Source organism: Pecten maximus, chromosome 3 (genome assembly GCF_902652985.1).
Source record: "Pecten maximus chromosome 3, xPecMax1.1, whole genome shotgun sequence".
Classification (NCBI taxonomy): Eukaryota; Metazoa; Mollusca; class Bivalvia; order Pectinida; family Pectinidae; genus Pecten; species Pecten maximus.
The window spans coordinates 38160206-38232294 of record NC_047017.1 but is presented as its reverse complement, the minus strand read 5'-3'; the positions used below and the strand labels follow the sequence as shown (position 1 = coordinate 38232294).

Below are 72089 nucleotides of genomic sequence, written 5' to 3'. Positions count from 1 at the left end.
GACTTTAACCATATGTACTCGACAGGTCTCGTGACTTTAAGACTTTAACCATATGTACTCGACAGGTCTCGTGACTTTAAGACTTTAACCATATGTAATTGACAGGTCTCGTGACTATGGGAACTCTGTACGATCTCGTTCGAGTGGCAGTAGCTGTGAAGCGAACCAAGTGTCCAGTGCCAGAGACAGTGGTATACATTCCAATGGGGAAGATAACTTACTCCGACAGCCTGCCTCTCCCAACACCACCAGGAGGTACTATATATAGACACCAAAATCACCAGTATAAGGGAGATAACTCACTGCCTTCCTCCTAGTTTGCTTTTAGCTGGCATGTTTTTCAGTATTATAATATTTCTTAAATTATTTTTTTTTTTGCTCTTAGTAAATTAGTTTTACTGTTAACAATTTAGATGGATTTTGTAATCTATGCATTGCTTGAAAAATTTCAATCCTTATTGCTTTAGAATATTCATAAAACAAAAGAAAATTAGTTTAATTCCAGTACATATAGACTATAACACATTGTTCTGTAATATACATGTTTAATAAAAGTTATGTATATATAGACATTGTAGCTTAAGAAGTTTTGAAGTTAATACAATATACAATGTAACTTGAGTTTTTCACATTTTTTCATGATTTTGACATTTCTTAATTTTACCATTTTCACACTTTTTATCTTTACCATTTTCTCATTATTTTTACAGATATGTTCTGCAGGTGTTGCGGGATCGTCGTGAAAGAGAAGCTGTCGAGAGTCTGAATGAGGTTAGAGAGAGGCCTAGATTGGCCATACCTGTACGTGCTCATACCTTAGGGTACGGAAGTCACCCTGATCTAACGACACACGAACTGACAGAGTTTGTGGCAGGAGGTACCAGGGATCTACCATCATACGCCCCATACCAATCTGCTAGCAAGATGTACTCCTCCATGACCAAAATTCAACAGACACGAGATCCGCCAAAAAGTCCAGAGAAACCTCCTCGCAAGATTAAAATTCGGAGAAGGCCAGATAGTCAGAAAAGTTCTTTGAGTTCTAATTCTAATTACTTGAGGCCTTTGACACCGCACTTTCCATATAATAACACACATAGACAGGACGATTTCAATGAGAACGACATTCCACGCTCTCACTCTGCAAGCAGACGACTACGGACCAACCGACCAGCTTCATCCATAGATTTCACAGGTGGAGAGTCAGAGAGGAGAAATAGAATGATGGAACAACTTTCATTTCATCCTTCAGAGAGAAGTACCCCCAGGGATCAGAAATCTGATGGGAGAGGTCGTAGTGAACTTCATCTGTCTCTTCAGCGTCTCATGGCAGAGCGGGATCGGTCTGATGCTCTTGAAAATGACCGCTACGATAGAGGAGCCAACCAATTCCAACCACTAGATGTCAGCTCTGTTCACTCATCAGAAATGAAAGAAAGTTATCATCAACACAATCACAGGCGCTCAAGCTATGGACAGGAAGTGCATCAGCAAGAAGAGGATTATGGGATATTTGGGGATGATGATGAAGAAGAAAGCTATCAACAAAGTCCTCGTGACATTGTGGCATCACCAAACTCAAGATCACTAGACACCGAGGTGATAGGAGGTGACATGAACTATATTACAGCAGATAAGGGTCTACATTTATCACGACCAGAGGATGCAGGTCCCAAGAGAATGAGTGGGGAACAACTGGCAGCATCATTAGCCCTCAGTTTGGGCGACCAAATCTCTACAGAGGAAGAGGATTCTACCTCTAGTCATGACCATAACCACCTTGTCCCTCATGGTCGACAAGGATCAATAAATATATCATCCAGCCAGGCACTTAGCAGCAATGAACAGCTAGACCAGACACCTAGGTATACAGGCAAGGTAGAAATCTCAAATGGGAGTCAAAAGCAAGAACCAAGGAAACCGGCAAGGGGAGTTAACTCTGTCAAACTGAGCCCTATTCTGAGTAGCTATGATCAGGGGGAGGTAGTAGGTGACAGCATCATCCATGATATTACTGACAATAGTGATGACCCACGACTGTCTCATCCCAGTGGTCTGTCAATGGACCTACAGACTCAATGTAACACATTAGATCGAGCTAGAAAATATGTTGTTCCTGCTGAGAAACCATCAGAAGATAATATGCCGAAACAACAAATTCCAACTAAGTTACGAACAAGTTTTTCTGACATAAATAGGAATGAATTAAAAGTAAGTAGTGTTGATAGTAATAATGTAGTAAAACGGACATCATTACCAGTGGCCCAACAGTCTCAACGTACCAGTCTGTCTCCTAGTAACGCTGATGGGACACACATTCCTACCATCAGAGGTCGTCGTGGGTCTGCCAGTGTGGAGAGAACACCAAAGAAATTACCAGTGGTGTTGGGACGACTTAGTCAGCCCAATCTCGAACAAATGACAGCAGAGGCCAAGTTTCCTTCCCCTCCAGTCAGCCCCACAAAGATGACAGCTAAAGACACAAAAATCCCTCTTTATACACCTAACAGGGCTAAAAAGGAAAGAGCTCCCATGTCCCCTAGGGATCCAATGTCTAAATCGAGTGAGGACATTTCCAAACTCAAGAAAAAGCCGGGTACTGCTTTCAAACAGTCCATCAAGAACTTCTTTGGAAGGAAAAGGTAAGAAAACTTAAACCGCTTGTTTATTCTTCTTTCACCCATTATCCATTCAAGGTCAAGGGGTTTGCCTGTTGCACAAATCTTGTTTCAAATTGAATTTTATATCTGTAGAGGTATCTTAGTACATGTGTTTGACACTTTTTTGTAAGTTTTGATATGAAGGTAATAGTTATAGGTACCTGGATTTAAGAATGAACCTGCACGATTTCTTGCCCCTTGATATCAGTATCAGAAACCTTTGGTGGCTGTCATCAGCGGTCATTCAGCATGTAGTTTTGTGACTTTATCATATAAAGCTGCCTGTCTCCCATTGACCAATGTGACACACTGTATTTACAACTATAGCTCTATATATTGCGTCTTCCAGACAAAAGTAAGTTGAAAAGAATGAAGCTTTGATTGTTTTTTTTTGATTTTTCAATTTTTATTTTGCATTCTTTATTAAGGCCTGCAGCTGAAGACCCTTCGAATGTTGAGTTCGTATGTATCTGTAATGTACTAGAGATTTAAACTTTTATCAGTATTAATCCTCTGCCTTTGTAGACGTCAGAAGGTGTGATCTGATACATCACCATTTTATATAATTGTATAGCTTTTATATCTAACTAGAGAAAAGGATTTCAACCTATTGTCTACTCATTATTTATAAAGCAGTTAACCATTACATGTATATTTAAAACAGTTTATCATATTTAAACTAGATTTAAGTTTACTATGCATTCCTAAACTAATCACGAGTAGATGTACTTAACACATTCCGTATTTGTACTCAAATAAGCCCCCTCCACTAGCTAGTGTTTAGTATTGAAATGTTTGGTAGGGTTTAATTAGCTTATTATTTAAAATTGCTGATAAAAATAAAGACAATGTCTTCTTTGTGAGCAGGGGCTTATTTACAGATAAATGCAATATTACATTCATTTATTATCAACATCATGGAAACTGACTGTTGGTTTTGGCCAATTCCTTTTGCAGGGAAGTGAATTTGAGAAAAAAAAATTGGAATAGATTAAATAATTTAAATAACAGGAGTAATATTTTTTTGTTTTGTTATATTAAGTAGGTAAATTCCATATATAACGTCTCAGCAAGTTCTATACTTGATCTGAGGTTATTGAATGGTGATGTATCAGAGGATACAAGGTCAACATTGAAGGAAGTGTGATGTAGTCACATGGAAGGGTTGTGTTGTCCAGTGAAAGTGTGAAAAAGAGTTGAATGAGTGCGAGATTAAATGTGTGTGATAGTGTGAGAAAGAGTTGAGTGAAATGTGTATGAGATTTTTATTTGCAATAGTGTGAGAAAGAATTAATTGATTGTGAGATTTGTATGTGCTGTATATTGACTTTTAGTGTAGATATTGTGTGTGGCTTGTTTACTGGGCTAGCATGTTTACTGCTTTCACTTTTAGTTTTTGTCACTTACCTCCCTTTGCTATCCTTGGTGTTAGCTCTCCTTATTGTTCCTTGTGTATGTAGGGTGGTGATTTAGCATGTAACTTGGTAGTCGGTACTACTAGTCTTTTGGATATTGTTGTTTATCTTAACCTGGGATGGTATCAACTTTATAAACACGGAAAATTACTATCTTAGAATTGTAGTCGACTATCAGGCAAATGTATCATGAAAATATAGTTTTAGTTTTTTAATATAATTGTATTGATGCAAGTATACATGATTTTCCTGTTAGTTTATCTAATTAACTGAAATTGAAAAAGATGTTCGATTGGACTGCAAGACCATTGTTTAGGTTACAAACAGAAAGTTTATCACGTATCCTCACTTGTATGTTTTCCCCATATTACAATTCTCCATGACAGTGATGATATTGTTTTTTGTAAATTTTAGCGAGAGACTTAGGTAAAAAAAATTACTTTGACAATGATAGTTTTCTCGTCACTTTTTTTTATTAATTATAGTTTTGTTGCACGTGTGATATTGATACACAAATAACCCTCTCAATGTTTATTTGTTTCTGTTTCACAACCACATTGGAGGATTTGTTTGTGTGAAAGCTACTTTTAAAAGGACTACTAGAGTTTGCTGTGTTTAAAATTTCTAATGAATAATTTTTCAGTATCAATCGTGTTGCAATTGAAAGTTTTATTCTAGAAAAAAGTTGAGTAAACTGTCTTACATCGTCGGATACCCATGGTTGATTGCACTATGTTTTCATGCAACACTTATCATCCATGGGTGAATTAACTCTGTGAAAATTCATCGTATTAATTTAGGCTATTTAATTGGCTTTGTCACATTTTCCTCTTGGAATTTCAGCTTGAAGGTAAAACACGCTGTATAGAAACTGCATATCAATAACAGTGGCAGTGCGTGACCATTTTAGGTGTAGGTGATGGAAAAGCCAGTTATCAGGAATTAGGGCCTATGTTGCACTGCCTAGTCATTGTTCAAGTTCAATACTCTGTTTAGCCTAATGACACACAAAATTACATGCAACACACACCTGGACTGTAACCAACATCCCGAACACCTTGTCGTACTAGCTGTTATAGTTTAAAACACTACAGACATGTAGTACCTCTTGCCCACTATATGATGATGCTTATCACAGAATCTGCAGGCTTTGATGGGCGCAGACATATTGTTACAGTGTACATGTACCTTTTATAACATAACTAAAAAAATAATAGTCCTTAGCGTTACGTTGATTGGTTTCTATTTATAGATTGATGTCAATGAAACGAGGATTTCTCACTGACTTGACCCACGGGAGATAAGTGTAGCGTAGCATAGTGCAAACAATCGTTGGTGTCTTAGGGAAGGAAATCTAGTCATTATTTTGTTTGCAAGTTGGGTTATGAAAGAAATGAAATCAAGAGTTTTATTTTACATGATTCACAAAAGATAACTTTTTACTGTTACATGTTGAATTCTCAAGTTTATTAATATTCACTTCATCTTTAAAACCACTTTCTTAAGTTTTTGATATCTTTAGTGATGTGTGCATTTAAGACATTAGTATGGCAAGCCAAGTCGCATTTATTCATAGGGCAAGGTTTTAATTACATATATAATGTATATATACACTAGCTCCATTTGAATAAATGACCACTTGGCTATGGCAATGTTCCTGATATACCCAAATACTCTAGCTAGAGAGCTATCTTTTTTCTCAACATTGTACAGAATATTGATCTTTAATGTTATTAGCTATTCAGGGCTTTACATTCTCAGCTCTGGTTATAACACGAAGATTGAATTAGCTTCATGATACTCGGTTATCAACCGACAACCAAGATATATACTAACATCAGTACCAGTCAATATACATATCATAATATAATTGATGATGCAGTTTTTGTTAAAAATGGAAACAATTTCCAAAAGCAGGTATTCCAATATTGTGGTGCTACCCGAATACTTACATTAAGTGGGGGCCATGTCCAGATGTTGGTGTCTGATAGTTGTACCTACGTGGTGGTATACCAATAGTTGTAGCTACGTGGTGGTGTCTGATAGTTGTACCTACGTGGTGGTATACCAATAGTTGTAGCTACGTGGTGGTGTCTGATAGTTGTACCTACGTGGTGGTATACCAATAGTTGTACCTACGTGGTGGTGTCTGATAGTTGTACCTACGTGGTGGTATACCAATAGTTGTATCTATGTGGTGGTGTCTGATAGTTGTACCTACGTGGTGGTATACCAATAGTTGTACCTACGTGGTGGTATACCAATAGTTGTAGCTACGTGGTGGTGTCTGATAGTTGTACCTACGTGGTGGTATACCAATAGTTGTACCTATGTGGTGGTGTCTGATAGTTGTACCTACGTGGTGGTATACCAATAGTTGTATCTATGTGGTGGTGTCTGATAGTTGTACCTACGTGGTGGTATACCAATAGTTGTACCTAGGTGGTGGTATACCAATAGTTGTACCTACGTGGTGGTATACCAATAGTTGTATCTACGTGGTGGTATACCAATAGTTGTACATACGTGGTGGTATACCAATAGTTGTACCTACGTGGTGGTGTCTGATAGTTGTACCTACATGGTGGTATACCAATAGTTGTACCTACGTGGTGGTATACCAATAGTTGTACATACGTGGTGGTATACCAATAGTTGTACCTACGTGGTGGTGTCTGATAGTTGTACCTACGTGGTGGTATACCAATAGTTGTATCTACGTGGTGGTATACCAATAGTTGTATCTACGTGGTGGTATACCAATAGTTGTACCTACGTGGTGGTATACCAATAGTTGTACCTATGTGGTGGTATACCAATAGTTGTACCTACGTGGTGGTATACCAATAGTTGTACCTACGTGGTGGTATACCAATAGTTGTACCTACGTGGTGGTGTCTGATAGTTGTACCTACGTGGTGGTATACCAATAGTTGTATCTATGTGGTGGTGTCTGATAGTTGTACCTACGTGGTGGTATACCAATAGTTGTACCTACGTGGTGGTATACCAATAGTTGTAGCTACGTGGTGGTGTCTGATAGTTGTACCTACGTGGTGGTATACCAATAGTTGTACCTACGTGGTGGTGTCTGATAGTTGTACCTACGTGGTGGTATACCAATAGTTGTATCTATGTGGTGGTGTCTGATAGTTGTACCTTCGTGGTGGTATACCAATAGTTGTACCTAGGTGGTGGTATACCAATAGTTGTACCTACGTGGTGGTATACCAATAGTTGTATCTACGTGGTGGTATACCAATAGTTGTACATACGTGGTGGTATACCAATAGTTGTACCTACGTGGTGGTGTCTGATAGTTGTACCTACATGGTGGTATACCAATAGTTGTACCTACGTGGTGGTATACCAATAGTTGTACATACGTGGTGGTATACCAATAGTTGTACCTACGTGGTGGTGTCTGATAGTTGTACCTACGTGGTGGTATACCAATAGTTGTATCTACGTGGTGGTATACCAATAGTTGTATCTACGTGGTGGTATACCAATAGTTGTACCTACGTGGTGGTATACCAATAGTTGTACCTAGGTGGTGGTATACCAATAGTTGTACCTACGTGGTGGTATACCAATAGTTGTACCTACGTGGTGGTATACCAATAGTTGTACCTACGTGGTGGTATACCAATAGTTGTATCTACGTGGTGGTATACCAATAGTTGTATCTACATGGTGGTATACCAATAGTTGTACCTACGTGGTGGTGTCTGATAGTTGTACCTACGTGGTGGTATACCAATAGTTGTACGTACGTGGTGGTATACCAATAGTTGTATCTACGTGGTGGTATACCAATAGTTGTACCTACGTGGTGGTATACCAATAGTTGTACCTACGTGGTGGTATACCAATAGTTGTACCTACGTGGTGGTGTCTGATAGTTGTACCTACGTGGTGGTATACCAATAGTTGTACCTACGTGGTGGTGTCTGATAGTTGTACCTACGTGGTGGTATACCAATAGTTGTACCTACGTGGTGGTATACCAATAGTTGTATCTACGTGGTGGTGTCTGATAGTTGTACCTACGTGGTGGTATACCAATAGTTGTATCTACGTGGTGGTGTTTTGATAGTTGTACCTACGTGGTGGTGTCTGATAGTTGTACCTACGTGGTGGTATACCAATAGTTGTTTCTACGTGGTGGTGTCTGATAGTTGTACCTACAAAATGTACGTGGTGGTATACCAATAGTTGTATCTATGTGTTGGTGTCTGATAGTTGTGTCTATGGTCGTATCCGAAAAGTTGTGCCTGTGTGATGGTATCCAGGTATTTGTATCTATGTGATGGTATCTGGATATTTGTGTCTATGTGATGGTATCTGGATATTTTATTTATGTGAAGGTATCCAGATAGTTGTATCTATTTGAAGGTATATGGATAGCTCTGTCTATGGTGGTATACAGATAGTTGTGTCTATGGTGGTATACAGATAGTTGTCTATTGTGGTAAACAGATAGTTGTCTATTGTGGTATACAGATAGTTGTCTATTGTGGTATACAGATAGTTGTGTCTATGGTTGTATACAGATAGTTGTGTCTATGGTGGTATACAGATAGTTGTGTCTATGGTGGTATACAGATAGTTGTGTCTATGGTGGTATACAGATAGTTGTGTCTATGGTGGTATACAGATAGTTGTGTCTATGGTGGTATACAGACAGTTGTGTCTATGGTCGTATACAGATAGTTGTGTCTATGGTGGTATACAGATAGTTGTGTCTATGGTGGTATACAGATAGTTGTGTCTATGGTGGTATACAGATAGTTGTGTCTATGGTGGTATACAGATAGTTGTGTCTATGGTGGTATACAGATAGTTGTGTCTATGGTGGTATACAGATAGTTGTGTCTATGTTGGTATACAGATAGTTGTGTCTATGGTGGTATACAGATAGTTGTGTCTATGGTGGTATACAGATAGTTGTGTAAATGGTTGTATACAGATATTTGTGTCTATGGTGGTATACAGATAGTTGTGTTTATGGTGGTATACAGATAGTTGTGTCTATGTGATGGTATACAGATAGTTGTGTCTATGGTGGTATACAGATAGTTGTGTCTATGGTGGTATACAGATAGTTGTGTCTATGGTGGTATACAGATAGTTGTCTATTGTGGTATACAGATAGTTGTGTCTATGGTGGTATACAGATAGTTGTGTCTATGGTGGTATACAGATAGTTGTGTCTATGGTGGTATACAGATAGTTGTGTTAATGGTTGTATACAGATAGTTGTGTTTATGGTGGTATACAGATAGTTGTGTCTATGTGATGGTATACAGATAGTTGTGTCTATGGTGGTATACAGATAGTTGTGTCTATGGTGGTATACAGATAGTTGTGTCTATGGTGGTATACAGATAGTTGTGTCTATGGTGGTATACAGATAGTTGTGTCTATGGTGGTATACAGATAGTTGTGTCTATGGTGGTATACAGATAGTTGTGTCTATGGTGGTATACAGACAGTTGTGTCTATGGTGGTATACAGATAGTTGTGTCTATGGTGGTATACAGATAGTTGTGTCTATGGTGGTATACAGATAGTTGTGTCTATGGTGGTATACAGATAGTTGTGTCTATGATGGTATACACTATACCGATAGTTGTGTCTATGGTGGTATACAGATAGTTGTGTCTATGGTGGTAAACAGATAGTTGTGTCTATGGTGGTATACAGATAGTTGTGTCTATGTTGGTATACAGATAGTTGTGTCTATGGTGGTATACAGACAGTTGTGTCTGTGGTCGTATACAGATAGTTGTGTCTATGGTGGTATACAGATAGTTGTGTCTATGGTCGTATACAGATAGTTGTGTTAATGGTTGTATACAGATAGTTGTGTCTATGGTGGTATACAGATAGTTGTGTCTATGGTCGTATACAGATAGTTGTGTTAATGGTTGTATACAGATAGTTGTGTTAATGGTTGTATACAGATAGTTGTGTCTATGTTGGTATACGGATATTTGTGTCTATGTGATGGTATCCGGATAGTTCCCCCTATGATGGTATCCTGACAATTGTTATCAGTTATTCGTACTACTACACTATATGTTTAGTTTTTATTCAGAAAGCTAGAGTTTCTGCATTTAGTCCAACAAGTACCGCTTTCATAAAGATAAAGGGAAGTTTGATTAAACTTGAATGCACACATCCATTGTTTATATCATAAATTAATACTATAATTGTTCTCATATGTTTTGTATACTGCTTCAATCAGATAATATATATTCTCAGTATCTTGAGTGGCAAATTGTAACCAGAAACTACAGAAAGTCAATTATCCAGATTAGTAATGCATTTATATGGTAATTTTTGCTTCTCTATATAAGATTTAATTCTTTCTCGCCATGATTTGCTGAAAAAGCTAAAACAAAAACATTTTAAGCTCATATTTGTATCTAATAATAACATACATTATACGTCCTCCTAAAACAACAAATTCAGCCTTACCGCAAGGCCTATGAATTTGCTGTTTTACGTTTGCCTTTGAAAGAAATATATTCTTTTATTACCTACTTCAAGTAAAATTATTTGTATTTGTTGATAATTATATATGTGTAAGTATATGTATTGCAATCCATTTGTTCACATCATCGTGTCAGAGTATCGGCCCGTTTATTGCTGGGACATTGAAACATCTCTCTTTACAGATGTATGGGAGGGTATACCCGCCAAAATTTTAGTGTCATCTTAAATCCTTGCCTACTGCCAAATAACACCAACATTGAAAACATGAGATCTAAAGTATGCAAAACAGGAAGTGTAACAGGATGTAAAGAACATCAGTGTAAATGGACAAATTGTAAATGACATGATAGATAGTGACAGAGAGTACGAATGTAACATGGACATGTAACGACAACAAATTGGAAGTGTACAGATATGACGGTAACAGACTTTTGGCTGTGGATACCATTCCATGATGCTGTCGCTTGCAGTAGTTTGCAGATGCAGTATTACAGATGTGTGTCTTGCTTGTTGAATTGTTATGTTATACGCATTGATCTGTAAGGGTTAACAATGTTGGCATGTTTCGTATCGTGTCTATTATTGATCATACAATTGTCTTATAAAAGTTGTAAATTTTAACATGATGGAGACAGAAGTTGTGTCTATGGTGGGAACAGATAGTTGTGTCTATGGTGTATACAGAGTTGTGGTCTATGTGGTATACAGATAGTTGTTGTCATGGTGTATACAGATAGTTGTCTATGGTGGTATAAGATAGCTGTGTCTATGGTGGTATACAGATAGTTGTGTAAATGGTTGTATACAGATAGTTGTGTCTATGGTGGTATACAGATAGTTGTGTCTATGGTGGTATACAGATAGTTGTGTCTATGGTGGTATACAGATAGTTGTGTCTATGGTGGTATACAGATAGTTGTGTCTATGGTGGTATACAGATAGTTGTGTCTATGGTGGTATACAGATAGTTGTGTCTATGTGATGGTATACAGATAGTTGTGTCTATGTTGGTATACAGATAGTTGTGTCTATGGTGGTATCCAGATAGTTGTGTCTATGGTGGTATACATATAGTTGTGTCTATGGTGGTATCCAGATAGTTGTGTCTGTGGTGGTATCCAGATAGTTGTGTCTATGGTGGTATACAGATAGTTGTGTCTATGGTGGTATACAGATAGTTGTGTCTATGTGATGGTATACAGATAGTTGTGTCTATGGTGGTATACAGATAGTTGTGTCTATAGTGGTATACAGATAGTTGTGTCTATGTTGGTATACGGATAGTTGTGTCTATGGTGGTATCAGATAGTTGTGTCTATGGTGGTATACAGATAGTTTGTGTCTATGTGATGGTATACAGATAGTTGTGTCTATGGTGTATACAGATAGTTGTGTCTATAGTCGGTATACAGATAGTTTGTGTCTGTGGTCGTTATACAGATCTTGTGTTAATGGTTTGTATACAGATAGTCGTGTCTATGTTGTGTATACGGATATTGTGTCTATGTGATGGTATCCGGATAGTTGTTGTCATGGTGGTATACATATAGCTGTGTTTATGGTGGTATACTAGATAGGTTGTGTCTATGGTGGTAAACAGATAGTTGTGTCTGTGGTCGTATACAGATAGTTGTGTAATGGTTGTATACAGATAAGTCGTTGTCTATGTTGGTATACGGATATTTGTGTCTATGTGATGGTATACAGGATAGTTGTGTCTATGGTGGTATACAGATAGTTGTGTCTATGGTGGTATACAGATAGTTGTGTCTATGGTGGTATACAGATAGTTGTGTCTATGTGATGGTATACATATAGTTGTGTCTATGGTGGTATACAGATAGTTGTGTCTATGGTGGTATCCAGATAGTTGTGTCTATGGTGGTATCCAGATAGTTGTGTCTATGTTGGTATACAGATAGTTGTGTCTGTGGTGGTATACAGATAGTTGTGTCTATGTTGGTATACAGATAGTTGTGTCTGTGGTGGTATACAGATAGTTGTGTCTATGGTGGTATCCAGATAGTTGTGTCTATGGTGGTATACAGATAGTTGTGTCTATGATGGTATACAGATAGTTGTGTCTATAGTGGTATACATATAGTTGTGTCTATGTGATGGTATACAGATAGTTGTGTCTATGGTGGTATCCAGATAGTTGTGTCTATGGTGGTATACAGATAGTTGTGTCTATGGTGGTATACAGATAGTTGTGTCTATGTGATGGTATACATATAGTTGTGTCTATGGTGGTATCCAGATAGTTGTGTCTATGGTGGTATACAGATAGTTGTGTCTATGGTGGTATACAGATAGTTGTGTCTATGGTGGTATACAGATAGTTGTGTCTATGGTGGTATACAGATAGTTGTGTCTATGTGATGGTATACATATAGTTGTGTCTATGGTGGTATACATATAGTTGTGTCTATGGTGGTATACAGATAGTTGTGTCTATGGTGGTATACAGATAGTTGTGTCTATGGTGGTATACAGATAGTTGTGTCTATAGTGGTATACAGATAGTTGTGTCTATGGTGGTATACAGATAGTTGTGTCTATAGTGGTATACAGATAGTTGTGTCTATGATGGTATACAGATAGTTGTGTCTATGGTGGTATACAGATAGTTGTGTCTATGGTGGTATACAGATAGTTGTGTCTATGGTGGTATACAGATAGTTGTGTCTATGGTGGTATACAGATAGTTGTGTCTATGGTGGTATACAGATAGTTGTGTCTATGGTGGTATACAGATAGTTGTGTCTATGGTGGTATACAGATAGTTGTGTCTATGGTGGTATACAGATAGTTGTGTCTATGGTGGTATACAGATAGTTGTGTCTATAGTGGTATACAGATAGTTGTGTCTATGATGGTATACAGATAGTTGTGTCTATGGTGGTATACAGATAGTTGTGTCTATAGTGGTATACAGATAGTTGTGTCTATGGTGGTATACAGATAGTTGTGTCTATGGTGGTATACAGATAGTTGTGTCTATAGTGGTATACAGATAGTTGTGTCTATGGTGGTATACAGATAGTTGTGTCTATGTGATGGTATACATATAGTTGTGTCTATGGTGGTATACAGATCATTGTGTCTATGTTGGTATACAGATAGTTGTGTCTATAGTGGTATACAGATAGTTGTGTCTATGGTGGTAAACAGATAGTTGTGTCTATGGTGGTATACAGATAGTTGTGTCTATGGTGGTATACAGATAGCTGTGTTTATGGTGGTATACAGATAGTTGTGTCTATGGTGGTATACAGACAGTTGTGTCTGTGGTCGTATACAGATAGTTGTGTAAATGGTTGTATACAGATAATTGTGTCTATGTTGGTATACGGATATTTGTGTCTATGTGATGGTATACAGATAATTGTGTCTATTGTGGTATACAGATAGTTGTGTCTATGTTGGTATACAGACAGTTGTGTCTGTGGTCGTATACAGATAGTTGTGTAAATGGTTGTATACAGATAGTTGTGTCTATGTTGGTATACGGATATTTGTGTCTATGGTGGTATACATATAGTTGTGTCTATGGTGGTATCCAGATAGTTGTGTCTATGGTGGTATACAGATAGTTGTGTAAATGGTTGTATACAGATAGTTGTGTCTATGGTGGTATACAGATAGTTGTGTCTATGTGATGGTATACATATAGTTGTGTCTATGGTGGTATACAGATCATTGTGTCTATGGTGGTATACAGATAGTTGTGTCTATGGTGGTATACAGATAGTTGTGTCTATAGTGGTATACAGATAGTTGTGTCTATGGTGGTATACAGATAGTTGTGTCTATGTGATGGTATACATATAGTTGTGTCTATGGTGGTATCCAGATAGTTGTGTCTATGGTGGTATACAGATAGTTGTGTAAATGGTTGTATACAGATAGTTGTGTCTATGTTGGTATACAGACAGTTGTGTCTGTGGTCGTATACAGATAGTTGTGTAAATGGTTGTATACAGATAGTTGTGTCTATGTTGGTATACGGATATTTGTGTCTATGGTGGTATACAGATAGTTGTGTCTATGTTGGTATACAGACAGTTGTGTCTGTGGTCGTATACAGATAGTTGTGTAAATGGTTGTATACAGATAGTTGTGTCTATGTTGGTATACGGATATTTGTGTCTATGGTGGTATACATATAGTTGTGTCTATGGTGGTATCCAGATAGTTGTGTCTATGGTGGTATACAGATAGTTGTGTAAATGGTTGTATACAGATAGTTGTGTCTATGTTGGTATACAGACAGTTGTGTCTGTGGTCGTATACAGATAGTTGTGTAAATGGTTGTATACAGATAGTTGTGTCTATGTTGGTATACGGATATTTGTGTCTATGGTGGTATACAGATAGTTGTGTCTATGTGATGGTATACATATAGTTGTGTCTATGGTGGTATCCAGATAGTTGTGTCTATGGTGGTATACAGACAGTTGTGTCTGTGGTCGTATACAGATAGTTGTGTAAATGGTTGTATACAGATATTTGTGTCTATGGTGGTATACAGATAGTTGTGTCTATGGTTGTATACGGATAGTTGTGTCTATGTGATGGTATACAGATAGTTGTGTAAATGGTTGTATACAGATAGTTGTGTCTATGGTGGTATACAGATAGTTGTGTCTATGGTGGTAAACAGATAGTTGTGTCTATGGTGGTATACAGATAGTTGTGTCTATGGTGGTATACAGATAGTTGTGTCTATGGTGGTATACAGATAGTTGTGTCTATGGTGGTATACAGATAGCTGTGTCTATGGTGGTATACAGATAGTTGTGTAAATGGTTGTATACAGATAGTTGTGTCTATGGTGGTATACAGATAGTTGTGTCTATGGTGGTAAACAGATAGTTGTGTCTATGGTGGTATACAGATAGTTGTGTCTATGGTGGTATACAGATAGTTGTGTCTATGGTGGTATACAGATAGTTGTGTCTATGGTGGTATACAGATAGTTGTGTCTATGTGATGGTATACAGATATTTGTGTCTATGTTGGTATACAGATAGTTGTGTCTATGGTGGTATCCAGATAGTTGTGTCTATGGTGGTATACATATAGTTGTGTCTATGGTGGTATCCAGATAGTTGTGTCTGTGGTGGTATCCAGATAGTTGTGTCTATGGTGGTATACAGATAGTTGTGTCTATGGTGGTATACAGATAGTTGTGTCTATGTGATGGTATACAGATAGTTGTGTCTATGGTGGTATACAGATAGTTGTGTCTATAGTGGTATACAGATAGTTGTGTCTGTGGTCGTATACAGATAGTTGTGTTAATGGTTGTATACAGATAGTCGTGTCTATGTTGGTATACGGATATTTGTGTCTATGTGATGGTATCCGGATAGTTGTGTCTATGGTGGTATACATATAGCTGTGTTTATGGTGGTATACAGATAGTTGTGTCTATGGTGGTAAACAGATAGTTGTGTCTGTGGTCGTATACAGATAGTTGTGTTAATGGTTGTATACAGATAGTCGTGTCTATGTTGGTATACGGATATTTGTGTCTATGTGATGGTATCCGGATAGTTGTGTCTATGGTGGTATACAGATAGTTGTGTCAATGGTGGTATACAGATAGTTGTGTCTATGGTGGTATACAGATAGTTGTGTCTATGGTGGTATACAGATAGTTGTGTCTATGGTGGTATACATATAGTTGTGTCTATGGTGGTAGTCAGATAGTTGTGTCTATGGTGGTATACAGATCATTGTGTCTATGGTGGTATACAGATAGTTGTGTCTATGGTGGTATACAGATAGTTGTGTCTATGTGATGGTATACATATAGTTGTGTCTATGGTGGTATACAGATAGTTGTGTCTATGTGATGGTATACATATAGTTGTGTCTATGGTGGTATACAGATAGTTGTGTCTATGGTGGTATCCAGATAGTTGTGTCTATGGTGGTATCCAGATAGTTGTGTCTATGTTGGTATACAGATAGTTGTGTCTGTGGTGGTATACAGATAGTTGTGTCTATGTTGGTATACAGATAGTTGTGTCTGTGGTGGTATACAGATAGTTGTGTCTATGGTGGTATCCAGATAGTTGTGTCTATGGTGGTATACAGATAGTTGTGTCTATGATGGTATACAGATAGTTGTGTCTATAGTGGTATACATATAGTTGTGTCTATGTGATGGTATACAGATAGTTGTGTCTATGGTGGTATCCAGATAGTTGTGTCTATGGTGGTATACAGATAGTTGTGTCTATGGTGGTATACAGATAGTTGTGTCTATGTGATGGTATACATATAGTTGTGTCTATGGTGGTATCCAGATAGTTGTGTCTATGGTGGTATACAGATAGTTGTGTCTATGGTGGTATACAGATAGTTGTGTCTATGGTGGTATACAGATAGTTGTGTCTATGGTGGTATACAGATAGTTGTGTCTATGTGATGGTATACATATAGTTGTGTCTATGGTGGTATACATATAGTTGTGTCTATGGTGGTATACAGATAGTTGTGTCTATGGTGGTATACAGATAGTTGTGTCTATGGTGGTATACAGATAGTTGTGTCTATGGTGGTATACAGATAGTTGTGTCTATGGTGGTATACAGATAGTTGTGTCTATGTGGTATACAGATAGTTGTGTCTATGGTGGTATACAGATAGTTGTGTCTATGGTGGTATACAGATAGTTGTGTCTATGGTGGTATACAGATAGTTGTGTCTATGGTGGTATACAGATAGTTGTGTCTATGGTGGTATACAGATAGTTGTGTCTATGGTGGTATACAGATAGTTGTGTCTATGGTGGTATACAGATAGTTGTGTCTATGTGGTACAGATAGTTGTGTCTATGGTGGTATACAGATAGTTGTGTCTATGGTGGTATACAGATAGTTGTGTCTATAGTGGTATACAGATAGTTGTGTCTATGTGGTATACAGATAGTTGTGTCTATGGTGGTATACAGATCGTTGTGTCTATGGTGGTATACAGATAGTTGTGTCTATGGTGGTATACAGATAGTTGTGTCTATGGTGGTATACAGATAGTTGTGTCTATGGTGGTATACAGATAGTTGTGTCTATGGTGGTATACAGATAGTTGTGTCTATGGTGGTATACAGATAGTTGTGTCTATGGTGGTATACAGATAGTTGTGTCTATGGTGGTATACAGATAGTTGTGTCTATGGTGGTATACAGATAGTTGTGTCTATGGTGGTATACAGATAGTTGTGTCTATGGTGGTATACAGATAGTTGTGTCTATGGTGGTATACAGATAGTTGTGTCTATGGTGGTATACAGATAGTTGTGTCTATGGTGGTATACAGATAGTTGTGTCTATGGTGGTATACAGATAGTTGTGTCTATGGTGGTATACAGATAGTTGTGTCTATGGTGGTATACAGATAGTTGTGTCTATGGTGGTATACAGATAGTTGTGTCTATGGTGGTATACAGATAGTTGTGTCTATGGTGGTATACAGATAGTTGTGTCTATGGTGGTATACAGATAGTTGTGTCTATGTGATGGTATACATATAGTTGTGTCTATGGTGGTATACAGATCATTGTGTCTATGTTGGTATACAGATAGTTGTGTCTATAGTGGTATACAGATAGTTGTGTCTATGGTGGTAAACAGATAGTTGTGTCTATGGTGGTATACAGATAGTTGTGTCTATGGTGGTATACAGATAGCTGTGTTTATGGTGGTATACAGATAGTTGTGTCTATGGTGGTATACAGATAGTTGTGTCTATGATGGTATACAGATAGTTGTGTCTATAGTGGTATACAGATAGTTGTGTCTATGTGATGGTATACATATAGTTGTGTCAATGGTTGTATACATATAGTTGTGTCAATGGTTGTATACAGATAGTTGTGTCTATGGTGGTAAACAGATAGTTGTGTCTGTGGTCGTATACAGATAGTTGTGTTAATGGTGGTATACAGATAGTTGTGTCTATGGTGGTAAACAGATAGTTGTGTCTGTGGTCGTATACAGATAGTTGTGTTAATGGTGGTATACAGATAGTTGTGTCTATGGTGGTATACAGATAGTTGTGTCTATGGTGGTATACAGATAGTTGTGTCTATGGTGGTATACAGATAGTTGTCTATGGTGTATCAGACAGTTGTGTCTATGGTGGTATACAGATAGTTGTGTCTATGGTGGTATACAGATAGTTGTGTCTATGGTGGTATACAGATAGTTGTGTCTATGTTGGTATACAGATAGTTGTGTCTATGGTGGTATACACTATACCGATAGTTGTGTCTATGGTGGTATACAGATAGTTGTGTCTATGGTGGTATACAGATAGTTGTGTCTATGGTGGTATACAGATAGTTGTGTCTATGTTGGTATACAGATAGTTGTGTCTATGGTGGTAAACAGACAGTTGTGTCTGTGGTCGTATACAGATAGTTGTGTCTATGGTGGTATACAGATAGTTGTGTCTATGGTCGTATACAGATAGTTGTGTTAATGGTTGTATACAGATAGTTGTGTCTATGGTGGTATACAGATAGTTGTGTCTATGGTGGTATACAGATAGTTGTGTCTATGTTGGTATACAGATAGTTGTGTCTATGGTGGTATACAGATAGTTGTGTCTATGTTGGTATACGGATAGTTGTGTCTATGTGATGGTATCCGGATAGTTCCCCCTATGATGGTATCCTGACAATTGTTATCAGTTATTCGTACTACTACACTATATGTTTAGTTTTTATTCAGAAAGCTAGAGTTTCTGCATTTAGTCCAACAAGTACCGCTTTCATAAAGATAAAGGGACGTTTGATTAAACTTGAATGCACACATCCATTGTTTATATCATAAATGAATACTATAATTGTTCTCATATGTTTTGTATACTGCTTCAATCAGATAATATATATTCTCAGTATCTTGAGTGGCAAATTGTAACCAGAAACTACAGAAAGTCAATTATCCAGATTAGTAATGCCATTTATATGGTAATTTTTGCTTCTCTATATAAGATTTAATTCTTTCTCGCCATGATTTGCTGAAAAAGCTAAAACAAAAACATTTTAAGCTCATATTTGTATCTAATAATAACATACATTATACGTCCTCCTAAAACAACAAATTCAGCCTTACCGCAAGGCCTATGAATTTGCTGTTTTACGTTTGCCTTTGAAAGAAATATATTCTTTTATTACCTACTTCAAGTAAAATTATTTGTATTTGTTGATAATTATATATGTGTAAGTATATGTATTGCAATCCATTTGTTCACATCATCGTGTCAGAGTATCGGCCCGTTTATTGCTGGGACATTGAAACATCTCTCTTTACAGATGTATGGGAGGGTATACCCGCCAAAATTTTAGTGTCATCTTAAATCCTTGCCTACTGCCAAATAACACCAACATTGAAAACATGCAGATCCTGAAAGTAATGCAAAACCAGGAAGCATGATAAACAGGAATGAAAAGAACATCATGTAAATGACAAATATTAAACTGACAATGAAATCAAGTGACAGAGACGTACGAATGTAAACAGGAACATGTAAACGAAACAAATTGGAATGTAAGAAAGACACACAGACTTTTGGCGGGGATACCATTCCATAGAGCTGTCGGACTTGGGCAGTAGTTGCAGATGCAGATATTTCTGCCTAGATCGTGATCTCTTCGCTATTTGAGATTTTATGTTATACGCATGATCTTAAGCGTTAAAGGTTGGCATTCCTGTCGTATCGTGTCTACTATATATTGATACTATATAACTAATATTGTCCTTCATAAAAGATAGTAAACTTTATGAACCATTGATGGAGGACAGAAGCTGTTTCACTGCAAATTCTTTAAAGTCATAGACACCAGTTGTTTACAGAATAATGTACATGTATGCTATTTGTACCGTCGAATTTCCACATTTTATCCTTGTAACGATTTTTTTTAAACTTAACATTGTACTGTGATTTATGATTGATGTTGACACGGTATGTTTGGTCTTTTTTTCGACAGGAAGAAGGCCAAGTATGAGTTTCAGGACACGGATACCTTTACTGACCTCCAGGTAGGCCAGGACGACGAGGTCCAGATCCAGGTTATACGGGATGCAGACGAGGATGACGTGGAATACAGCGAAGAAAACATTCAAATAGCAACAAATTTCTTTCCAGCATCATCATCGTACGACACAGAACAATCATTCGAATATGAAGAATCGGCCAGTAGCACAGTGTAATAACAACGAATATTTACAAAGTGATAAATATCTTAGAAACAGTATAGAGAAGCTTGATACGTGGACGAGTTTTGTAAGAAGGATGATCTATACAATAAAACTCTGTTTTATAGGCCTTATTCGTCATTACGTGAGGACCAATTCGTTATGTCACAATGTTATGTATTAAGCATTGTTTTCGGAATCGTGCATGATAACAAAGACAAAAAAGTAAAGATTCTGAAGAACGTTACTAGGAAAGAACAAGTTATGGACATTCAACGTGCTGGTCAAACATTTAAAAAATGCGACTATGTTTGACAAAGAGCACATTTTCGTACATGCAATAGTCCTAACAATACAACGATCTTTACGCAGGGCATTAGTAAAGTTAGTATATAAATCTCACAAGACCAATGGTTATAACGCCTGTTAGTTATACGAGGGCTGAGTGATAAGTTGTGAGCCTCGTATTGAAGGGGGTACCCAAGGACTGGTCTCATTTGGTTTGTGTATATCGACGGGGTAGCACTCTAAAGTAAACAAGACAAGAAGCGATTTTTGCTAAATGGATAACACTGGTTAGGGTTAGGTTGAAAGAGTCTGTCATTACCATGGCTGCCTTTCACGATTGTGGCTTTAAATTGATTGAGTATCCGCCTTATCACTTGATCTCCATCAGACTTTCATCTATTTCCAAAACTGAAAACATCTATTTCAGGCACCCTAACCCTAACATGCAGTGGATGACTTTCTTAACAGCCAAGAAAAGGAGTTCTTTAAATGTGGCCCTTAAACACCGCTGGCAAAAGTTTATAGATACTGAAGGAGATTATGTTGAAAATAATACAATATGTCCGGCAAAATTCAAATCATGCAATATGAGGCTCACAACTTATCAATACGCCCCCATATAAGCTTAATGGTATTACTTAGCCCATGTGATCAAAACAGGGTAAAATGTAGGATGCTATGAAAATATCTGCCTTCTTTACGTTTGTACAAGAACCTAAATGATACAAGTTGTAAGAATGGAGATTATATAAATGATACAGTTGTACGGTCTACCCGTCAATGTCTTTTAAGTCTTTTTCAAAGTCTACATAGCAATTTTGTAAGTCTGGAATGGTAGTTGATTTTCAGAGTTGGTGAGAATAGGGATCGGTGGGTGGGCGTGATTGTATGATGACTCGTTTACGTTCACGATTATCAACATGTTCTTTCATTGATAATTTTACACGAAAGGCCAGTCTCGCGAGCTAAGGAGCTGCATTGTATGAGAGACTTCTGATGTCCCCTACTAGATCGATAAACATGATTTTTATTTATTAATTCTTTTTATTAACATTTCATCATTTTTATAAGCAGATAATAGAAATCGTATATATTTTTTCTTATTATTTGCAGTTCTGGGAACATGTATGTGATATTCACTGGTGTTTGTTTTAAAAGTCACATTTATTCCGTCGAATTGGTGATCTCATGGTTGTGCATACTGTTTTATATCTGTAATACAATGATGCATACTTTCGATGTCATATATATGACAGTTTCATGTCTCCATGTGAGTTAGCGTGATATGATAGCTCTACGAAGACAAGACTAGGATACAGTCCTCAACCTTCCCCATCCATTTGGTATCGTATTTCACATGTCCATCTTTGAGTTTCGCATCACTTGATAAATATACATTGAGTTTCGCATCACTTGATAAATATACATTGAGTTTCGCATCACTTGATAAATATACATTGAAAGGTGGACGTGGATGACGATAATTGTGTCACTGTCTCATGTACGTTTGGAAGTAATAGATATTTAAAATTAATAAACGTGGAACACTTTATACTTTTTTTTTCAAAGAGAAGAGATATATTTATTGTGAATAGCTATCATTATGAAAATTATTATAAACATTATATGCCCGGAAATATTTAGATGCAGTGTCGACGATTTTGATAATTGGGATTTATTTTTATGTAAAATTTACAGTATTTAATACATGTACTGTGGCATTTCATTTCTACCAACCATCATCCGATACGTCTTGTCGATGTGTTTGTGTCGAAGTGATTTATTAAGGTATAGCTCCAACGGCGTGAAGCACACTTTCGCAAGCATACCTTAATATTTCCATAGCTTGTATAAGTATACAAGCTGAAACGGGCCTTTCATCGGTCATATTGATATTTGATTACAAACGGTGTGTCTGTTTATGGTAGTGTGGATGGACTATAAAAGAATGCTTTCCAACACAAGAATGGAAAGAGCAGCAGGTTCGTGAATCAGTCATTAACACGCACTTTCATCATACATAAATTGTCATAGAGTTATACCGAAGGTGAATATCACACTAATTCATTAGATATCGATCATGACGTATAACATAACACCTCCGGGGTATAACTCGACTCCAGTTATAAGGACCATTTCAGAGCTGACATGTTGTGACTGATGGGTTTGTTTAGAGTCGTTTCGTACTGATGGCAGCATCTAGTGCTAATAACACTACACGGATACGTGTTTGTGCACGTCTTTGCAATAAGCAACCTTTATTGTCTCTGCTCCAAAATTCAATACCAACTAAGGTTACACCGGGATGACATCACTGATCGATGTACCTAATACCGGATGTGTAACAAACTTTTTGATAGACTAAATATCACTGATCGATGTACCCAATACCGGATGTGTAACAAACTTTTTGATAGACTAAACATCACTGATCGATGTACCTAATACCGGATGTGTAACAAACTTTTTGTGACTAAATATCACTGATCGATGTACCTAATACCGGATGTGTAACAAACTTTTTGATAGACTAAATATCACTGATCGATGTACCCAATACCGGATGTGTAACAAACTTTTTGATAGACTAAACATCACTGATCGATGTACCTAATACCGGATGTGTAACAAACTTTTTGTGACTAAATATGTGATTGAACTTGTTAGCCTACAATGTATGTAAACGACCGTATATTTGGTTATACTGTGTAGTGTCTGGGTCTACCAATGACATTCAATATTCATGAATTATACATTACATACTTTATAGAAGATATTTTATTTTAGTAAACGGGGATATCATTTAATGAAGAAGACATTGCTAATATTCATATGAACGCTGTAAAGTGCCTTATTAAGTACGGTTCACTCTATCTTAGTGGATATGGTCAAAGAGTTGTGTGTGTATGGTATAATGCGTCGTAGATAAGTACAGAATATTTTGTTAACTATGGATACAAAATGAAGAGACAGTTTGTGCCAACTCTTTAATTTATATTAAATAAAATTATTAATTAAAATAAATTGTTTTGAGTTTTATTTGATTTATTGACGCTCAATCGGACATCAAGCTTGATTTGTTTGAAACGTTGGCTTGTGATGTAAATTAATCTAATGTTGGGAGATTTGACGTCGGTCACCATTTCCTTTAGTAGTCCACTCCTCCAGAAATACTCGTGGGTTTTGACCGAAAGTATTGTATCCCTGCCCATGAACCCAATATGGAAATAAGGATTTTCACATTTAGTAATATAAATGAGTGAATAGCAAGGCTACTGCTGCAATGTCGAGCTAAATACTTACACTGGTTATAAAAAAGCTATAAATGTCCATCACCCCTTGATACAGACTTAACGCGGTTAATTTTCTGAAACAATAGAAGATAATTTTACGATATAATTTGATATTTTGTATCTGTTGGTTACGGTAGCTTAACATTCTGACAACTGTAAATTTAAAGTTTGAATGGCGTCACACATGGATTTCCCAAGAGAGACCGAATTTTGGTTAAAATCCTATTATCCGTAAAGAAGAAGAAATATTCAGATTATTATTATGTTCACAATAGGACACCGCCAACTGTTCTCTGTTTTATACTCGGTATAGTAACACTTAGGTTCCCGTCAGCATTAATTGCATGCCGCAAAAAATCCATTCGTCCATACGGAAACAACTTTAAAAAAATATATATATATATATACAGTGTCATTTTACCTGGCTAACTTAAATTTAGGTTGATATGACTTAAATTCGTGTTCACCTACATTGTACCTTAGTAAATAAGTATTTCCTTACTCCTGCTGTTCCATTAATGTAAGGTAGGTAAGTGCTGAGTTACAAAAAATGTAGTAATAAAAATGTCTACAAAAACTAATTCACATGGCTGTTTCTGTAGTTTCCAGACGAAATCGGAGAGCGTACCAGAAACACGGGCATTTGTAGGGTTAAATTGATAATAAAATACTTAATGCATAGTGTGCATATGTGTCCTTATAAAATTAGTATTTAGTTTATAACGTTTCAGTTTGTCACGATGCTGTAGCACAGCAACTGTGTTTTTTGTTGTATTTTTTTTTTTTTTTTACATAAATGTTGTAGTTTTGATTGACCTTGACAAGAGAAACAGATCTATTATCGAGAGAGGACAAACTTATTATACACACCGCCTTGATATTGATCGAGATATGATGACTTCCATTGATCGTGTTTCGGCATAAAATACCAATGTGAGAGAATTTTTCCTTTATATCAAATGATGTATTCACTTCATTACCAGTAATTGCCCATTAGACACATTTGATTATATCGAATGACATCTACAGAAATAGACTCAATGTGATATCTACATAAATGTATCAGGTTACACATTGTCAGACAATAAAAGTCTATCATTATTACAGACTAAAATTATCAAACAAGATCGTAATCTGATACATTTATTGTTCGGTTCCGGTTTTCTACCCTATTAATGTCTACCCGACATTCTAAATATATCAATCTTCTGCATATATATGAACTAAATATGGTTAGGCCATTACGTTTGACTGTTCTAAAATAAACCTAAATGTTTATGACGAACGACATTTTTAACAGTCAAGTCATCAAATGCTGAACTAGGATGTAAGGTTTATATAACACACATTGAGAAGAGGAAGGATTCACCAAGTAAGACAAAATTCCCACGCAATATTACATATATCATAATAACAATGGTTTATAAACCAGGTCATTGTGTCGAACTCGGGTGTTTTGGTAACATCACGGAATACCATGCTAGCTTCAACGCTGTTATTATTTCCTCAAAGGTTTAAATATTTGTTAGGTTATGTTTAGGTTAGAAATCTGATTGTGTTTTTTATGAGTATGTTTTTGCCAGAGGTACCTTAAATACCTATTTTAAAAGATTCTTTTCAGGAAATTGTACTGAAAACAGGATTAAGAGAAATAAGACGATCGGTGGATGGGTAACTGTTTCAACTCGTACAATTATTTACAGTTCAGATCATTATTTCCAACAAAATCGGGAAGTACTCTCGTACGAAGGTCATAATCGAATATATTTGATACTTTTTAAATACACCACCATTGGTATCCAAAGTAAGATTTTCGTTGGCAAACAGTTATACTCAATGGATTTTCTAGAATGCTTTTTTCATATTATTGACTGTGTTTCGCTGAATTTTTAATTGATACTCCTTGGATGCACCAAATATTTCGCTTGTTCTAGCAATCTATCGCTTAGTCTCAAATTTTTTCTCTGACTTGAACTTATCCATGGTTTATCGTTAATCCTTATTCTGGTGCTGACCCCGCTGGTTTTTCTCTTGGAATTAATTCTGGTTAATTTTCTGTCGACTCGACCTCTATTTCAGTCATAACATTGATGAGGCAATCATTACCTCTACATTTAAACATTGTAATAATTGTTACTGATATTTTTCTCTGTACATTTGTACATTGTAATAACTGGTATTGATATTTTTCTCTGTATATTATAATAACTGGTATTGGTATTTTTCTCTGTATATTATAATAACTGGTATTGGTATTTTTCTATGTAGCATTGATTTGTATTTGTTTTGTTCTTTTAACAACAATGGAGTGGAAACAAACAGTTCTATGATTTTTTCAATGGAACAAATAAAACAAAACAGATATGGACATTTTTGGTTTGTTTTCAATCATATTTGTCTTGTGACAAGTACAAGCTGTTTCATTTGAAAGTCTTTTCAGAAGAGAAGTATAAGATTACATAGCGGGGGTTGATGACGCGTCACTAAGTCGGTGTTAGGTAGTACCGGAAGTCAGATGGTACCGATATCATTAATGTTTACCTCAATGGAAAACAGTTAAATACAAGTCGCATTTCTTCAGGATTCTTAACTTCTAACGTGATCCAAAATATGATCACTTAAAATGAAAATTCTTTCGGGCAAAAATGCGGATACATGTATTTAGAAACAATTGGTGGTGCGAAAGAAAATCAGTATGACGGGACACCATCTGTACACATGTATGAAACAGGATAAAAAAGGCATAACAAAAAAACTTGAGAAGTTACTCTTTTATGAGTGGTAGCAGATAATAGGAACACGAAAAGAGAAAAAATACTGCAAACACTTTTCTAATTCCGTATTCAAACACGTCTCAAAATGGAGTTATCATAACAAGTATGTCCTGACAGGTGTACTCTGTATATCCTAGTTATAACCTAACATGTGTACTCTGTATATCCTAGTTATATCCTGACAGGTGTACTCTGTATATCCTAGTTATATCCTAACAAGTGTACTCTGTATATCCTAGTTATATCCTGACAGGTGTACTCTGTATATCCTAGTTATATCCTGACAGGTGTACTCTGTATATCCTAGTTATATCCTGACAGGTGGACTCTGTATATCCTAGTTATATCATAACAAGTGTACTCTGTATATCCAAGTTATATCCTGACAGGTGGACTTTTTTTTATATCCTAGTTATATCTTGACAGGTGGACTCTGTATATCCTAGTTATATCCTAACAAGTGTACTCTGTATATCCTAATTATATCCTAACAAATGTACTCTGTATATCCTAGTTATATCCTAACAGGTGGACTCTGTATATCCTAGTTATATCCTAACAAGTGTACTCTGTATATCCAAGTTATATCCTGACAGGTGGACTCTTTATATCCTAGTTATATCTTGACAGGTGGACTCTGTATATCCTAGTTATATCCTAACAGGTGGACTCTGTATATCCTAGTTATATCCTAACAAGTGTACTCTGTATATCCTAGTTATATCCTAACAAGTGTACTCTGTATATCCTAGTTATAACCTAACAAGTGTACTCTGTATATCCAAGTTATATCCTGACAGGTGGACTCTTTATATCCTAGTTATATCTTGACAGGTGGACTCTGTATATCCTAGTTATATACTAACAGGTGGACTCTGTATATCCTAGTTATATCCTAACAAGTGTACTCTGTATATCCTAGTTATATCCTGACAGGTAGACTCTGTATATCCTAGTTATATCCTGACAGGTGTACTCTGTATATCCTAGTGATATCCTTACAGGTATACTCTGTATATCCTAGTCATATCCTTACAGGTATACTCTTTATATCCTAGTTATATCCTTACAGGTGAACTCTGTATATCCTAGTTATATCCTAACAGGTGGACTCTGTATATCCTAGTTATATCCTAACAAGTGTACTCTGTATATCCTAGTTATATCCTAACAAGTGTACTCTGTATATCCTAGTTATAACCTAACAAGTGTACTCTGTATATCCAAGTTATATCCTGACAGGTGGACTCTTTATATCCTAGTTATATCTTGACAGGTGGACTCTTTTTATATCCTAGTTATATCCTAACAGGTGGACTCTGTATATCCTAGTTATATCCTAACAAGTGTACTCTGTATATCCTAGTTATATCCTGACAGGTAGACTCTGTATATCCTAGTTATATCCTGACAGGTGTACTCTGTATATCCTAGTGATATCCTTACAGGTATACTCTGTATATCCTAGTCATATCCTTACAGGTATACTCTTTATATCCTAGTTATATCCTTACAGGTGAACTCTGTATATCCTAGTTATATCCTAACAAGTGTACTCTGTATATCCTAGTTATATCCTGACAGATGTACTCTGTATATCCTAGTTATATCCTGACAGGTGTACTCTGTATATCCTAGTTATATCCTAACAAGTGGACTCTGTATATCCTAGTTATATCCTGACAGGTGTACTCTGTATATCCTAATTATATCCTGACAGGTGTACTCTGTATATCCTAGTTATATCCTAACAAGTGGACTCTGTATATTCTAGTTATATCCTAACAAGTGTACTCTGTATATCCTAATTATATCCTGACAGGTGTACTCTGTATATCCTAGTTATATCCTAACAAGTGGACTCTGTATATCCTAATTATATCCTGAAAGGTGTACTCTGTATATCCTAGCTATATCCTAACAGGTGGACTCTGTATATCCTAATTATATCCTAACAGGTGTACTCTGTATATCCTAGTTATATTCTGACAGGTGGACTCTGTATATCCTAATCATATCCTGACTGGTGTACTCTGTATATCCTAGTTATATCCTTACAGTTGTACTCTGTATATCCTAGTTATATCCTAACAGGTGGACTCTGTTTGTAGCTTTCCTGTGACGTGATTGTACCCTGTCAGGTATCATCTTTTTAGTCGTTGGCTAATCTAGGTATACACACGGATCCAATCAATATCAATATAGGTGTCTCACAATGAGCGTACCTGAGGTTTGATGACAATGATAAGGAGAAAGTGTTAATCTATGTGGATGCTTACTACACACCATTATTACAGATCGACGAGCCGGGGGTAATGGTGAGTCCTGTTTTATTTATATCTCCTCTTTAATATTTACCTTCTTTTCTTTATAATCTAGTGTCGCATTCGATTTCTTTGTATATGCCATGAGTGATGGCAACGACGATTTTTGCTTGATGATACTTCAAGGAAAATTCCTTTAAAAGGGGCATTGTAATGAAAAATGTGAAATGTAAAGGATGTTTTGTTTTAGAAAATCGAAATAGCTAAAAATTCTGATGTCTCCAAAACACAATATTAAAAGACCTCTTTTCACTTCATTTTCACTGCCAATGAAAACTTTTAGAACATTTAACTAACGTCACATAAGTTTGCACCGGCTGTTGTCGGTAGCGTTCACGTTTTATTCTTTCTAATAAATAGATATATGTTTAAGACCTTTATCTCGTGTGGTTCACTAGATGTTGTACATTAAACTCCAAAGGAATCATGGTAACATCAGTACTATCCATTTCCATATTTTCATGAATTGTTTACAACAGTAAGAGAAATAACATAATTGTCATCGTATTATTATTTTGCTGTTTTGTTATCTTCTTAAAGAATGCCGTATCTTACGTTGTAAACAAATGTAAATAATTTTTATGAGATTTTGAATACACGAATGTGTTAACGGCAATATAATTAGATGCTTGGAAAGGCAAATGCAATCTTTGTATCCTAGTATTATAATTTTGATGTTATGTTACAAATATCACTTCAAGGACTTTGGAAATATAAACGGCCACATAAGACTTTTAAAAGGCAAAACACTGTAATAGAGAGAATGTACGTATATAGGTTAACATTTCCCTTCAAACGTGGGGGATATACACATACGTGCTTTCTATCTATTTTGAATCGGCTAAAATGATAAATTGATTCTTTGATGCTTAAATGATTTAATAAGTTAATTAATATGTTATATGCAAGTAGCAATTCGTACTGTAACTGTATTGATATTGCTTTTTAATATCATCCGACCTGTATTCATTTCATTACAAAACATGCATTCATTTTGTAATCGTACCTGTATTTATATATCATCCTACCTGTATTTATATATCATCCTACCTGTATTTATATATCATCCTACCTGTATTTATATATCATCCTACCTGTATTTATATATCATCCTACCTGTATTTATTTCATCGTCCTACCTGTATTTATTACATGATATACCTGCATTCAATTCATCTTCCTACCTGTATTCATTTCATCGTCCTACCTGTATTCATTTCATTATCCTACCTGTATTCATTTCATCATCTTACCTGTATTTATTTCATCATCTTACATTGTACATGTACCTGATTTTATTTTATCATCCTACCCGTATTCATTACATGATATACCTGTTTTATTTCATGATACTACCTATATCTATTTCATCATCCTAACTGTATTTATTCCATGATCAAATATAAGTATAATCTTCATAATTGTTCTTTCTTCCATTTAAACCTATCTTAATAATGTTTGATAAAATCAATCAATATCATATTTTTTGTAGTTCAAACAAAGTTTTACGTGGAAGGGAAATCATGAAGGGGCAAATATGTATACAACAAACAACGTAAGATGGTTTCAAATACCTGATCTACAAGTAACAGCCAATGTATATATTCAACTTTATGTTAATATAATTGATGAAAAATAATTTTGATATATAATCAGCACAGCAGAGATAAGAAAATATAAACAAATAATCAACTATTTGATTAATACATGTAATATATTGCATTGTAACTGTCATGAGTTTGATAATTGATAAGAACGTATCAAAATTAAATACATCCCATTGTTTACACAATATTGATTACGTATAAAAAAGTAAAGTAGTCATTATTAAATCTTTAACAATATTGATTACGTATAAAAAAGTAAAGTAGTCATTATTAAATCTTTAACAATGTTGATTACGTATATAAAGTAAAGTAGTCTTATTATTTAATCATTAACAATGTAAATTACGTACATAACAAAGTAAAGTAGTCATTATTAAATCATTAACAATGTTAATTACGTACATAACAAAGTAAAGTAGTCATTATTAAATCATTAACAATGTCGATTACGTATATAAAGTAAAGTAGTCATTATTTAATCATTAACAATGTAAATTACGTACGTAACAAAGTAAAGTAGTCATTATTAAATCATTAACAATGTAAATTACGTACGTAACAAAGTAAAGTAGTCATTATTAAATCATTAACAATGTTAATTACGTACATAACAAAGTAAAGTAGTCATTATTAAATCTTTAACAATGTCGATTACGTACACAGCAAAGTATAACATTTTGCGTCGTTATGTTATATCAAGCATTAAAAACCTTGATAACAAGCAAAGCAAATTTAAACTGCCTCCAGCTTTAAGCTTAAGCATGTTTATGTATGATCTGTCATTTCCCGCTTAATCTGTAACAAGTTTTTATCTTTGTTCTTAAAATCACCAAAAAAAAATAATGATAATTAAATCTATAGCAAAAGTTTCATTAATATTCCTGAATTATTTTTTGTTTCAAAGGAAACCATTGCAGAATTTAAAGAAAGTTCCTTAGCTAAGATTGTTACCAATACAATGGTGCTTCTTATGGACAAGTTTAACTAACGACTTTCCTTAAGCTAGGGAAAGTTGATGAAACCAGATCCTGATAGCGTATAATAAAATACAAGGTTCGTTTTCAATTTCCATAATACAAAGACCCAACCCATCCCCTCATATGTGTCGATATAATTCAAGGGATTACTATTTTTGCCTACAAAGTGTTCCAAAATCAATCTGCTATTCCGTCTTACCACTAGATATCTTTGTCATGTGGTTTGTCTTGAGTCCCTTTGTTTTCCGAGTGTATTAATTGGTATTACCCCACTTTCACCTTACTACTAGTCCCTCAGTGTGCAGTTGGAACATCGTGATTCTTTCCTTCATAAATATAGGAGTATTTGATACAATAAGTAGTCTCTGTTGACGTCATATCCTTAACCAGGTAGAATACAGCTCACAGAGGAGATTATTGATTGAGGGAAATAAAATATTGTTATTCTAACAGTGATTAACATTTCAGAGAAACTAATATCATGTTGCAAAAGCAGTTTAGGGACTTTCCCCTGACTTTTTAAATCAACTTCTCAATTGTATGGAATCATAAGCTGTTTCCGCTAACCTACTGGCCTTATTTTTTTGTGCCTACTTTGAAAGGTTTTTTTCAAGGAAGGATGTTAAAATCAAGATTCCTGCTTTAAATGACCTAGGTAAAAACTATTTAAAAAACAAATAAAATAAAAAAGATTCCTTCTCCTTCCTTTCCTATTTTTTTCTGGCACATTAGCGGAAACACTTGGAGCTAATGGAGGAATATATTTCTGCTAGGATTTAGGTAATGATGGAAGTAATGATATGATAAAAAAAACATCTATGATTGTAACCAATCAGTACAATGGTACTACACCTAGTTTTCGTCTCTTGCAGAGCCTGTGACAACATGGAAATGAATATTTCTACATATCCCAATGCTACTACCGGTACCGATACAGCACCAGTGTGGGTAATAATATCCGTTTTTACTGTCAGCACCGCTACAATCCTGCTTAACATACCAGCTTTGCTGGTTGTTATGAAGACAAAAATTAAGAATTCAAACTTTAGGAATATGCACCTGCTCAGTTTAAGTATAACTGATACATTTGTGGCGGTGTGTATGATTCCGATTCTTTGGACCTATATGTTTCCTGCCGATCGTATAGCCTTCTGGAATTGTAATTCTCGTTTTATGTGTTTTGGAATAGGATACATAAATTCGATGTCGCAGGTGACTTCCATTTGTGTGGACAGACTTCTTCTCTTGTTGAGGCCATCCGTACGATATACTGCTAACTACGGTCGGCGCATGTTCGGGATTATATTGTTAACCCTATGTATTACTTCTGCAATAACGATCACGCCTTTCATAGTGTTTGCTACACCACAAGATGGGATTGTATGTGAGCTGGACAATGTCTTTACTGTGAACATTGGTTACTTCTGTCTGTATATCGGGCTGTTGTTATGGAGCCTACAGATTATGATCATCGGATGTTGTTTGTCCATGGTGGGGATCCTTCAGACACGGCGCCTGTATCGAGGACGTTACGACCCAGGAATGGCGATGACTTGTGTGTCCACCATCAACACGTTGCCGAGTGCAAGGAAAGTAAAGGAGGATCAACTGACGCTTGAGATGAGGGGCATCATCACTATCTCTATCATCGTGTCCCTATACACCGTTTGTGTTACGCCATTACACCTGGGATTTCTGTTACAGGGCCTATCCTTTTTACAGAAGGTTGATAGGACTACTCGACATGTATTTATTATTTTTGCGTGTCTAAATTCGGCTATTAACCCCATAATTTATTGTTTCAGGATCAATGAAATGAAGAATCTTATTAAGAATTGCTCAAAAAAAGTCGAAAGTTTCTTTCGGTCAGTTTGGATTGGATAAAATAAGAAAAACAATGGTAAATTATGTTTCCTTAATGTCACTCAACAAATAAGTTCTGCTCACGGGCAGCTTTCGACCAACACCTGTTGGCCTTCTTCAGTCATGACTGTAGTCAGTCAGAGGCTACATACTGTACTGATCTGGTGTGAGATTCAGTCGAGTTACCCATGTATCCTAAGTCATGTGACTTTATCAGGCTGGCGTAGACCGGTACGTGGTAGGTGGTAGCGTCCCATCTCCTGGTAGAGTACGGGTCTGGATGCCGAAATGTAGAAACATCAACTATAAGAATTACAGCTATATGTAAATTTCCAATTTTGCTATTGATAAAAGAAGTTGACAACTGCTACCGTAGTCTTAAGTAGAGTTTGTGGTGACTGGCAACTGTATCATGAAATAAACCCTTTTTATACGGAAATACTAATTTATTGATGTAAATACTCTAATGTTTAAATGCTCTTTTTTATTCTTAGTTCACATTTTGCTCATACTTCTTTGTATTCATCCTAACATGTGTTTACTGTACTCTTTCTGTCTACACAATAAAGACCATAATTAAATAGCCTATTATCATGTTTATGCTATTATTGTAGCAAACCATCATTGTCCATACAATACAGAGCTATTACAAAATCATCATTTACGGCTATTGTTGTTACTCTTTTGTCGTTATCACCTGCAAAAGTAACCCTTTATTAACGATTTCAACGTTTACCATGGATACTGCTAGATGGCGGGCGAACAGGGTTTATACATATGTCATTACCTGTGGACGTTTGTTCCCAGCATCTTGTCATGGCAATAAACTGTACACCCTTCATTGACATCTTTCATGCAGTTTGTGTTTCCAGTGGTCGAAATTTCCTTTGGCTAGACTGAGTGGATATCTCCGTTAGTCTTCCCCATTATCTGCTGTGATGAAGTATCCCAGAATTCAAATTTTCCAACTGTGATAAGCGCCCCAGAATTCAAATTTTCCCATCGTGATAAAGCGTCATATGATTCCCGGTTTTCCACTCTGATAGAGCGTCACATAATACCTTGTTTCCCGCTCTGATAGAACGTCACATTATTCCCGATTTCCCACTCTGATAAAGTGTCACATAATTCCCGATTTCCAACTCTGATAGAGCGTCACATTATTTCCGATTTCCCACTCTGATAAAGTGTCACATAATTCCATGTTTCCCACTCTGATAGAGCGTCACATAATTCATTGTTTCTCACTTTGACAGAGCGTCACATAATTTCCGGTTTCTCACTCTGATAGAGCGTCACATAATTGTATGATTTCTATTCAGATAGAGATTCTAGTAATTCCTTGTTTCCCAATCTGATGAAGTATTGTATAATTCCCTCTCACCCACTCCGATGCATTGCTTTATAATACTTTGTTCCCATGTTTCCTACTCATGTGTATCTTTTAGGTGTATCAGTAGTCCTCCCTGTTTCCTACTGTTTTAGTGTATCAGTAGTCCTCCCTGTTTCCTACTGTTTTAGTGTAACAGTAGTCCTAACCGTTTCCTACTGTTTTAGTGTATCAGTAGTCCTCACTGTTTCCTACTATTTTAGTGTATCAGTAGTCCTCCCTGTTTCCTACTGTTTTAGTGTATCAGTAGTTCTCCCTGTTTCCTACTGTTTTACTGTAACAGTAGTCCTCCCTGTTTCCTACTGTTTTAGTGAAACAGTAGTCCTCCCTGTTTCCTACTGTTTTAGTGTATCAGTAGTTCTCCCTGTTTCCTACTGTTTTAGTGTAACAGTAGTCCTCCCTGTTTCCTACTGTTTTAGTGTAACAGTAGTCCTCTCTGTTTCCTACTGTTTTAGTGTAACAGTAGTCCTCCCTGTTTCCTACTGTTTTAGTGTAACAGTAGTCCTCTCTGTTTCCTACTGTTTTAGTGTAACAGTAGTCCTCTCTGTTTCCTACTGCTTTAGTTTATCAGTAGTCCTCCCTGTTTCCTACTGTTTTAGTGTAACAGTAGTCCTCCCTGTTTCCTACTGTTTTAGTGTAACAGTAGTCCTCTCTGTTTCCTACTGTTTTAGTGTATCAGTAGTCATCACTGTTTCCTACTGTTTTAGTGTATCAGTAGTCCTCACTGTTTCCTACTGTTTTAGTGTATCAATAGTCCTCGCTGTTTCCTACTGTTTTAGTGTATCAGTAGTCCTCACAGTTTCCTACTGTTTAGTGTATCAGTAGTCCTCCCTGTTTCCTACTGTTTTCGTGTATCAGTAGTCCTCCCTGTTTCCTACTGTTTAGTGTATCAGAAGTCATCCCTGTTTCCTACTGTTTTAGTGTATCAGTAGTCCTCACTGTTTCCTACTGTTTTCGTGTATCAGTAGTCATCACTGTTTCCTAATGTTTTAGTGTATAAGTAGTCCTTCCTGTTTCCTACTGTTTTCGTGTATCAGTAGTCCTCCCTGTTTCCTACTGTTTAGTGTATCAGAAGTCCTCCCTGTTTCCTACTGTTTTAGTGTATCAGTAGTCCTCACTGTTTCCTACTGTTTTCGTGTATCAGTAGTCATCACTGTTTCCTACTGTTTTAGTGTATCAGTAGTCCTCCCTGTTTCCTACTGTTTTAGTGTATCAGAAGTCCTCCCTGTTTCCTACTGTTTTCGTGTATCAGTAGTCATCACTGTTTCCTACTGTTTTAGTGTATCAGTAGTCCTCCCTGTTTCCTACTGTTTAGTGTATCAGAAGTCCTCCCTGTTTCCTACTGTTTTCGTGTATCAGTAGTCCTCCCTGTTTCCTACTGTTTTAGTGTTTCAGAAGTCCTCCCTGTTTCCTACTGTTTAGTGTATCAGAAGTCCTCCCTGTTTCCTACTGTTTTCGTGTATCAGTAGTCCTCCCTGTTTCCTACTGTTTTAGTGTATCAGAAGTCCTCCCTGTTTCCTACTGTTTAGTGTATCAGAAGTCCTCCCTGTTTCCTACTGTTTTCGTGTATCAGTAGTCCTCCCTGTTTCCTACTGTTTTAGTGTATCAGTAGTCCTCACTGTTTTCTAATGTTTTAGTGTATCAGTAGTCCTCCCTGTTTCCTACTGTTTTAGTGTAACAGTAGTCCTCCCTGTTTCCTACTGTTTTAGTGTATCAGTAGTCCTCACCGTTTCCTACTGTTTTAGTGTATCAGTAGTCCTCCCTGTTTCCTACTGTTTTAGTGTATCAGTAGTCCTCCCTGTTTCCTACTGTTTTAGTGTATCAGTAGTCCTCACCGTTTCCTACTGTTTTAGTGTATCAGTAGTCCTCCCTGTTTCCTACTGTTTTAGTGTATCAGTAGTCCTCACTGTTTCCTACTGTTTTAGTGTATCAGTAGTCCTCACTGTTTCCTACTGTTTTAGTGTATCAGTAGTCCTCCCTGTTTCCTACTGTTTTAGTGTATCAGTAGTCCTCACTGTTTCCTACTGTTTTAGTGTATCAGTAGTCCTCACTGTTTCCTACTGTTTTAGTGTATCAGTAGTCCTCCCTGTTTCCTACTGTTTTAGTGTATCAGTAGTCCTCACTGTTTCCTACTGTTTTAGTGTATCAGTAGTCCTCCCTGTTTCCTACTGTTTTAGTGTATCAGTAGTCCTCACTGTTTCCTACTGTTTTAGTGTATCAGTAGTCCTCACCGTTTCCTACTGTTTTAGTTTATCAGTAGTCCTCACTGTTTCCTACTGTTTTAGTGTATCAGTAGTCCTCACCGTTTCCTACTGTTTTAGTGTATCAGTAGTCCTCCCTGTTTCCTACTGTTTTAGTGTATCAGTAGTCATCACTGTTTCCTACTGTTTTAGTGTATCAGTAGTCCTCACTGTTTCCTACTGTTTTAGTGTATCAGTAGTCCTCCCTGTTTCCTACTGTTTTAGTGTATCAGTAGTCATCACTGTTTCCTACTGTTTTAGTGTATCAGTAGTCCTCACTGTTTCCTACTGTTTTAGTGTATCAGTAGTCCTCCCTGTTTCCTACTGTTTTAGTGTATCAGTAGTCCTCCCTGTTTCCTACTGTTTTAGTGTATCAGTAGTCCTCCCTGTTTCCTAATGTTTTAGTGTATCAGTAGTCCTCCCTGTTTCCTACTGTTTTAGTGTATCAGTAGTCCTCACTGTTTCCTACTGTTTTAGTGTATCAGTAGTCCTCCCTGTTTCCTACTGTTTTAGTGTATCAGTAGTCCTCCCTGTTTCCTAATGTTTTAGTGTATCAGTAGTCCTCACTGTTTCCTACTGTTTTAGTGTATCAGTAGTCCTCCCTGTTTCCTACTGTTTTAGTGTATCAGTAGTCCTCACTGTTTCCTACTGTTTTAGTGTATCAGTAGTCCTCACCGTTTCCTACTGTTTTAGTTTATCAGTAGTCCTCACTGTTTCCTACTGTTTTAGTGTATCAGTAGTCCTCACCGTTTCCTACTGTTTTAGTGTATCAGTAGTCCTCCCTGTTTCCTACTGTTTTAGTGTATCAGTAGTCCTCCCTGTTTCCTACTGTTTTAGTGTATCAGTAGTCCTCACTGTTTCCTACTGTTTTAGTGTATCAGTAGTCCTCCCTGTTTCCTACTGTTTTAGTGTATCAGTAGTCCTCACTGTTTCCTACTGTTTTAGTGTATCAGTAGTCCTCACTGTTTCCTACTGTTTTAGTGTATCAGTAGTCCTCACTGTTTCCTACTGTTTTATTGTATCAGTAGTCCTCCCTGTTTCCTACTGTTTTAGTGTATCAGTAGTCCTCCCTGTTTCCTACTGTTTTAGTGTATCAGTAGTCATCACTGTTTCCTACTGTTTTAGTGTATCAGTAGTCCTCCCTGTTTCCTACTGTTTTAGTGTATCAGTAGTCCTCCCTGTTTCCTACTGTTTTAGTGTATCAGTAGTCCTCACTGTTTCCTACTGTTTTAGTGTATCAGTAGTCCTCCCTGTTTCCTACTGTTTTAGTGTATCAGTAGTCCTCCCTGTTTCCTACTGTTTTAGTGTATCAGTAGTTCTCACAGTTTCCTACTGTTTTAGTGTATCAGTAGTCCTCACTGTTTCCTACTGTCTGTTTAGTGTATCAGTAGTCCTCACTGTTTCCTACTGTTTTAGTGTATCAGTAGTCCTCCCTGTTTCCTACTGTTTTAGTGTATCAGTAGTCCTCCCTGTTTCCTAATGTTTTAGTGTATCAGTAGTCCTCACTGTTTCCTACTGTTTTAGTGTATCAGTAGTCCTCACTGTTTCCTACTGTTTTAGTGTATCAGTAGTTCTCCCTGTTTCCTACTGTTTTAGTGTAACAGTAGTCCTCACAGTTTCCTACTGTTTTAGTGTAACAGTAGTCCTCACTGTTTCCTACTGTTTTAGTGTATCAGTAGTCCTTCCTGTTTCCTACTGTTTTAGTGTATCAGTAGTCCTCACTGTTTCCTACTGTTTTATTGTATCAGTAGTCCTCACTGTTTCCTACTGTTTTAGTTTATCAGTAGTCCTCCCTGTTTCCTACTGTTTTAGTGTATCAGTAGTCCTCGCTGTTTCCTACTGTTTTAGTGTATCAGTAGTCCTCACTGTTTCCTACTGTTTTAGTGTATAAGTAGTCATCACTGTTTCCTACTGTTTTAGTGTATCAGTAGTCCTCCCTGTTTCCTAATGTTTTAGTGTATCAGTAGTCCTCCCTGTTTCCTACTGTTTTAGTGTATCAGTAGTCCTCACTGTTTCCTACTGTTTTAGTGTATAAGTAGTCATCACTGTTTCCTACTGTTTTAGTGTAACAGTAGTCCTCCCTGTTTCCTACTGTTTTAGTGTATCAGTAGTCCTCCCTGTTTCCTACTGTTTTAGTGTATCAGTAGTCCTCACTGTTTCCTACTGTTTTAGTGTATCAGTAGTCCTCACCGTTTCCTACTGTTTTAGTGTATCAGTAGTCCTCCCTGTTTCCTACTGTTTAGTGTATCAGAAGTCCTCTCTGTTACCCACTCTTTTTAGTAAATCAGTAGGAATTTATTTAGTCGTTTACACTTTATAACTAGTTGTGTCCAATTTCGGGTCACCCCCATTGATTCCCTCGGTACTTCAGGGAGAGATGACAAGTAAAAGTGAGGAAGACATGTAAACAGTAGATTGTTTGATATGTATTGGTGTAATCATGTTTATATATGTCGTGTTACCTGTATTACATTGCATATATTATACCAAATGTTAAGACCACGCTATTTTCATACAAATTATAATAAAAAATGACTATAATTCATAAGTACCAGATACTGCATTTCCGCCCGGAGCAATAGGTCTAAATTCACGTGACCCATATCAGAACGTCGGTCGGAAAATATATTTATTGACACGTATTCAATAAAGTACAATTATGACAGAAAAGTCGAATATTTAACCTTCGGATCCGATTCGTTCATTGGCGATATAAATATACAGATATAGCTTCATACACAATATCAAGACTTTTTTTAAAAATGTAGGAAAATGTCAATTTGAAAATTCGCTAGTTTCGCCATAATAATCATAAAAAAACGGCATGATAATGATATTTATGATTCTGGGATGTGCTTTCCAAATTCCCAGAGACATTTTGCGACATGATCTGGGAGATTCCGTGTGACTTCAGGGTCAGTGGATAATTTGTCTTTGTCTACGTCTTCCTGACTGACAACACCTGACAGAACCAGCAGTGAGTATAGTCCACAATTCTTAGCCAAAGCTATGTCTGTGTTGTACCTGTCGAAAGTTTGAATGAATCCGTTATGTAATTACAGATGAAATTTTCAAAGTGATAATTATCCACGAATTTTCTACACCATAAGATTTTGAGATTTTTCGTTCACTATCCAATCTGTGTGGCTTGCTGTCAAGTACACCGTATAAACAAACACACAAGCATGTTGTTGTCATATAATGTAAGATGGGATCATAATAACATAAACTTTGTTTAAATACTAAATATCTATATCAGTCATAAGTTTCAGTAGAACTTTTCTTTATAACGTTTTTCTGCAACGTTTTTCTATGATTTAATATAATCTTAATTCAAAAGGGATCTAACATAAAACAATCAATATTTCAAACATTTCATCGAAGTATGAATATATATATACTTTTCATTTTACAACTCCTTAAATATTGACGGCAAACTATAAAGACTAATCCTAACGAGGACTGCTGTTTAACCATTGACAGAGGTGTAAATGATAAAGACTTATCCTAACGAGGACTACTGTTTAACCATTGACAGAGGTGTTAATGATAAAGACTAAACCTAACAAGGACTACTGTTTAACCATTGACAGAGGTGTTAATGATAAAGACTAAACCTAACAAGGACTACTGTTTAACCATTGACAGAGGTGTAAATGATAAAGACTAAACATAACAAGGACTACTGTTTAACCATAGACAGAGGTGTTAATGATAAAGACTAAACCTAACAAGGAGTACTGTTTAACCATTGACAGAGGTGTAAATGATAAAGAATAAACCTAACGAGGACTACTGTAAAACATAGACAGAGGTGTTAATGAAAAAGACTAAACCTAACGAGGACTACTGTTAAACATAGACAGAGGTGTTAATGATAAAGACTTCTCCTAACGAGGACTACTGTTTAACCATAGACAGAGGTGTTAATGATAAGACTAAACATAACGAGGACTACTGTTTAACCATAGACAGAGGTGTTAATGATAAAGACTAAACATAACGAGAACTACTGTTTAACCATAGACAGAGGTGTAAATGATAAAGACTTCTCCTAACGAGGACTACTGTTTAACCATAGACAGAGGTGTTAATGATAAGACTAAACATAACGAGGACTACTGTTTAACCATAGACAGAGGTGTTAATGATAAAGACTAAACATAACGAGAACTACTGTTTAACCATTGACAGACATGTAAATGATAAAGACTAAACATAACGAGAACTACTGTTTACCCAGTGACAGTGGTGTAAATGGGTGTAAATAACAGTGTAACAGCAACATGGCAAGGGAGTTCTGAGTTCTAAGTCTAACCTCTTTTTTTTTACGAATTTAAAAATTGCATTGATACAGGTTATATACACAATAACTCAAATTTTTTGAAAAACAAGTAAAAAAATCAAAGGATCGATAGACGGGTTTTAATAAACCCAATGAGTGGTCCCTAACTTTTTAATTTGCAAAATTCGCTCGCCCTTAATGTTTTAAATATGCCCATTTACATTCAAAATAAATGGATAATGATTATTTAAAATGCTCCGATTCTAGTCTGCTAAGTTGTTTCTCTTTCCAATAAATCGTAAAAAGTGGACCATGAACAGGCGCCTCCGTTAGAAGCTTCACAAGGAACTGTTAAATCGATAAAAATACTACAAAAGTAGTAGTAGTTTGTAGTAGTTCAAAAGTAAGAATACTAAAGTTAACATTCAATAACTATAGTTACACTTTTAAACTGCTAGCATCAAAGTCAAAATTAACACCTTTACAAAGTCATACAGATTCCTGTCCATTTCGAATCAAAACGGGAGATGACCGTAGAACACAGTCTCGTCATTATTCTTCCACGTAGTTATCGGAGCGATTTTTAATGATGTACAAATTCATTGACAAAACGAAAATCTCAAGTAAATCGTTTTGTATCTCGTTTAACGGTAAAAGTGTTGTATAGTCGTATTTTATTTTCCTTAATAAGTATGCTTGATATCCTCTATAGACGGATTATTTTAGCAGCAAGCCATTAGACAAATTCTAGTAACTGTAGACTTCTTCGACAAAATGAGTTAACTAAAATAAAAGATTGAATTTCGCTATGATCGATTACTCTGTTTTAATACAAGGATAGAACCAACAAACTGACCTGTCTCCAACCATCAAAGTTCTTCTGGGGTCGAGGCCATAAGCCCTTTTCAGGACATCAAATATAGTGGGGTTTGGTTTGCCTATCACGAGGGGCTCTCGGCGGGCTGCTACCTTCACCGATGCCGCTATACTTCCTGAACCTTGGAAATCAGATATAGTAATAAATGTCACAGAGTTACTATACTTCATAGCATTTCAAATCTCTATGATTAACATGTATACAACTGTTTCGTCACTCTATAACTCCTCATTATGACAAAGCATGCTAAAATACAGAAAGGAAGTCAGAAGAATCGGAATGGTCTAGTCGCAGTTTAATCAATTTCGTAATTTTCGATGTTGGTTAATTTTAAAGATACAAAATATGCTGGCATATTCCAAAGCAGTACCACTGTTTTTAGTACACACCAGGGACTTCATATCTCAACAGCCTACAACGAATGAAACAGAATGCACACCTATAGGAATTGATATACTTAGTGGTATAAAACCTTCTGAATACAAGGCCAATACAATTGGCTTATTTTCAAAGAATATATTAGATAGGTCTCATCAAATTTCGTATGATGTTTTTGATTAAACCACGATAAAACATCTTCGTGTAATGTTTAAACAATGGTGATCTATGTAAAAGGTAAAAGCATTATTAGTAAGTAATTTAGAAATGTACATTAAATCGAAGAAAAAGAAAATAGTGACGATAAACTATGTTCAGAATGTTTTAAATGCTTTATTATAGAAACAACAATTGAACTATAGAATGAATGAATGAACGAATGAATGAATGAATGAATGAATGAATGCAAGTAATACAAAAAATAAATGTATAAATTATCATTAAAAAATTAAAGTAATTAAAAAAAATAAGATAAAGAAAAAAGTGCTATGATGATAACCCTGGAGGCTCTTGGTGCTACGCACCTATAATAAATAACATTATGGTAAATTACAAAATGCATGTGAACAATATATGTGAATGCAATTGAGTATGTAGCATGTGCTTTTGTGTATTTGTTTGTATGTGTATTGTACGTGTGGTTATTTTTGGAAGCGGGTTAAATATGTAAAGTGCATATTGTGTGAATATGTTTTATATGCGTGCGCGTCCTCTGTGTGTGGCTGAGATTGTTGGTTCGGGTTAGTATGTAAAATGCATATTGTGTGAATATATTTTGTATGCGTGCACGTTCTCTGTGTGTGACTGAGATTGTTGATTGAGCAGGTGTGGACTGTATAGGTGAATGTGTTGTGCGAGTGCATGATACCGTGTGTGTGTGCGTAATCCTATGTGGGCGTATGTGAGTGCGTGTATAATTTGGCATAAGGTGCAGGATGATGCGCATAGTATATATTGGAGTATGGAGTGTGCGATAGTTAGAAATGAGAATGTAAGGGAAAAAATCCAGCAAAATTGAAATGATGAGCCCAACAGTCTGAGCACAAAAAAAAAAAAAAAAAAAAAAAAATGGTGATCTATGTCAGCGCCTTTTAATAAAACAGAAATCGCTAATTCTATTTTGGTAATTACATGGGATGGTGACATCACATCTGATGGGAAGATGGGAGTCCTCGCCAGTTAAAAGGAACAGTGACCCTTCTTTTCTGGCATATGACGCAGCCTTAACGATCTTGTTTAAGCTGAAATCGGGGTCAAAGCCAACCAATACACAGTTAACCTAGAAAAAAAGATCACTTTGATTTAGAGCACTGGTTTACGTCCCAATGCAAAAAGAGTCATTCAGGTTCAAACAACATGAAAAAGACATTCACAAAAGAAATACATGAAACTCTATGTACTTACATAAGGTTTATTTTTACATCGTTTGCTTATTATTTGAGACCAATGGATCTGCCACTTGTTTTTAACCAACACGTTATAGAATATAAACATGTGCTTGATGTTCCTTTGAAATGCAATCTTGAAAGTTCTTAACTTATGAACATCAATTGGAGATTTATATTTGTTTGTAATATGACATATGGCAATTTATTAATAAAATCCTATTATTTAGATATTTGGTATATATTTAATTAGTGATAATTATTGGTTTAATTATAAATACAAACCTGGGGGTCAAGTTCTGTCCTTGCAAAATCTGTTATAATGTATTTGTCTCCTATGGGATCTGGCTAAACCAAAATACATAATTCTTGTCAACGTACATATACAAATATTTATATGGTGATGTACCAATGTTTATGTTCCAATACCCTACAAACTAATTATCTAGCCCTGATTCTCCTCAGAAGTCGCTTAATGAGTGTTAATTTGATAAGTTGATAGTACAAATTCTTTAAATAGCCCAAAAAGTTCACTTCCCTTATCATGAATGGTAAGCTTAGTATTAGTAAAGATTTAGTTTTCATGTTATCTCACCACACTCGATAAAATCAAGCACCATATTGTTATAGAGGAATAGAAAACAATAACCCCTTTTAAAACAGATATATGAACAAGATTATTTCTACTTAACGCTAACACCACATCTAAATGTTTTAACATAACACCATTAGATAGCTTTTCAACAGTGATGACACATCTGTTCAGCAAGCCGACGGCTTTTCAAGAGACAGCATCTCAAGTGATTAAGGTATTTCATCTGATCATGTTTAAGCGTGGATTGAAGCTGTTTGGTAATATTGCAGCAAGAACAATGTCAATTATCAGTGAAACTATTTACCACCGATAACGTTGCATTTAATTTTGCAATGTACCCAAACAACTAGCAATACATAACATTGGATATGTTGTCTAAACTTATTACGTATATTTTGTTTGATATTGAATCTTGTCATAAGATGAACATTGGATATGTATTTCGAAAAAAAACATGGTGATGTTGGATAGAAGTGAACCGTTTTTGCTCTTGGTTGTGTATATTATGATATGTAAATAAGATATTCCTGTTTAATTGTAGGCGCACAACATCACATGACAAAATTTGTTTCGTAGGCAAATGAAAGGATTTTGGAAGTCTGAAAACCATATATTACGCAAACGTCATTACGTCAGGTGTGATAAAAAAAAAGGGGTGGGGATATTTAGACAGGACAAAAGAAACACGGTAAAGAATCCCTAAAACATGGATAGGAATTAGTACATACAATCAGTCATCACAATAATATCTTGCAACTTTCAATAAATAAACAATAAGGCGCAAGTCTCAACTATGATTTCAATTTGATGTATCAATAGATATAACTCCATAGAGCAATGATTCACTGAGCTACAAGATGTATATACCCCCTAGTCCTCTCGTCCAACCCATGTCGTGACTATGGTAGCGGGCCGATCACTCACCCCAATCCCTGTGTGGTTTATACCAAACTCGTCCAGTTCTTCCCCCAGTGCATTGTTTCCCACCACATACACCTTACCCTGGTGTTTCCTCTGGTGGAGATACAGGGCTGCAGCATATGCCGCACACATCGTTTCATCCTGAGTATCAAAAATCCTATAGTCATTTGTTTTATCAGTATGTAATTCTAAAGGGTTTCGTACTTTATAGAAAATGTATATGTTAACTGTTTGTGTATCAATCGATTTTTTTTTAAATATTCTCATTAACAAAATTTAAAATATGAACAAGAAAACATTAGTTTTCCATGGTGACACCTACCTTTTCAACATCAAGACCCAACACGTTTGCACACTTTTCTCTAAATTGCTCTCTGGTAATACCGCTGTTATTGGTAATATAGTAAACATTTTTGCCCTGAAAACACATCAGAGCTTATAATAAAATTTTCCGTCAAACCTATGTTAACTGGAAATAGTTGTTTTCACAACACTCCTTTTCATACATTATTTTCGAAACTATTTGCCTTTAAATAATTTTAATGATATTTTATGAACTAACTTGTTTCAACATATGTTATTGACAAAATATGGCACATGACATTATTCACAAGAATCCATTCCGCTTATTTTCTGTGATTTGCCTATATAGAACCGTCACAATATGACTGCCAAAGAATAATATATAGCATGCATGTGTGTTTTTTTTTTTTTTTTTTTTTCTTAAATCTCGATTGTATTCGTAAATCAGTCGATCTACTCTTGATAGGACCGCTCCAATCTATCTAATATCTTAATGAGTAATGTAACACGTTTTAATTATAATCTTGGTGATCACCTATGTAACTTTATGACTTGTGTAAAGGAGAATTTTATGGGTGTTACTCAATCGAATTAGCTGCGTATCATCTGTATTTTTTACCAGGTTCTTTAGTCGTTTTAATGTTTCTGGACTGCCGTCAATAGCTGTCAGTTCATCCCAAAGAACACCTGGAATGTACACAGTCATGTTGATTACATTAAATATTTCAACTAGATTCTAGTTCTAAAATATAAATAAAAAATACTCAAAATATTCAAATTTTGATTCATGTTGTTTTGAAAATTTTTCTTATCTCTAAACAATCAAGTAATTGTATTTGCTGTTATTATAGGTTAACTGCGTGGTCAAAATCCAAAAGCACAAGAAAACATTGCGTCTAGGGGAAGCCAACAAACGGCAAGTGTCATATGAGAACGTCAAGAGGGGTTATCAAAAGCCATGGTCATATGAGAGCTGACGTTCAGAGGGTTCACCAACAGCCAGGATCAATTGTGACCTGCTGCCTAGAGGAACACAAGCATGATCTACATGTAGGTGTCCACCAACAGCCAGGATAATATGAGACTTGACGTGAAATGGGGTCACCAACAGCCGGGCTCATATGAGAACTGGCGTCTAGGGGAAACAAAAAGGCAGGATCATATGAACACTTTTGCGTCTAGTGTCAAGGGGAACAGCCAGTCTGATATTAAAAGTGGCGTCTAGAAAGACGACAAACACAAACTAAAAAAGCTGTAAACAGTTAAGAAACCTAAGGGGAAAAGGACAAATTTTGGTATCTGCCATGTCTCCATGTGACAGGAATGGAAACCTCGAATTGAATAGGGCCCCGCGTTAGTATTCCTTTTATTCGCATATGCGGGTAAGTTAATCCGAAGGTTTCTGATGTTTTCGCGGCTTTTAAAAACTGCTATTTGGGCCGACTAACATCAGAACTACTAACATATTCAAAAAGGGTGGCAGCCGACCAATACCACCTTGTGGATAAAAACACGCATATCTCGAATCGTCATACAAACATACATATCAGTCCACTCAATTTATAATTCAACTCGGAGTTTGCAAACATTTCGCGGTCATATTTGTATTGTGAATCACGTGATTTAAGTCTCGCAAGAAACACTGTTCAGCCTGAGTATTACCCTGTGTCACGCGGGATCTCGCCAGGTCATATGGCCTCAGACCACAATTATACTTCCGGGTCGTTGTACACGAATGTAGTACATATTGAAATTTCAGGACTGTTGCTAAATATTTTTTCCTGACTTAGCTGTTACAGATATGGACATAATTTTAGCATAGATTTATAGTGCAATATTTAATCTAGTGGCAGAATTTTGTTTTGACACCATTTCCATGTTTGTTTGTGAGGCAGAACACGGGGAGTTATAAGGCTTGAGTAGTAATATTTTGTGATTATCCGGATTTTCCTACAATATAGTAGAGTGGTTACACTTAAATATAAATATCTTTGTTAAATGCCGGTCATGGGGTACTTTCCAGCTCACTGTATGTTCAGCTTGAATAGTTCTACACGTGATGTGAAACCTAGATTTTTTGCAAACTTCTGAAATATTTTAATTCCGATTTTTCTTTGGTAGAACAAAGAGGGAAATTAATTGTGGTCTGAGGCCTGCATAATGTGGCCAATACAAATATGGCCGCGAAATGTTTTGGAAACTCGGGGTTGGATTATAAATTGAGTGAACTGATCTGTTTAAATGTGTGTATGTTAGTCGGTCCAAAACATATAATTTTAGGCCAATAAAACATCAGAAACCTTTGTATTAGGGATAAGTATACCTCAACAGACGACAGAGAAATGACGGCTGACTCAGCTGGGGTCAAACAACTAGCAACAACTTACTACATGTCATGATAAACACGCTGGTATATGCTTTTTCTACAGAATGAAATACAAATTATGTGCTATGAGGGAATATGTAGAAAAATCTTAATATTCGTGTAATAATTGAAAAAAAATGGATGCAAATATGTAGGATGTGGTAGTTATTTTCTGGAAAATGGCAACTTTAAATAGAAAGAAAATAAGCTATTGTTACAATTTATTTGCACTTTCATTATATTAAAAGAAAACGTTTTGTCTTAATTGTAATTAAAGATATAGTATATACATGAACGCATTTTCAAAATCTCAGCAAATATATAATGATGACCAGAATCTTTTCTAAACATGGATATAGGAAGATCCCTTTCCGACGAGAGAGTGCTGGACTGTATAGCCTGAGGCTTTCTGTCGCATACCTGGATGATTAAAAACAATAAGATGAATTCCCAGTACCATATATATACATAATGAGGTGTAGGCATTGCCGAAACATGGGTTATACGCAAGGCATTTCAATTACAACACATGTGTCTACATAATGGCTTCAAATATTTATGTAATAAAAGTATGCAAGCAAGTGAACTGTTCACGTTCGACATTTACGTGACGGTTGGTAGTGTGTTCACGCAACTTCTAGGACAGCACGTGCGTAGGATAATGTTACGTGACAGTGCTGCTGACCAAAATTGTGAACATCTCTCTCGAGTGGGAGACGAAGTGATACATGGGTGTACGAAATTATCGTCAAACCAGGAAGTACACAATCTAACTTCATGTCAACATCTGTGAACACGCATGACTACATCCCAGTTATTTCTATTGATTTCGTGATTGTTGGTCACACGAACTCAATACTGTTTAATCTGATTTCGTTGGAGAAGAAATGATTTTTATGAGTATGTATGTATGTTTACGACATAACGTTGTGTATTTACAGTCAATATATATCTTTTCCCATCCTCGATATACCTCAAATCAAACCTGATAGTGCTAGTATGTGTGTATGTGCGAGTTATGATGAGTGTTTAAGGTGTCCTACCGGCACAGTCGAAGACATAGTTATCAACATCCCTGAGGATCTGTCTTGCCGACTTCTCTGTAATGGTATTGCAGGCCATGATATATCCAAGACTAACAATGACGTCAACAACGGTGATTGAGTATGATGGAAGAGCAGCTAGAAAAGTAGAAAAGGGAGGCTACTCGATTTAAACAAAAACAAATAGAAAATATGCTCCTTGACCTTTTACATTTCTGTCGATGAAATGCAAAAAAAGATTCCGTATATATGTATACAAGGCTATCACATAATTGAAAAAATACAGTAAAATGATTTCTTCCACCAGAATGTACGTTAAAAGTGAAAAACGAAATATATAATGCAATTAAATATATTCGCGAATCCGAGTCTCATATCGGATATATAAAGTTCTATTACTTCAGACTCCCACAACTGTCATCTCTTGTTATGCTATTTAGTTATGTTTTCCTGGGCGACATTTTACTTAAACAATCCCCACTATCTTTTATTGTGTATAAGTCAATGTTGAATAGCGAGGATATTAGCTTGAGATATCTTATCTGTTAAAATTGGTCCAAATTTCAAGGAATCCAAATAGTTCTTAGTAGAACCACTATATTGCTAGTGATTAGTAATATATACTGCACTAGTACTAGCTCACATTACTATCAAAGGCCATGGGCCTCTTGTTTTTTTGTTGTTGTTTTTTTCAGAAGGGATAGTCTGTAAAACATGACTTGCCATCAATTTATGTACGTTATATTAATCAGAAGGATATATTACTATTTAGGATACATTACAAGTGTATGATATTTTAATCAGTAGGATATATTACTATTTAGGATACATTACAAGTGTATGATATTTTAATCAGTAGGATATATTACTATTTAGGATACGTTACAAGTATATGATATTTTAATCAGTAGGATATATTACTATTTAGGATACATTACAAGTGTATGATATTTTAATCAGTAGGATATATTACTATTTAGGATACGTTACAAGTATATGATATTTTAATCAGTAGGATATATTACTATTTAGGATACATTACAAGTGTATGATATTTTAATCAGTAGGATATATTACTATTTAGGATACGTTACAAGTGTATGATATTTTAATCAGTAGGATATATTACTATTTAGGATACATTACAAGTATATGATATTTTAATCAGTAGGATATATTACTATTTAGGATACATTACAAGTGTATGATATTTTAATCAGTAGGATATATTACTATTTAGGATACGTTACAAGTATATGATATTTTAATCAGTAGGATATATTACTATTTAGGATACATTACAAGTGTATGATATTTTAATCAGTAGGATATATTACTATTTAGGATACGTTACAAGTGTATGATATTTTAATCAGTAGGATATATTACTATTTAGGATACATTACAAGTATATGATATTTTAATCAGTAGGATATATTACTATTTAGGATACGTTACAAGTATATGATATTTTAATCAGTAGGATATATTACTATTTAGGATACGTTACAAGTATATGATATTTTAATCAGTAGGATATATTACTATTTAGGATACGTTACAAGTATATGATATTTTAATCAGTAGGATATATTACTATTTAGGATACATTACAAGTGTATGATATTTTAATCAGTAGGATATATTACTATTTAGGATACATTACAAGTGTATGATATTTTAATCAGTAGGATATATTACTATTTAGGATACATTACAAGTGTATGATATTTTAATCAGTAGGATATATTACTATTTAGGATACATTACAAGTATATGATATTTTAATCAGTAGGATATATTACTTTTCAATTCATTAGTATTACTATTGACTTTGAATTGTGGTGTGATCATCCTTAATATACATTTTCCCATTTACTATACAATGTAAGCCAGTTTTGATGGATTTAAATAATTGTGTGACAATCAGTAAAAGTCTGTTGCTGTGGAGCATATGGTACAGTTCCTTGTGACATGACCCGGTTTATGCAGTAATATGTCCAAATCAGACAATGCTGTCGACCATAACACTTCCTCTTCCATCAGCCTGCATCTCTCGAAGCACTGTTTCGTTCATTTTGTCGTCAGTCGTGATTATGGGAACAAATCTTTGGATGTTGAATCAACTTAAACATAGTAACACTGTAAGTAGATGAAGCAGAGATGTAAGAGCTACACAAATGTATATTATGGAGAACTACAACTATATATGAAACTGACATCATAACGTAAGTCATCATGATAATTACATCACGGCTTATTTTGGGATAAAAGGTCCCGCCTGGCCAGCGTTTTAAGCACGTCATGTCGGTTATTTTCGAGTGTGGTATCTCGATTTACAAAGACTCGTGTTTCCGTTGCTTTGCCCATAGCTAAGTGCACTTGTGTTTTCCATTCACAGCAGTAAAAATTATATCTAGTCTGGTAATTGGTACGAGTTACCTTTCTTGGTTCATGTCGGTTTCGCTCTCCATTTGGTAGGTAATGTCAGTACAATTTCAATTTTGGAGTTCTTTTTATTAGCAATATTGGCATGTATTTTGGCTGAATATTTGGTATGAAGCTCACTTAAAGTTTTTAAGCATTATTACTTTTTTCACAACCCTGACATAACACGTATTGGACTTCGTATGACCACAGGCCTCAGCATCTGTAAAGTATGTATAGAAATAAATATTATTCTCTTCTCTACAATATCAACAAGATGTAACACGTAGTTTTTTTAATTGTAAAATTTTCAAGACTAGTGGTATATCATGGATTTTGTTTCCAATTATTTTAAAGATCTGGCAGGTGAAGCGAATAACAATGACATTATGAAAGGCAAAAACACTGTGTGCATACATGTATATACTGGACTATTTGTAGATTTTAACACTAATTAAGTATTAGATGTCAGTAAATATCTACCTAGGGGTGAATATGTTGGCGTTGATAGGATGCTTCTAAAGATGCTTAATGAATACTTAAAAATATGAAATATTTTCTCGGTTTTGTTAACGTTATCTAACACCATGTTACAAATAGGTAATTTTCCAGAATCATGGACTCGGGGCGTTATTATTCATTTGCATAGAAAGGGCGATAGAAATAATGTTAATGATTATTGGAGAATTACATTATTAAGCCGTTTAGATAAACTGTTTACATCGTTATCAAATATACGTCTGTTAAAATGGAGTACACGAGAAAATATTGTCTCCGATGCTCAGTTTGGTCCTAAGCCTTTTGTTGGTACAAGGGACGCTATGTTCGCATTACAAAGTTTAATGATCAATTCGTTGGAACAAAACAAGTGACTTTATTTGTTTTTGTTTTTTTTTATTTATCATAGCAAAACTTTTGATAGTGTGACACAACAGAATTTTTGTTATGACCGTTTGAGAAGTGGTATCAGAGGTAGACTACTTAATGTAAATGAACCAGTTGATGATAACGTACGTTTATGTGTGAACTTAAATGGTAAATCATCCGCTATGTTTGATAAACATGTCGGTTTATTACAAGGGAAATCGTTATATCCCATACCTTTTCATCATTTGTTAACGATATTGAAAAAGAATATATGAATTCCAACTGTCAAAGTTATTCATTACAGTTGATAAAACGTTAATGTATGCGGATGACACAGGTTTATTCTTAGAAGATGCTACCAATTTTCAGCAAATGCTAGATCGTTTACAGACGTACACTAAAATGGTATTTAGAAACGTTATAGAGATTACTCCTTTTAATTATGGAAAGCTTGACAGATCGTTAATGGACAACTACATGGACATGACTCTAACCAATATTGCAAAAAAAAAACCTTTTGTACTATTGGCAGATGATACGCTGCTACTATTCGCGTTGCTGTCTCTTCAAAAAGAGCTAGATACGGTATACGCATATTTTGCGATTAAAATATCAATCTGCTAAAACTTCTCTAATGATCCCTCACATCGGTCGCAATCAAAATGAAGTCCTTCTTAATCTAACAGAAGGGATGAAATGTGCACTTGTCATTGAGCGTGACTTTGTACTTTGTAAAATATGTGGAAAATCTAGTGCTGACATTGTATTTCTTTTTTTTTGTTAGAGTGCAAAAAAAATTTCAAACTCCTGTTTAATGATGGATGATGTGGTGAATAGGGGTTCCCCCTATGTTATGTTCACAAACTTAAATGACAAAAATCAGTGTAATTTTCTTCTGAGAGATCAATCTAATGTGCAAATGGAGGAGTATGAATGGGAAAACCTAATGGTAAATATGTCATTGAATCTGTAGGAAATTGTAAGAGAGTTGGGCACATAACTTTAAGTTTGATGTTTGATAAACAATCTATTTATAATAATTCAAATTGAAATGTTTGATTGACATAATCTCTTGTAAAAGTGGAAATAAAGAATGTCTGTCTGTCTGTTTTTATGAAGGATATTGGTCAAGCGGTATCTAAACTGTACGTTAATGTAGTCTTGATGTGTCCGTGAGTATGGAATTGTCCTCGCCACCCTGTACATTACATATGAATTTTTACTTTCAATCATGTTTATTTGTTATCTTGTTTGTTTGTTACATATATGTTGTATTGCATTTATATATAACAAAGGTTGAAACTTGATATGTGGGAAGTGTATGTATTGGGAGGGTGACCATCGATTCACTTTGAATATTAGCTAAATCCGATTAAATATCAAATGGACACCAATAACGTACCTTAATTTTGAATTCTTAAATATCAACTCACTTTATCCTCTCGTCTTGACAATGATTTAAAGACGAGGAAATGGACCAAACTAGCAGACGATACATCTATCTCAGAGCGATTTTCAACGGGCAAACTCATTGGCCATTGGCTCTGCAAACAATTGTAACTATTTGTCGACCATTCAGACCTCCGTTATAAAACCGCTCTAAGATAGATAGCCCATCCACAGTCGATGCATTATTTGGAATGTATGATTGGCTCCACATAAGGTAGATATGATTATATCAAAATGCTTGAACGAGTCCAAGACGGACAAAACAAAAACAAAAACATAGCGGACCTCCAAATACTAACGAAGCGGCAGGATGAATCCCAAAGACAAAGAACTCAACATCAAAAACCTCAGACAAAAATATGCATACAGTGTTTGCCCTTCTCTCCTATCTCAAGGATGTGGAATAGCCTAACAGAAAAGATGACCTTCGTTTTTTTGAAGGGGGTGTTTCGCTGTATCTTGTCCATTGATCTGTCCTCAGTGAACTGAGTTATACTCGCGATCCAATCAGTGTCTTCCTTAAAGAGTAGTCACTGACTCGGCCGGGTGAGCTCAATTTTTAGACATTAAAAATTGGCTCACCGGTAAAGTCTTTTTTGAACTTCAGAGCACAGTTGGCAACTTCGTTTTTCATTTAGCATTCTTTCAACGAAACAAAAATCCTCAACACAAAATTCTATTTTGAACTTTCGACAAGAATAGCCAAATTGTTTAACTTTACGTACGGTGTATACGAGTTGCATCAACATGTTTGCACAACGTTTCTTTTAATGGATAATCTCGGGATAAGGTCATGTTGAGAAATCTCAGATCTCAGTCGAGAATGAATTACTGTCAATTACATGAAGGGAATCAGAACGATAGCTTGTTTAAACTGTCTGATACTATTCCTACAGAAATTTCCTTAGAAATACGTGATCAGGGAGACTTCGAACTTCTCTCGTCGAATGTGAAAACAGAGAAACAAGAAATGACTGAAGCGAGGGAAAATATTACGCATCGGTGTATTCAGTGTCATTAGCTTGCATGTTACCGCATACAATAGAGGGCAAGACTGAGTAATGCCCTGAATGACAGAAGAGGACAGGACTGGATGACCTGGCAATTAGCAGAATATCAGCAGGAACAAGCGGTATCAACGGGCTCTGATTCAAGAAAAAATGATCAGTTGATCAGCAGGTTTAATAAGATGTCTCGTGTGTTTCCGGATATGCCGGAGTCCTGCTGTAACGCAGACTCAGATACGGTGTATATCGCCTCATCAATATGTTGATCAAAACCCACTTCGATCAGGTTTAAAATGTCAAGCCAGACATGTAATGATATACCCCCAAGTCTGTCCCATCATTTCCTTAAGTTTGAATACGCAAGCTTCAGGATCTCATTTTTATTTAATTTGTGGCTGGAGAGCTTGTGATAATGTCCAAAACGCACTCCACATCAGAGAAAGAGGGAAGGACTATCATCCTTCAAAATATAGTCTGTCGTAACAATATGTATGAAGGCGAGCTTTGATCGCATGTTTTGCTGCCTGGCTCAGAGAGATACAATTAGGTGAGAGGTCATGAACAGGTGAACTTTTGAATATTAGAGTACCAATTTTAGCTAAGCATGTGATGGCACAGTTGACAAAATTGAAAACCGAGAAGTAATGTCATACAGAATCGGTCTGAACCTAGGGAAGTATGGTTTTGTGTGATGTAAAGAACGAGAATGAGAAAGAGGATGGTGACATACGGGGGTCAAAAGGCATTTCCTACATATCTGTGCCAGTTGTTGGGGAAAAGACAATATCCATATTCAGCAGAGACATATCCGAAGGCCTTATGACTGATCGTCCCCTTCATCGACGCAGTGGTAGGCCCAGACCGTTCGGTCTCAGAGCCTGAGTTTGATTTGAGTTTGAGAATAGTTGTGATGTATCGGGGGACGGGTATAGGTAACAGACATATATTTATGTTAGTGTTGTAGGAAATAGTGTACCTGGAGTAGTCAAAGAGCCTCTTAGTGTAGTACAGGATCAACTAAGTTTTAATTTAAGTCAAACTTTAACATCAAATATATGAAGGAAAGGTAAGAGCTGTACTCAGATCAGTAGGTTCTCAAACTTTTAAAGTTCGGGTTGGACTAACCTCTTCTCCCTATGCCAGTAACAAGAACCAAAGGTAACCTATATCGCGAAGTTAAAAAAACACACACCGAGAAGCCACGGATTTTCCCCGGGAAATAGGTGAGTTGGTCTACAAGTTCGGTTTAAGTCCATTTTATAAAAACTTCTTTCCTTACCCATGGTGATCTCCCCTTTGAACTCTCCAAAAAAGGCCTCTTGCTACAAAAGCTCAAAGCAAGTTTGATCCTACCAAACAGCTTTTGAAAAAAATAATTATTGGTAGAGAAAGGGAGTTCTGATTGTTCTGAAACCAATCAATTTGGGTATAGAATAGTACGTTCTCCCCGGAGGCCCTTTCTGGGTCCCCTGTATGTCTGTTTCAGGCCTTTCTAGGCACGAGACATTGGTTCCAATTTATCCGAGTGATCCTGCCTTTTTACGAGAGTGGGTAGGAATATAAACCTATTGGTTTATACAAATGCAGTTTCAAAAACCAACAAAAAACAAACTTAAATGAAGTTCAAAATTCTCGCGTATTTGTCGTTTCATTACTTGTGCGTTGTAGCGATTCCAAGGAAAATAGCTTAACTGATGTCGGAAATAATTAAGTTTGTAGAAGTTAAACCAGACATTTGTCTCTTAGTTTCATTTCTCATATGGCCACCACGACGGCATTTACACCAAAATAGTTAACTTTACAGCACTCATGCAGTTATATCATTAGTAGATAATCTTCGCGACTTACATTTCTCTATCACACGTTATTACAAATAAGGTCAAATACAATGGGTCGAAGGTCACCAACATCAATTTTTCACATTTTTCATTTTTCATTTATATATATATATATATATATATATTTATTCGCAAATGTGTCGGACCATAAGGTATGCTGATCATAATGTTGACACAGTAAAATCATGCTTGGATGTTTTGCTATCAGTTATCTTACACACGATTTAGCTTTTAAAACTGCAAAAACCAAAGGTTTAATAATTAATTCAGGTGAAAGCTCTTCAAATCGTTAATTGCTAGCAAAGAAATTCTAGTTTTGTATTGTAATTATCTATAGAATGATCAAAAATTTTATAAGGATTTGGTATCTTTTTCGATTTTTTTGAAACACGTTTACTGAATTAATGTATATAAGACATGTAAAACTTAAATGTAAGCACTTGGTGATTCAAGTTCTCATAATCATCAGTTAGGTTTTTCCATAACTATTTGTCTTTCCTATCTAATTTACGAAATAAAGGGTCTTATTTCAAGCCAAACCGGATTATTGTAATATATATTTTCCACTCTAACGTAGCAGTGTTATCAGAGTCTGATAGTTGTCGTAGCCTGCTTCAGAGCTAATTGGAAGGCTATCAATACCGACAGCTATCATTTCCTGTCGATTTCACGTTCAATAAATAAACGACCAATGGAATACTAACCGACCGAGTCGATAAATGATATATCTGTCATCAGGTATCAACATATGACACTAACTCGGTATGACGCGACAGGGCGAGAAAGGCGAAATCAGCCGACAACAGAATGTGGTAATTGGTCATATTACCTACAGGACCAGGATATATATCACACCTAATACTACACCTCATCACACCTGGTCACCTCACCTGGTATGTCGTAATGAAAACACTCCTGACGTTTGTTACTTATTAACCGTATTCAGGTATATACTTTATCAATACATGTATATTATGTATCCGTGCCAGTATCTATGGTACTCTTACTCAACAAGCGATCGTCATAGAACACATTATTTCGTGCTTCTAATTTTTCGCAATTATATAATGCACCTTCTCAGGGAAGTTAGTTATAAATGTGTTGGGGTTAACAGACAGCTGTATTGATATTCCATAACATCTGTATTCAACGATTAATTTAAGAAAGCGAATTTTCTTCACTTTTATCAAAAAATGCCTAAAAAAATGATAAATAGAAAAATAAAATGATTAAGAAATGTCTGTCGGTATGTATTATACCGAAAATGATTTTCAAAAATGGTTCATCTTAGAACATTCATTACATGTAAGTGTTTTCTTAATAACTAACTGAATGCATATATTCAATTACCAATATAGAACACCATTATGGCACATGCTCTCTTGGGATCAACATGTCAGTGATACCAAGTCTGAATACCAGGACCTGGTCGTCTGTCATGTTTAGATGCCAGGTAAGAGACAATTGGTTAAGCTGAGATGCTGACACACCTACGTGGAATCGTGACCAGTCGTGACGCAGTGAAACATGTACCCTGTCAATCTGGTTGATATCCAGGTGTTTGAATATAACAGCCATAGCTTGTCAAGCAGGGCACTAAATTTACTGGGAACTGATGGTGACGTTCATACTAGAGGCGGGTGTTTGATGGATTGACAAACATCAACGTTTGACGCTGCTATAAGGTTTGTACAAACTCCTTTTTTTAAATATTTCCATATATCCATAGTATTATTGATAGTTCAACTATAAATTTTAGTACAGAAATGTGCGTGTATATTGTTACCTAAACTATACATTGTGGAACGTGAATGTTACATTGTTGTTTCCTGAATAATACATTGTAGTACGTGTATTTTTTTCTTCTAAAATATACATCCAAGTACAACAAAAAATGACAAAATTAACAACAAAAATCAACACACAATGACAAAATTAACCACGACGTCAACACAAAATGACAAAATCAACCACAATATCCACACACAATGACAAAATGAATAACAATATCCACACACAATGACAAAATTAACAACAATATCCACACACAATGACAAAATTAACAACAATATCCACACACAATGACAAAATTAACAACAATATCCACACACAATGACAAAATTAACAACAATATCCACACACAATGACAAAATTAACAACAATATCCACACACAATGACAAAATTAACAACAATATCCACACAAAACGACGAAATTAACATCAATATCAACACAGAATGACAAAATTAACAACAATATCAACACAGAATGACAAAATTAACAACAATATCAACACAGAATGACAAAATTAACAACAATATCAACACACAATCACAAAATTAACAACAATATCCACACAAAATGCCAAAATTAACAACAATATCAACACACAATCACAAAATTAACAACAATATCCACAAATACTGACCAGAGGTTCACCTTTCCTTCATTGTCCCCCAATAATGACCAGAAGTCAACCCTTTCCTTCATTGTCCTCTGAATACTGACCAGAGGTCAACCCTTTCCTTCACTGTCCTCTGAATGCTGAACCGAGGTTAACCCTTTCTTTCATTGTCCTTTAAAAAATGACCAGCGGTCAACCTTTTCCTTCATTGTCCTCTAAATACTGACCAGAGATTAACCCTTTCCTACATTGTCATCTCAATACTGACCAGAGGTTAACTCTTTCCTTCATTGTTCTCTCAATACTAAACAGATGTTAACCTTTTCCTTCATTGTCCTGTCAAAACTTACTAGAGGTCAACCCTTTCCTTCAATGTCCACTGAATACTGACCAGCGGTCAATCCTTTCCTTCATTGTCCTCTGAATACTGACCAGAAGTCAACCCTTTCCTTCATTGTCCTCTGAATACTGACCAGAGGTTAACTCTTTCCTTCACTGTCCTCTGAATACTGACCAGAAATCAACCCCTTCCTTCATTGTCCTCTGAATACTGACCAGCGGTTAACCCTTTCTTTCGTTGTCCTTTCAAAACTGACCAGCGGTTAACCCTTTCCTTCGTTGTCCTTTCAAAACTGACGAGAGGTCAACTCTTTCCTTCATTCTCCTCTTAATACTGACCAGAAGTCAACTCTTTCCTTCATTCTCCTCTGAATACTGACCAGAAATCAACCCCTTCCTTCATTGTCCTCTGAATACTGACCAGCGGTTAACCCTTTCCTTTCGTTGTCCTTTCAAAACTGACGAGCGGTTAACTCTTTCCTTCATTCTCCTCTGAATACGGACCAGACGGTAACTCTTTCTTTGATTGTCCTGTCAATACTGGTCAGACTTTAACCCTGTCTGCAAGGAGTGATTTATTGCACCTCAATGTCACAAGTGTTGGTTCCTCAGCTCATTGGTAAGGTGTATATGGATCTCATGTTACTGAATACTTTCATCTATCTGCAATAACAAATAATTATGTCAAGGTATGTGCTTTATCATGGGTATGTACTGTTAGCTAGTTAATATAAAATATTTTTCCCGTGTAAACTCATAATTGTTCAGTCTTCTTATTACTTGTAGAAACAACAGGTCATGATGTTAAACATGAAAAAACTTAGCTAAAAGTGCCTTCATTTGGTATACATGTATAGTAATGTACCAAAGTAATTGCAACGAAACATGAATACTGACACGTTATATCAGGGGAGGTTAACTTGGTAATATTATATCGAGTGCATTAATGATAATTCTTATACTGTAGGTAGCGTCTTGAACAGTGATGAACACCACATCTAACCTGTCCACTGGGGCACCACCACAGGATACGCTGGATGCTGAAAGGTCACCACGCTGGTTGACTGTGAGCGTTCTGGCAGTCAGTGGTATTACCATCCTTATCAACATACCCGCTGCTACATTTGTTATATACGCCAAACACAAATTCCCACAGTTCCGGTGCATCCATCTCCTGTCGTTGAGTTTCACAGATATACTTGTTGGTATCTCGCTTGTTCCTATTCTATGGACTTACGTTTTCCCCGATGACAAAATCACCTACTGGGGTTGTAATGGGATATTCCTGTTCTTCGCCTTTGCTCACTGCAATTCGAAGACACAGGTGGCTGTGATATGTTTTGACAGACTATTGTTACTCATCAGACCAGACTGGAAATACGTGGGCAATTATCACAGACGGATGCTGACCATCAACATCGCCACTCTGTTCGTCATCTGTGGTTTAATGAATGTGCCGTTTTGGCTATTCGCTAAACCACGTAATAACGACATTAAGTGTAAATTAGACAGTTTATTTCTTGATGACATATCCGAATTCTGTCTCTATTCGGGAATTGTTGCATGCGTTGTTCAAGTTTTTATTATGGGTGATTGCGTGGCAATGATTGCAATTCTGCAAAGAAGACGTCGTGCATTTCGGCAAGTAGAGCCCCTACCGGATCCGGACAGTGTATCGTCAGTGGACAAAGAACAGCGCACAGAACGGCAGCAGAAAGAAGAGGTGATGAGGCTGGAAACACGAGGCATAGTCACCATCGTAAGCATTGCTGCTGCCTACAGTGTCTGTATCACACCTCTTAATTTCGGATTCCTGGCTCAAGGTCTCAAAATCATTTTAGAAGCAAGACGAACCACAAGGCATCTACTCATCACTTTCAGCTGTGTGAATTCGGCAATTAATCCTTTTGTGTATTGTTTCAGGGTTGCACATGTGAGACGAGCAATGACAATTCTGTTGAGGAAAATCTAACACTTCTCGAATATTTCAAAGCATGAATAAAACCTGAATGTTTGTGCTTGGATTTATGAGTTGGTATTGTCAGTAAAACATCATAGGATATCTATCTGTTTATGACACGATTATTGGCAGGCAAAATCAATGCAGAATATCTTTGAAAGAAAAAAATATATACCGCGTAAGTTTTATATAGTTAGTATAACGACTGCTGCACAAATGTTGATAGATAGAAAATCTATATGACTTGCATATTGAGTTACAATTAACGGCTGTAAGAGACCCGGTGTTAGAAAATCTGATAGTATCAAAACTAAAAACACCGGAAGATGAATAGACACTGACAGCTTCATTCTATCAAATCTAGTAAGGGTACATCTAATTGCTTGATATATCTTCTTTATTTTTGTTTGCTACGTCGTTGAACTCTATAATGAACTACTTTATGTTTTGTTATGTAGTAAATGTGTTACGAAATAATGAGAGGTTACATTATTTTTGTACTATTTGCAAAACCGTAAAATATAATTAGTATTCCGAATATTACGGCGGAATTTTACACAATAACAGCAGAAAAAAGTGTCAATAAAATCGTAATTATATACCAAAAACAGTATGAGCAAAATAAATTGACTTTTGCAGGCGTGTAAATCTAGGTATCCCCAGATAAATACATTGTATTCGCAAAATACTATCTGGTTTGTTGACATTGGAACAGCCGTCAAATTAGCAAGGAATAGGATGCTTCCCCAAAATCATCCTGATAACGACCTTCAAACTATCTTCATTGTCCGTGTTCCTCTCGGATGAGGCTGATCTTTTATTAACACTGTCTTCATTGTCTCGGTTTCTCTCGGACGATATCGACCTTCAAACTATCTCTTCATTGTCTCGGATTCTCTCGGACGATATCGACCTTCAAACTATCTCTTCATTGTCTCAGTTTCTCTCGGACGATATCGACCTTCAAACTATCTCTTCATTGTCTCGGTTTCCCTCGGACGATATCGACCTTTACACTGTTTCCATTGTCTCCGTTTCTCCCGGATGATATCGACCTTTACACGGTCTTCATTGTCTCGGTTTCTCTCGGACGATATCGACCTTCAAACTATCTCTTCATTGTCTCGGATTCTCTCGGACGATATCGACCTTCAAACTATCTCTTCATTGTCTCAGTTTCTCTCGGACGATATCGACCTTCAAACTATCTCTTCATTGTCTCGGTTTCCCTCGGACGATATCGACCTTTACACTGTTTCCATTGTCTCGGTTTCTCCCGGATGATATCGACCTTTACACTGTCTTCATTGTCTCGGTTTCTCTCGGACGATATCGACCTTCAAACTATCTCTTCATTGTCTCGGTTTCTCTCGGACGATATCGACCTTTACACTGTTTCCATTGTATCGGTTTCTCTCGGATGATATCGACCTTTACACTGTTTCCATTGTCCCGGTTCCTTTCGAATGATATCGACCTTTAAACTGTCTTCATTGTCTCGGTTCCTCTCGGATGATATCGACCTTTACACTGTTTCCATTGTCTCGGTTCCTCTCGGATGATATCGACCTTTACACTGTTTCCATTGTCTCGGTTCCTCTCGAATGATACCGACCTTTACACTGTTTCCATTGTCTCGGTTCCTCTCGGATGATATCGACCTTTACACTGTTTCCATTGTCTCGGTTCCTCTCCAATGATACCGACCTTCATACTGCCTTCGTTGTCTCGGTTTCTCTCTCATAGTACTGCAGTGTATCTGTCAGAGGCCGACATTCTTTTACAGAAATCGTACTATAGGAAACACACTTTTTATTATCGAATCAACAGCGGGGTATCTGGGATGTTTCTTTATGTATTTTAGAGGAAGATTTCTTATTAACTCTCTCCGACTCTGGATTTATAAATTGCCTTGGTAATGTTAATGATAACCGTTATATGGTGTATAGCATTACCAGTATCCACAACTTACTAACTTTGGAAAATGACACAGCTGTTCACTGATCGGTTTCGTTATTAAACCAATCACATTAAATGGAATGTATGTTGTTATAAATATTACATTACTCGTGATACACGAAGTATTGGGAACGTCTATAAAAAAAAACATGTAATATTATTATAGGTAGTAAATATCAATATAAAGAGTATCATATGTACCTGGTCTAGTCCCTTCTGAGGATTAACAGGACACGCATGAATATCAACTTAGTATTAGATACAGTATACCGAATAACTGAAACAGAACTACACCATACAGCCTTTACGTTTTAGGACTCGTCAATAATGTCAGAGACATCATAAAGTTAGTTTGTCGTTCTTAAACTTGCCAGTGATGCTAGAGACATGTCGGTGATTTTAGGGACAGCATACAGTTATTTTGTCCTTCTAGTCCTTCAGTGATGTTAGGGGACAACATTGTGGAATTCCAAAGGGTAAGTTTGGAAAATAAATAAGAATAGCATAATTAAGCTATACAATAAAGATGGAGATGTCATGTTTCCCAAAGGTAAACAACTTAGTTTTTTTACTACAAAATATATCGTGATATCCTTCTGTACATGTTGGCTAGTGCCACTATTTATGAACATCCCAACGTTCATACACTATTTTGCAGGAAGTTTCTGCGCGGAAATTGAATTTCAAGTTGATTGAAGTTCAGTACCTTCCGTCGTTATATATTATGGTATGGTGTCTTTATGTAACCAAAAAAAATCAAAAATGTGTTACTGCAATTACTGCATTAACATTTATCGAACAAATCACGACCATTTTATTAGGATTGACTTCAGTAAATATTACTCTGGTTAAACAACGTTTAAAGAATTGTGAAGCCGAAAAGGGAATTTAACTGCCTCATACAACTGTTTCGTCCTTCTAGCACTCGTCTGTGATGTAAGATACATTATACAAATGATTCGTCCTTCTGGTACTCGCAAGTGATGTTAGGGACATCATACAGACGTTACGTCCTTCTAGCACTCGCCAGTGATGCTAGGGACATCATACACATAATGCCAGGCAGGCCACCTATAGATGGGCACCAGCTACAGATATGCGGAGTTTAGAGAGGTTATCGTCGACAGATCATCTGATTCGCAACATGTGCTGGTTTAAACCTTTATCATTATAATTACTTTTGTAAAACATGATGCTTCAATTTAACTGAATTGTCAGATTTTTTAAGAACATCGTTTGTGCTTACATTTTTCTTAATTTCGTGACCTAGATTGAAGTAGTTCCTAGCTTTAATTGGGAAGAAAATAGAACATTAGTATTTTATTTTAACCTTCGCTTTCGTCTGTATTTTGTGTAGGTTTCCGACTTATCTCGTATCAAAAATAAAAATTGCATGATTGACCTTTTTAAGTATTTAATCAACAACACTTAAAATATAGTAAAGCACAAGAAAATAGTACATTGGTAAAACAAGGGTATAGTACATTGGTAAACACATGGGTATAGTACCTCGGTAAACACCAGGGTATAGTACCTCGGTAAACACAAGGGTATAGTACCTCGGTAAACACAAGGGTATAGTACCTTGGTAAACACAAGGGTATAGTACCTTGGTAAACACATGGGTATAGTCCCTTGCTGAACACAAGGGTATAGTACCTTGGTAAACACAAGGGTATAGTCCCTTGCTGAACACAAGGGTATAGTACCTTGGTAAACACATGAGTATAGTACCATGGTAAACACAAGGGTATAGTTCCATGGTAAACACAAGGGTATAGTACCTTGGTAAACACAAGGGTATAGTACCTTGGTAAACACATGGGTATAGTCCCTTGGTAAACACAAGGGTATAGTACCTTGGTAAACACAAGGGTATAGTACCTTTGTAAACACAAGGGTATAGTACCCTGGTAAACACAAGTGTATAGTACCCTGGTAAACACAAGTGTATAGTACCCTGGTAAACACAAGTGTATAGTACCTTGGTAAACACAAGGGTATAGTACCCTGGTAAACACAAGGGTATAGTACCCTGGTAAACACAAGTGTATAGTACCCTGGTAAACACAAGGGTATAGTACCTTGGTAAACACAAGGGTATAGTACCTTGGTAAACACAAGGATATAGTACCTTGGTAAACACAAGGGTATAATACCTTGGTAAACACAAGGGTAAAGTACCTTGGTAAACACAAGGGTATAGTACCTTGGTAAACACAAGGGTAAAGTACCTTGGTAAACACATGGGTATAGTACCTTGGTAAACACAAGGGTATAGTACCATGGTAAACACAAGGGTATAGTACCTTGGTAAACACATGGGTATAGTACCATGGTAAACACAAGGGTATAGTACCTTGGTAAACACAAGGGTATAGTACCTCGGTAAACACAAGGGTATAGTACCTTGGTAAACACAAGGGTATAGTCCCTTGCTGAACACAAGGGTATAGTACCTTGGTAAACACAAGGGTAAAGTACCATGGTAAACACAAGGGTATAGTACCTTGGTAAACACAAGGGTATAGTACCTTGGTAAACACAAGGGTATAGTACCTTGGTAAACACAAGGGTATAGTACCTTTGTAAACACATGGGTATAGTACCTTGGTAAACACAAGGGTATAGTACCATGGTAAACACAAGGGTATAGTTCCATGGTAAACACAAGGGTATAGTACCATGGTAAACACAAGGGTATAGGACCTTTGTAAACACAAGGGTATAGTACCTTGGTAAACACAAGGGTATAGTTCCATGGTAAACACAAGGGTAAAGTTCCATGGTAAACACAAGGGTATACTACCATGGTAAACACAAGGGTATAGTACCTTAGTAAACACAATGGTATACTACCTCGGTAAACACAAGGGTATAGTACCTTATAAGCACAAGGGTATAGTACCTTGGTAAACACAAGGGTATAGTTCCATGGTAAACACAAGGGTATAGTTCCATGGTAAACACAAGGGTATAGTACTATGGTAAACACAAGGGTATAGTACATTGGTAAACACAAGGGTATAATTCCTCGGTAAACACAAGGGTATAGTTCCTCGGTAAACACAAGGGTATAGTACCTTGGTAAACACAAGGGTATAGTACCTTGGTAAACACAAGGGTATAGTTCTATGGTAAACACAAGGGTATAGTACCTTGGTAAACACAAGTATAGTACCATGGTAAACACAAGGGTATAATACCATGGTAAACACAAGGGTATAGTACCATGGTAAACACAAGAGTATAGTACCTTGGTAAACACAAGGGTATAGTACCCTGGTAAACACAAGGGTATAGTACCATGGTAAACACAAGGGTATAGTACCTTTGTAAACACAAGGGTATAGTACCATGGTAAACACATGGGTATAGTACCCTGGTAAACACAAGGGTATAGTACCATGGTAAACACATGGGTATAGTACCCTGGTAAACACAAGGGTATAGTACCATGGTAAACACAAGGGTATAGTACCTTGGTAAACACAAGGGTATAGTACCATGATAAACACATGGGTATAGTACCCTGGTAAACACAAGGGTATAGTACCATGGTAAACACATGGGTATAGTACCCTGGTAAACACAAGGGTATAGTACCATGGTAAACACATGGGTATAGTACCCTGGTAAACACAAGGGTATAGTACCTTTGTAAACACATGGGTATAGTACCATGGTAAACACAAGGGTATAGTACCTTGGTAAACACAAGGGTATAGTACCATGGTAAACACAAGGGTATAGTACCTTGGTAAACACAAGGGTATAGTACCTTGCTGAACACAAGGGTATAGTACCATGGTAAACACAAGGGTATAGTACTCTGGTAAACACAAGGGTATAGTACCTTGGTAAACACAAGGGTATAGTACCTTGCTGAACACAAGGGTATAGTACCTTGGTAAACACAAGGGTATAGTACCTTGGTAAACACAAGGGTATAGTACCTTGGTAAACACAAGGGTATAGTACCTTGCTGAACACATGGGTATAGTACCATGGTAAACACAAGGGTATAGTACCTCGGTAAACACAAGGGTATAGTACCTTGGTAAACACAAGGGTATAGTACCTTGCTGAACACAAGGGTATAGTACCTCGGTAAACACAAGGGTATAGTACCTTTGTAAACACAACGGTAAAGTACCTTGGTAAACACAAGGGTATATTTCCATGGTAAACACAAGGGTATAGTCCCTTGCTGAACACAAGGGTATAGTACTTTTGTAAACACAAGGGTATAGTACCATGGTAAACACAAGGGTATAGTTCCATGGTAAACACAAGGGTATAGTACCATGGTAAACACAAGGGTATAGTACCCTGGTAAACACAAGGGTATAGTACCTCGGTAAACACATGGGTATAGTACCTTGGTAAACACAAGGGTATAGTACCATGGTAAACACAAGGGTATAGTCCCTTGCTGAACACAAGGGTATAGTACCATGGTAAACACATGGGTATAGTACCTTTGTAAACACAAGGGTATAGTACCTTGGTAAACACAAGGGTAAAGTACCTTATAAACACAAAGGTATAGTACCTCGGTAAACACAAGGGTATAGTACCTTGGTAAACACAAAGGTATAGTCCCTTGGTAAACACAAAGGTATAGTCCCTTGGTAAACACAAGGGTATAGTATCATGGTAAACACAAGGGTATAGTACCATGGTAAACACAAGGGTATAGTACCATGGTAAACACAAGGGTATAGTACCTTGGTAAACACAAGGGTATAGTACCATGATAAACACAAAGGTATAGTCCCTTGGTAAACACAAGGGTAAAGTACCTTGGTAAACACAAGGGTATAGTTCCATGGTAAACACAAGGGTATAGTACCTTGGTAAACACATGGGTATAGTACCATGGTAAACACAAGGGTATAGTACATTGGTAAACACAAGGGTATAGTACCATGATAAACACAAGGTATAGTACCTTGGTAAACACAAGGGTATAGTCCCTTGGTAAACACAAGGGTATAGTCCCTTGGTAAACACAAGGGTATATACCTTGGTAAACACAAGGGTATAGTTCCATGGTAAACACAAGGGTATAGTACCTTGGTAAACACAAGGGTATAGTTCCATGGTAAACACAAGGGTATAGTTCCATGGTAAACACAAGGGTATAGTACCCTGGTAAACACAAGTGTATAGTACCTTGGTAAACACAAGGGTATAATACCCTGGTAAACACAAGGGTATAGTACCTTGGTAAACACAAGGGTATAGTACCTTGGTAAACACAAGGGTATAGTTCCATGGTAAACACAAGGGTATAGTTCCATGGTAAACACAAGGGTATAGTACCTTGGTAAACACAAGGGTATAGTACCTTGGTAAACACAAGGGTATAGTACCATGGTAAACACAAGGGTATAGTACCTTGGTAAACACAAGGGTATAATACCCTGGTAAACACAAGGATATAGTACCTTGGTAAACACAAGGGTATAGTACCTTGGTAAATGATTAAGTGAGGTCGTACAAAACACACATAAGATCTGTCTGAAGTATTGCAGGACACGCTGGCACCTTAACATGCAATACATTTGACGGTACATTAACTGTCCTGAAGAACAACTGGCAGTATGATTATGTATAGTTAAATCGACTTTTTATCATGATATTATCTGAATCAATTGACGTTAGACCAGTTAATTTTTCGTCCAAGAATAGAAATGTCCGGTTACCAACTTAAGAACCACACCCTGTTGTAAAGTTAAACGATTGTATTCCTTGTAGAGGAGAATTGTTGTCCTGGCCAATCGTAAATCTAAAGTCTTGTATCACATTCCAGCGGTGGTGTGTCACACTCTGGCGGTGCTCGTGCGTCACATTGAGGCGGCGATTCAGACGCCGGACAATCACAATCGGAAGCTGGAATATCGACCTTTGTTTCAACTACGTTGTAGCTATCGGAATTTTCGTTACGTTGCTCCAATTCCCATTTCAGAAATCGAATATCAAATATTGGCCCTTCCATTTTATGAATAATCGTGTCTATGAAACAACCTGAAGTGAGGTAGCTTCGTGAAGAAAACAGAACCACTAGCCCCACACTTCCGACTGCGTGCGATACCCAAACACTGAGCACTTTGTTGTCAGGGAAGAGGAGCCCATTCTGGAGAAGCCATGCCCCTCTCCAATGACAGACAGCCAATGTACCGGCAACCACTAGGAACATGTCCTCGACAAAGATCTGTAACAGGAACATCCTCTTGTGGAGATATACGGACAAACGTTGGACTCCGTGTTGTCCGAGTAAAACCGGTATTGACAAGCTGAAACTGATAATGAAGGAGTATGCTCCGGAAACGCTGATGGAATCTGGAACGAGGTAGAGATCTAGAAGAGACCAGGACCCGCGCCAGAAGAATACCACCATGTTATTGATGAAAAAGACAGTCAGACAGACATCCAATGCAAACTTGATACCCGGCACAACCTGTAAATGTAAATTGCTAGTATACCCAAACCGCACATACTTCCTAATATGCCATTATCTGGTTGATAAAGGAATTAAGATTTTGCCAAAAATTAATAATTAATCTGATTGGTACTACAATGATGTAAACACAAGACAACTGATTGTCTCTTAACCAGTCTTTAGGTTTAGTGAATGGGTTAAAAGAAGATTGAACTTACCTTTTAAGCTCCAGGAGGTTATCATAACTTGTCCATTTATATTGAATTGTTGCATATTTCAATAACAGTATTTGCCGAATGCTTACAAAATTAACTGAATTAGCAACTATCATATTATATTTTGCCTGTTCTTTCCTTATTATAGAAATAATTGAATATGGCATTACTTACTTTTGATGAAAATCTCTTTGTAATAACAAACAGACTATCCCTGTCGTTATCCCTAAACAGTACCAAGGGCGATGCAATAATTCCACTGAGGCACCGCAAACAACATAGAACGCTCACTCCAATAACGGTACTTCCGGTGGCGCTTTGCCATGTCTTTCCGGTGTAGTGGTCCTGCAGGAACCACACCCCACGCCATTGGTTCACACAGCCGAATCCCAACAGGTACACGTACAGTCTAGATAGTACAAAATGTACGAAAGGATTATTTAATTTGTTCAATTTTGAAAAATAATCTTGAAGAATTGAAAATAGAAATATGATTGCGTTGCCGATGGCTACAGATACCCAGGCAGTGAGTCCGAAATCGTCTGGGAAGACGTAAACGTCCATTATCTCCCACGTGCCTCTCCAGAAACAAACAACCAGTGGAGACACCACAACTAGATTGATCAGGGAATTCGCCAAACTAACCAAAACGCTTCGACAGGAAATTGGTTTGGATTCCATTTTTCGTCGAATTTTGCAAAAACAATGGATGTCAATTCTTGATTCTCCTTCATTAATCAATGACTACGTTTCCCTCCCAGAATCTTTTGATTTCTGACTTCTATTGCCTTGTTTAGTAAGATTTTACGTACAACTGACTTCAATTTGTTGAAATTCTTTAGTTAATTGTATTTGTTAAGCGGTATAAGTATTTATATAGAAGTCAAGGTGTGTCTTTGTCACGTGCTCTGCTGTCGCCAGATCGTTATAGTGGTCGTCTCAAAGGCAATTGAGGAGACAATTCGTGTAGATCTACCAAAACCTGAGAGAGTTGATGCGTTTGTTTTCTGTACGACTAAAAAACACCGAAAACACTACTCCATTCCTCGGATTATTGTAGTATTATATATTCGAACAATTCTAATTCCTATACCCAAATGTTGGTGGCCAATCAATTCAAAATAACGTTTGTGTAAACAAAATACGGATATATAGGTACGGTTATATATAATGAACCAACGTCGCTGATCTTCTGGCATCTCCAAAAGAGTCTTCACCAACGAATAACCACCTATTATATCCTCGTAAGTCATACCCGATATAAAACCAAAATCCATAACCGATATAAAACGAAATTCACATGCGTTATTAAACCAAAATGCATACCCGTCATAAAACCAAAATTCATTTCCATTGTAAAACCAAAATTCATACCTACTATAAAACAAAAATCCATACCCGATATAAAACCAAAATTATATCGGGTAAAACCAAATTGATTGAAACAATAGACATCTATTTAAACCAATTTAAAACC

The 72089-nt window shown here is 36.4% G+C and overlaps 5 protein-coding genes across 7 annotated transcripts in view; 2 read left to right on the top strand and 3 right to left on the bottom strand.

The window, feature by feature from the left end:
* The window catches only part of LOC117324110, a 75343-nt gene extending 51239 nt beyond the window's left edge, over window positions 1-24104 (top strand). Inside the window, 4 exon segments of the mRNA XM_033879776.1 lie at window positions 106-255; window positions 711-2642; window positions 4490-4501; window positions 20585-24104. Of these exon segments, the coding sequence (XP_033735667.1) occupies window positions 106-255; window positions 711-2642; window positions 4490-4501; window positions 20585-20807 (2317 nt within the window). The 3' untranslated portion in view covers window positions 20808-24104.
* Window positions 24105-40097: 15993 nt separating this feature from the next.
* On the bottom strand, window positions 40098-49860 carry LOC117324109 (glycerol-3-phosphate phosphatase-like). 2 transcript variants are annotated; one of them, XM_033879774.1, is made up of 8 exons: window positions 49701-49860; window positions 46912-46979; window positions 46312-46407; window positions 45993-46130; window positions 44759-44821; window positions 44220-44367; window positions 42690-42831; window positions 40098-40572 (listed from the first exon to the last, which is right to left on the bottom strand). In XM_033879774.1, exons 1-8 carry the CDS (start codon window positions 49777-49779, stop codon window positions 40386-40388), a joined length of 921 nt encoding a protein of 306 aa, XP_033735665.1. In that variant the 5' UTR covers window positions 49780-49860; the 3' UTR covers window positions 40098-40385. The 2 variants fall into 2 exon arrangements, with proteins under 2 accessions (XP_033735665.1, XP_033735666.1); XM_033879775.1 differs by lacking the exon at window positions 46312-46407.
* An 8723-nt stretch (window positions 49861-58583) lies between these two features.
* LOC117322850 (beta-2 adrenergic receptor-like) lies at window positions 58584-62468 on the top strand. Its single transcript, XM_033877791.1, has 2 exons — window positions 58584-58973; window positions 60998-62468. Exon 2 carries the CDS (start codon window positions 61016-61018, stop codon window positions 62000-62002), a length of 987 nt encoding a protein of 328 aa, XP_033733682.1. The 5' UTR covers window positions 58584-58973; window positions 60998-61015; the 3' UTR covers window positions 62003-62468.
* Window positions 62469-65346: 2878 nt separating this feature from the next.
* Window positions 65347-69081, bottom strand: LOC117324108. Of its 2 annotated transcripts, XM_033879772.1 has the most exons (3): window positions 67631-68378; window positions 67131-67430; window positions 65347-67057 (listed from the first exon to the last, which is right to left on the bottom strand). In XM_033879772.1, exons 1-3 carry the CDS (start codon window positions 68356-68358, stop codon window positions 66835-66837), a joined length of 1251 nt encoding a protein of 416 aa, XP_033735663.1. In that variant the 5' UTR covers window positions 68359-68378; the 3' UTR covers window positions 65347-66834. The 2 variants fall into 2 exon arrangements, with proteins under 2 accessions (XP_033735663.1, XP_033735662.1); XM_033879771.1 differs by having other exon boundaries at window positions 67131-69081.
* Window positions 69082-69286: 205 nt separating this feature from the next.
* Window positions 69287-71414, bottom strand: LOC117322849. Its single transcript, XM_033877790.1, has 2 exons — window positions 70787-71414; window positions 69287-70415 (listed from the first exon to the last, which is right to left on the bottom strand). The coding sequence occupies exons 1-2, from the start codon at window positions 71291-71293 to the stop codon at window positions 69744-69746; spliced, it is 1179 nt and encodes a 392-aa protein (XP_033733681.1). The 5' UTR covers window positions 71294-71414; the 3' UTR covers window positions 69287-69743.
* Window positions 71415-72089: the final 675 nt, after the last annotated feature.

What these genes read in the sequence shown, in the direction of transcription:
- LOC117322849 (XM_033877790.1), bottom strand. Translation starts at nt 71,293, where the DNA reads ATGGAATCCAAACCAATTTCCTGTCGAAGCGTTTTGGTTAGTTTGGCG. An exon ending in CAAAGAGATTTTCATCAAAA is followed by an intron (nt 70,416 to 70,786) that starts GTAAGTAATGCC and finishes TTACATTTACAG; the next exon opens with GTTGTGCCGGGTATCAAGTT.
- LOC117322850 (XM_033877791.1), top strand. Translation starts at nt 61,016, where the DNA reads ATGAACACCACATCTAACCTGTCCACTGGGGCACCACCACAGGATACG.
- LOC117324109 (XM_033879774.1), bottom strand. Translation starts at nt 49,779, where the DNA reads ATGGCCTGCAATACCATTACAGAGAAGTCGGCAAGACAGATCCTCAGG. An exon ending in TAAAACGACTAAAGAACCTG is followed by an intron (nt 46,408 to 46,911) that starts GTAAAAAATACA and finishes ATGTGTTTTCAG; the next exon opens with GGCAAAAATGTTTACTATAT. An exon ending in ATGTGATGTCACCATCCCAT is followed by an intron (nt 42,832 to 44,219) that starts GTAATTACCAAA and finishes CTGATTTCCAAG; the next exon opens with GTTCAGGAAGTATAGCGGCA.
- LOC117324108 (XM_033879771.1), bottom strand. Translation starts at nt 69,055, where the DNA reads ATGGAACTATACCCTTGTGTTTACCAAGGTACTATACCCTTGTGTTTA. An exon ending in ATACCCTTGTGTTTACCATG is followed by an intron (nt 67,058 to 67,130) that starts GTACTATACTTG and finishes GTGTTTACCAAG; the next exon opens with GTACTATACCCTTGTGTTTA.